General features: G+C 42.9%; 1 protein-coding gene and 1 pseudogene across 1 annotated transcript; both read left to right on the top strand.

The window, feature by feature from the left end:
• The first annotated feature begins 6,452 nt into the window (after window positions 1-6,452).
• LOC100494136 lies at window positions 6,453-37,114 on the top strand (annotated as a pseudogene).
• An 8,622-nt stretch (window positions 37,115-45,736) lies between these two features.
• Window positions 45,737-69,618, top strand: LOC100494621 (type I TM-receptor XFL1.5). The gene is made up of 13 exons (XM_031891841.1): window positions 45,737-45,767; window positions 47,544-47,564; window positions 48,748-49,008; window positions 53,815-54,075; window positions 56,987-57,268; window positions 61,525-61,815; window positions 61,970-62,245; window positions 62,505-62,816; window positions 62,936-63,076; window positions 63,849-63,876; window positions 65,133-65,191; window positions 68,060-68,151; window positions 69,508-69,618. The coding sequence occupies exons 1-13, from the start codon at window positions 45,737-45,739 to the stop codon at window positions 69,616-69,618; spliced, it is 2,166 nt and encodes a 721-aa protein (XP_031747701.1).
• Window positions 69,619-71,433: the final 1,815 nt, after the last annotated feature.

Here is a 71,433-nt window from a genome sequence, read left to right as displayed (position 1 = left end):
TGTTCTACTTGTGGCAATCCTAATGTTTTGCTATGGCACATCATTTTCAGGAGACAGCGGGAAACAAATCTTACCATGTGTCCTCACCCTAAAAGAACCACTGGTGGCCAAAATTTATTTTGAAAATGTGTGTAAAAGTTTGAGTTCATACTGGAGACCATTTGCCTTTACTGTTCTATGGGGAGAGGGTTGCATGTAGCAACAACATGTTAGTTACACTTCTCACTTACCCTTTTTATCTTGGATTAATGGTTTTAATCATTAGAAGGAAGCCACTATAATACAAATGAGGAGATATCTGTATACCAATTAGTAGGCCATATGAAATTACTTGTTCCATATCATGTAATATTCTGTACATACAACTGCATTGTCTGCTGAAAGAAAGTGCTACAGACTGTAGTGTATAGGAGCCCATAAATGCCAGCAGTAACCTCTTAGGCAACACAGCAGAGCCCTGCCAACCGCGGTATTCACCGATGCCCTTTTGGGGCCCTGGACTTTCTGCAGTGGGACTGACAGGGATCCTACTCACAGCCAAGGTTATTTCCAGAAATGTGCTACATAGGGGATCAGGCAGAAGCAAGGCCAGAGGCAGGCAGTGAAGAATTGTAGTCAAAAAGTCAGGCAAGGAGTCAAAACCAAGGAATCAGTCAAATACAAAGCTTAGCAAGGATCTAGAAACACAGAACCAGCTTGGGCAACTTGAAATGAACAGAGTAACGCCTTTAAAGTTTGAATTTGGCGCAGCTAGTGACATCAGCATGCCCACATTACTGCGCGTGTAGACCAGTCACGTCCATGGAGGCTGCACACAGTCTCACCCCTAACTGCAGGAGCCCAGGGAGCGGCGAGCATACAGGTAGGGACACGCACCGATCGCCCGGGGCTCCTTACAGTAAGTCTAGATTTTTGGTGGATAACTGTGCCATTTGGGGAGTAGGGGTTCCCAACATCTCCACACAGTTCATACTGTTGCACAGCTCTAATAAAGAAAAAGAAAATAGAAGACAAGCCACTTGCTGACTTATTTTTAGCTGAGAACTGACAGAGAGACTCTGTGGGGGAAAGAGGAAGGAAGGGAGAGAAAATGAGAAGATTCACTTAACAACCACCCTGCAAAATTGATGGTGGACAAAAATAAAGATATGTTGTATTTCACAAGTTTCTACTGTAAAAAAAGTCTCAAGGGGAACCTGTGACGTCCCGCAGACTTCTTTATCACTAGGAACCATTCTATTAGATATCATTAGATCCAATATACTGTAACATGGTTCCTGGTTGGCTCCTCAACAACCTGTGAGGTAAAGTTGCCATGCAATAAGCTTATAAACGTGTTCCCATTTACTGCCCTGGTAGTATTGGCCAGTCCATATCGGGGTAATTAAAATCCCCCATTATTATTACTTGCCCCAAACCAGCAGCCTTTTCTCTTTGCAACAGGACAACTGTGACTGGTGAAATAATTGGGTGATAGTTGTTTGTAAGTTGTTTGTAAAACTAGCATTTAGGTGGCCTTATATGCACTGATATTACCGTTTCATACTATAATTGTTACATGTATGGCTGGGAGATGAGGCAACTAGAGATGTAGCGAACTGTTCACCGGCGAACTAACATCATTAGCGATGTTTGCAATTTTGGGTTTGCCTTAGCTGGTGCCAAATTTTGACCTCTCACCCCAGAGCCAGCAGATACATGGCAGCCAATCAGGAAAATCTCCCTCCTGGACCCCCCCTGGACCACTCCCTTCCATATGTAGGGGTTTACCAAAAATGGGCCCTTAGGACAGACACCCCTAGGACAGGCCACAGGGTGGTGCTAGTTAACAGGGACACTGGGATGACTGGGTTCTAAATAGTTAACAGGGAGTATACCTGTAGTTCGGGTTATGGCCACAGGGTGGTGCATAGGCCCATATAAGGGAAGCAGCCATGTGCTGTTGGCCAGACATGTTGGGACTACTCCAGTAAGGAGTACCCCAGGTACAGTTAGAGATAGTAGTTCTGTAAGAGATCATTCTAGGAGTGATATGTAGGTCACCTAGCTAGAATGGGTGGATATTGCCCCTCCAGGAGTGGTAGTGGGGTTAAGACCCCCCAGCATTACGTCTGCTGGAGTGCAGGGCCACAAGTGGCTAGGTAGGTGGACAAGGTCACCGCTAGTCCAGGAGTCTGGATCTGAGGGGGCTTAGGCGTGAGTACCGGGGTGGGTCGCCTGTGGTGAGGCTGCCTAGCGTGAGTACCGGGGAGGACTCCAAGAGGGGGTGCCTCCTGGCGCGAGTACCGGGGAGATCACCTAGAAGGGAACACTTGGTGGGAGTACCGTGAGTTGCCCAACAGGAAAAGGTTCTCAATGAGATGTAAGGAGATATGCCCTGCATGTGTATGAATGATATGCCACTCCTGGAGAGGTTCTGCCTGAATAAAGCAACCTATCTGATTCATCATATAATCTGTGTAACTGGATCTTTCCTGCACAAAGGATCACCTACCTGCCGGTAAGCAACTACCCCAGGGAGGGGCAAGGTACCGGGGGCTGTGTGTGGATCCCAAGCAGAGGTACTACTGAAACATTAAGTTCCCAGGGTGTGGGTTATAGTTCCACAAGACCAGCCCTGGGTGGAGGCATGCCTTTAAGGGGAGGAATCCCTGTAAACCCCCATAGTAAGCGGGGGCTCGGGACTCCTGTAGCACCAAAATACAGTAATCAGCAGGTAGCAGCACAGAATAACCAAAAGTGGGCTACACATATATGAACCGAAGCCCAGCAGCCATTTTACATTCTGCCTGTGTGTGCTTGATGAGTTAGCATAGGGAGAGAGCTGTGCAGGGGTTTGAGGGACAGTTTAGATAGCTTTGCTGACTAGTAATCTACTTTCTACTGCTCTGTATTAGCACATAGGGAGAGAGCTGTGCAGGGGTTTGAGGGACAGTTTAGATAGCTTTGCTGACTAGTAATCTACTTTCTACTGCTCTGTATTAGCACATAGGGAGAGAGCTGTGCAGGGATTTGAGGGAGAGTTTAGGTAGCTTTGCTGACTAGTAATCTACTTTCTACTGCTCTGTATGTAGCTGCTGTGGGCAGCTGTCCTGCTGATCTCATCTTGGGAAGCCCAACACCCACATAGGTACAACTGCTATGCGAAGGCACATGAACGCCAAACACAAAGCACTATGGGAGCAACACCTCAAAGGCAGCAGACAAACTCAAAGCCACCCTCCTTCTGGTCCTGCATCTTACTGCTCTACCTCTGCTGTCCTTGACCCATCTCAACCACCCTCCACTCTGCCTTCCACCTTGACCACCAGTTCCTGGTCATCTGCCCCCAGCCAAGTTTCTGTGAGGGCCATGTTTGAGCGTAAGAAACCAATGTCTCCGAGTCACCCCCTTGCCCGGCGTCTGACAGCTGGCTTGTCTACACTCTTAGCCCGCCAGCTTTTACCATACCAGCTGGTGGACTCTGAGGCCTTCCACAAATTTGTAGCAATTGGGACACCGCAGTGGAAGGTACCCAATTTTTTTCACAGAAGGGAATACCACACCTGTACCAGCATGTGCAGAGCCAAGTCACCGCATCTCTGTCACTTAGTGTTGGGGCAAAGGTCCATATGACTACTGACACATGGTCCTCCAAGCATGGTCAGGGGAGGTATGTCACCTACACTGCCCACTGGGTGAACCTGGTGATGGCTGGGAAGCAGGGAATGCGTGGCTCAACAACAGTCGAGTTGGTGTCACCGCCACGGATTGCATGTGGGCCTGCCACCTCCTCTACTCCTCCTTCGCTCTCTAACTCGGCTTCTTCCTCGGCTTCTTCCTCCTCTGCTGCTGTGTCCTCCTCCACACCTGTGCACCCCCAGTTCCCCATAGGCTATTTGACGTGCCAGGTATGCCGTTGTCATGTTGTCTTGGGGATGACGTGCCTGGAAAGCAGAAACCATACCGGACCTGCACTCCTGTCATCTCTGCACTCACAGGCCGAACGGTGGCTGACCCCACACCAACTGAAGATCTGAAAAGTGGTGTGTGACAACGGAAGCAATCTGTTGGCAGTACTGGGACTGGGCAATTTAACACATGTGCCCTGCATGGCATATGTTCTCAATTAGATAGTCCAACAGTTTGTCTCGAAGTACCCAGGATTGCAGGACATTCTCAGGCCGTCCAGGAAGGTGTCTGGCCATTTCAGAAGTTCCTACATAGCCATGGTGCGCCTTGCTGACATTCAGCGGCAGCACAACTTGCCAGTCAGGCGTTTAATTTGCGACAGCCAGACTCGCTGGAATTCAACGCTACTGATGTTTGAACGTCTGCTGCAACAACAAAGAGCCGTCAATGAATACCTGTTTGAACTGGGTGGTAGGACTGGATCTGCAGAGCTGGGGGGGTTTATCCCCCGTTACTGGGTGCTTATGCACGATGCCTGCAGGCTCAAGTGCCCTTTTGACGAGGTCACAAACATGGTTAGTCGCACCGAAGGCACCATCAGCGACCTAATACCCTTTGTTTTCTTCCTGGAGCATGCCGTGCGACGAGTGACAGATGAGGCCATAGACCAGCGTGACCAGGAGCAGGAAGAGCACGATTTGTGGGCGGAATCACCAGAACGTTCCCAGGCACGTGCTGCAATGCAGGGAGAGGTGTCAGAAGTGGAGTCAGAGGAGGAAGGTGGCTTTGTGGAGGAGGAAGACCAACAGGAGCAGGCTTCCCAGGGGGATTGTGGTCACCTTTTGGGGACCCCTGGCCTTGTACGTGGCTGGGGGGAGGAGACCGTGGATGACGTAGTCCTTTATAATGAGGAAGGGGAGATGGATACCTCTGCATCCAACCTTGTGAGAATGGGGTCTTTCATGCTGTCATGCCTGTTGAAGGACCCCCGTATCAAGAGGCTTAAGGAGAAGGACCTGTACTGGGTTGCAACGCTACTAGACCCTCGGTACAAGCATAAAGTGGCAGAAATGTTACCAACGTACCACAAGTCCGAAAGGATGCTGCATTTCCAAACCAGCCTGCAAAACATGTTGTACAATGCTTTTAAGGGTGACAAGGACAATGCACTTTGGCCACTCGGTAACATCAGACATGCAAAGTTTTTTCAGTCCAAGGCAGCGCCAGAACCCTTCTGGATCCACCCTCAGAGAACGCCTCGACCGGCAGGTAGCGGACTACCTGGCATTAACTGCAGATATCGACACTCTGAGGCACGATGAACCCCTGGACTACTGGGTGCGCAGGCTTGATCTGTGGCCAGAGCTGTCACAATTTGCCATCAACCTGTTGTCTTGCCCCGCCTCAAGTGTCCTCTCAGAAAGGACCTTCAGTGCAGCAGGAGAGATTGTAACTGAGAAGAGAACTCGCCTAGGTCACAAAAGTGTGGATTACCTGACCTTTATTAAAATGAATGAGGCATGGATCTCGGAGGGTTACTGCATGCTGGAAGACTTGTTCTGACTCCCCATGCAGCTGTCCTTCTCTGCACACTGCATGACTCCACACACAGCTGTCCTTCTCTGCACGCCGCATGACTCCACACAAAGCTGTCCTTTAGCGTCCTCCTCCGCCACCGTACAAACTAGGGTGCAAATCCTACTGGTTTAATTTTAAGCCAAACTTTTTGGACAGGTAAATCCTGAGTTTTTCTGGGCTCTGTGCTTCAGTGGCTGCGACAAAAAAAACCCATAATTTTTCAGGAATGTACACATGCCTGATTTTTCAGGGTTCTGCAACAGCGGCAAAATCGTATCTTTTATGGTCACCGCAGGTGATCAATAAAGTAGGCCAAAACTGGGCCCACACTCCAGAATCAGTGTGGTTCACTTCACTGTACATTGAATTACCTCTGCCTGACCGTGCACGTGCGCACAAGCACGGTGACTGCTAAACACACCACTACAGAAATATTCCCACCGACAGGACGAACGTCCTGGAGGTGACAAGCAACTAGTAAAAACTATTATTCACTCATTTGAACTTTTTTTGTGTGGTTCGCTACATCACTAGAGGCAACAAATATTGGCAAAAGCCTTGGATATCGGTCGTCTTCTTGATCAGGTTGGATGGATCGGGTGCCAGCCCAAAGACAGGCAGTTATGACTATGACTTATGACAGGTTGTGCTAGCTCCGCCCAGGACAGCAGTGGGGTGCAATTGCCCCCAGAATGAGATCTAAGGGCAGTGCTATTTGTACAATTAAGTTGTTTTCCCAGTTGTGCACCATCCAATCTGTGGATTAACTTATAGCACATAGGGCTCATGGGTACTACATTATAGGAGATATGAGCAACTGTAATGCATTTTGTTTGTGTGACCTTTGAGTAGTGAGAGTGAGTGGGGGCAATAGCGCCCGGGGTTTGCAGTTCTCCCCTATATATAATCTGTCATTAACTGTCATCCAAAAACCAGAGCCCTAAACCAGAGCTGTTACTGTGGGTTACTGGACAAGTGCACATTAGTGCTTGTGTTTTGCATAATTAGGTTAATAAGGCTCAGTTTCTCACCCCATGTCATTAGCAGAAGAGGCAGAAATCACTAAATACAGAAATACAAAATGGGAAGTGAAAATGACGTTTGTGTATCTGGAGCTTTAGCTTACGGGGCATTAGTTGGTGAGTGCCGGCTGTAGGTGCCATGTCGCTCCTGGGGCTCCTCGTCCTGCTCTGTAAGTACAACTTGACTTATTTCAGTATTTTATCCAATAGAAGGAATGTTGCCGTATTTTACAGCTTCATCACAAACTGAGCCCATGTACTGACAGCAGAAGGGTTAGAGTTCCAAATGCCCCGTGTGCCTGGGCCCTGGGGCCGTAGTGGGGCAGATTCACCCACAGACATCTGCACTAGTAATTATCTGGGGTATCAACACATCTCCTGATTCCTCTCTCCCCTCACTGGGAATCCAATCAGTTTGTGGGATGCTGTATGGATACATTATATAATTATTATTATTATTATTATTATTAACATTTATTTATAAAGTGCCAACATATCCCGCAGCGCTGTACAATAAGTGGGTGTCATACATTGGACATACAGAGTAACATATAAAGCAATCAATAACCAATACAAGAGGTGAAGGGAGCCCTGCCCAAAAGAGCTTACAATCTACATTATTATTATTATTATTAACATTTATTTATAAAGCGCCAACATATCCCGCAGCGCTGTACAATAAGTGGGTTACATACATGGGACATACAGAGTAACATATAAAGCAATCAGTAACTGATACAGGAGGGGAAGAGAGCCCTGCCCAAAAGAGCTTACACTCTACAAGGAGTAACATATAAAGCAATCAGTAACCGATACAGGAGGGGAAGAGAGCCCTGCCCAAAAGAGCTTACACTCTACAAGGAGTAACATATAAAGCAATCAGTAACCAATACAGGAGGGGAAGAGAGCCCTGCCCAAAAGAGCTTACAATCTACAAGGAGAAAGGGTTGAGACACAAGGTGTGGGAATGGGCATGACCAGAGTTGTGTGAGGTGGGGCACAGGGTGTTGCTAAACTAGATTAGGGTAAGCTTCTCTAAATAAATGTGTTTTTAGGGATCTCTTGAAGGCAGAGAGATTGGGAGAAAGTCTGATAGTTTGTGGGAGCGAATTCCAGAGAAGGGGGGGCAGCCCCTGCAAAGTCTTGAATGCGAGTGTGTGAGGAGGGAATGAGAGAGGAGTTGAGGAGCAGGTCAGTAGGGGGGTAACAAGCGGGTTGGATGGTACCTAGAGATGAGTTCAGAGATGTAGGGTGGGGCAGAGTTATGGACTGCTTTAAATGTGAGAGTCATTAGTTTGAATTTTATCCTGGATAGTAGGGGAAGCCAGTGCAGGAATTGGCAGAGTGGCACGGCAGGGGGACTGGCAGAGGGACTGGCAGAGGGAGTCATTAGTTTGAATTTTATCCTGGATAGTAGGGGAAGCCAGTGCAGGAATTGGCAGAGTGGCACGGCAGGGGGACTGGCAGAGGGACTGGCAGAGGGATTGGCAGAGTGGCATGGCAGAGGAGGAGCGGTTGGAGAGGTGTATGAGCCTGGCAGCAGTATTCATTATGGACTGGAGAGGGGACAGTCTTTGGAGGGGAAGGCCAATTAATAGGGAGATATTATAAGAGAGTGAATCAGAATTTTGGCAGCATCTTGGGTGATAAATAATGATGACATTTTGGAAATATTTCTTAGGTGAAAGTGACATGATTTGATAAGCGATTGGATATGAGGAGTGAAGGACAGGGCAGAATCAAGGATAACCCCAAGGCACCGAGCCTGGGAAGATGGGGTGATGGTAGAATTGTTAACCGTTATAGATACCTCGGGAACAATGTGGGCATTGGATGGGGGAAAGAGAACCAGTTCAGTTTTAGAGAGGTTTAATTTAAGGTAACGTTGGGACATCCAAGTGGAGATAGCGGCCAGGCAGGAAGAGACGCGAGTTAGAAGCTCTGGGTTGAGATCAGGAGAGGAAAGATAGATCTGAGTATCGTCAGCATAGAGGTGGTACTGAAAAGAATTGATTCGTTTGCCAAGTGAGGAGGTATAGAGAGAAAATAGTAAGGGGCCCAGGACAGAGCCTTGAGGAACCCCAACAGAAAGAGGCAGGGGAGAAGGTGATTCCCCATTGTAAGAGACACTGAAGGATCGATCTGAGAGATAAGATGAAAACCAGGATAAGGCAGTGTCACGAAGGCCAAGAGAGCAGAGAGTCTGGAGGAGAAGAGGGTGATCCACAGTGTCAAAAGCAGCAGAGAGATCGAGAAGTATTAGTAGCAAGTACTGTTTTTTTGGTTTTAGCCGATAGGAGGTCATTTGTTAGTCGGTTTAGAGCAGTTTCGGTGGAGTGTTGTTGTCTAAAACCAGATTGTAGGGGATCCAGGAGGTTATTGTCAGAGAGGAATAGCGTCAGTCAGTTGTAAACTAGGCGCTCAAGCAGTTTGGAGATGAATGGGAGCAGAGAGATAGGTCGGAGGTTAGTAGGATTGGAGGGATCAAGGGAGGGTTTTTTCAGAATAGGGGTTACCAGTGCATGTTTCAGTTGGGAGGGAAAGATTCCAGTAGAGAGCGAGAGATTGAATAGATGAGTTAAGGCTTTGATAAGACAGGGGTTGGCATTGCATAGAAGTTTGGTAGGAATGGGATCAAGCGGGCAGGTAGTAAGGTGGGAGGAAGACAGCAGTTTTGAGACTTCCTATTCAGTCACTGGGGAGAAGGAGCCAAGAAGAGACTGGGGAGCATGTAGGGAGGGAGGGGAATGGTTATGGGGATTTAGTTGTGCAATGTCACTTCGGATGGTGTCACTTTTATTTTTAAAGTGCTCTGTGATAGCTTGAGCAGTGACTGAAGCACACGGAGGGGGGAGGAGGGGACAGCAGAGAGTTAAAGGTAGAGAAGAGTTGTGCAGGTTTTTAGAGAGGGAGTTAATAAGTGCAGTGAAGTAGGTTTGTTTAGCTTGGCAGAGGGTGGTGTTGTAGGAGAGCAGAGCAGATTTGTAGCTGCAGAAATCTGACTCTGACCTTGATTTGCGCCAGCGGTGCTCAAGTGTACGTGACTGTTTTTGGAGGGATTTGGTATGAGCAGTGTGCCAGGGTGGGTATGAGCAGGGTGCCAGGGTGGGTATGAGCAGTGTGCCAGGGTGGGTATGAGCAGTGTGCCAGGGTGGGTATGAGCAGTGTGCCAGGGTGAGTATGAGCAGTGTGCCAGGGTGGATATGAGGCAGGTTGCCAGTATGAGCAGTGTGCCAGGGTGGATATGAGCAGTGTGCCAGGGTGGTATGAGCAGTGTGCCAGGGTGGGTATGAGCAGGGTGCCAGGGTGGGTATGAGCAGTGTGCCAGGGTGGGTATGAGCAGTGTGCCAGGGTGAGTATGAGCAGTGTGCCAGGGTGGATATGAGCAGTGTGCCAGGGTGGGTATGAGCAGTGTGCCAGGGTGGGTATGAGCAGGGTGCCAGGGTGGATATGAGCAGTGTGCCAGGGTGGATATGAGCAGTGTGCCAGGGTGGATATGAGCAGTGTGCCAGGGTGGGTATGAGCAGTGTGCCAGGGTGGGTATGAGCAGGGTGCCAGGGTGGATATGAGCAGTGTGCCAGGGTGGGTATGAGCAGGGTGCCAGGGTGAGTATGAGCAGTGTGCCAGGGTGAGTATGAGCAGTGTGCCAGGGTGGGTATGATCAGGGTGCCAGGGTGGGTATGAGCAGTGTGCCAGGGTGGGTATGAGCAGTGTGCCAGGGTGGGTATGAGCAGTGTGCCAGGGTGAGTATGAGCAGTGTGCCAGGGTGGGTATGAGCAGTGTGCCAGGGTGGATATGAGCAGTGTGCCAGGGTGGATATGAGCAGTGTGCCAGGGTGAGTATGAGCAGTGTGCCAGGGTGGGTATGAGCAGGGTGCCAGGGTGGGTATGAGCAGGGTGCCAGGGTGGATATGAGCAGTGTGCCAGGGTGGATATGAGCAGTGTGCCAGGGTGAGTATGAGCAGTGTGCCAGGGTGGGTATGAGCAGTGCCAGGGTGTATGAGCAGGGTGCCAGGGTGGGTATGAGCAGTGTGCCAGGGTGAGTATGAGCAGTGTGCCAGGGTGGGTATGAGCAGTGTGCCAGGGTGAGTATGAGCAGTGTGCCAGGGTGTGTATGAGCAGTGTGCCAGGGTGGGTATGAGCAGTGTGCCAGGGTGGGTATGAGCAGTGTGCCAGGGTGAGTATGAGCAGTGTGCCAGGGTAGGTATGCAGATTGTGATCAGAGAGGGGGAAAGGGGAGTTAGTGAAGTTGGAGGTAGAACAACATTTTGTAAATATAAGATCCAGGGAGTTTCCATTAGAGTGAGAGGGGGAGTCAGAACACAGAGATAACCCAAAGGGGGATGTTAGTGAGAGGAGTTTAGAGGTAGCAGGGGCTTTGGGATTGTTAACAGGTATGTTAAAGTCACCTAGTACAATGGATGGGGAGTCAGAGGAAAGGAAGTAAGGAAGCCAGGCAGAAATGTTGTCAAAGAATTGTGAGGTCGGTCCAGGAGGTCGGTATATGGCCGCAATGTGAAGCGAAGCAGGGGAGAAGAGCCTAATAGAGTGACCCTCAAATGGGGAAAATGAAAGAGAAGGAGGAGGTGGAAGGACTTTAAATGAATAGCGGGGGGAGAGAAGGAGCCCTACCCCACCCCCTGCCCTGTTTCCAGGTCTGGGAGTGTGAGTAAGGTGTAGCCCCCCCATAGGGTAGGGCAGCGGGGGAGAGAAGTAGTCCTACCCCACCCCCCGCCCTGTTTCCAGGCCTGGGAGTGTGAGTAAGGTGTAGCCCCCCAAAGGACAGGGCAGCAGGTGAGGCAGTGTCAGTAGGGGAAAGCCAGGTCTCAGTTATTGCAAACAAGTTAAGTGATTTAGCGATGAAAAGGTCACGGATAGAGGTGAGTTTGTTGCAGACGGAGCGGGAATCCCAGAGGGCACAGGAAATTTGAATAGAGGCTTTGGGTATAGGGGTACAGGGTGGGTTTGGGTATAGGGGTAAGGGGTCTGTACTTTATAGGGGTACAGGGTGGGTTTGGGTATAGGGGTAAGGGTCTGTACTTTATAGGGGTACAGGGTGGGTTTGGGTATAGGGGTAAGGGGTCTGTACTTTATAGGGGTACAGGGTGGGTTTGGGTATAGGGGTAAGGGTCTGTACTTTAAAGGGGTACAGGGTGGGTTTGGGGAACGTGTCCCTAACAGAACAGGGATGGGGTAAGGGCCGGGGTTGGGGGAAATGTCACCGGCAGCGAGTAACAGGAAGGAGAGGAATGCAAGGTGAGAGCGGGATTTGTATGTTTGTGTTTTATGTGAGGAGAAAGAGTTAACTGGGGTTATGGAGCAGAGCAGTTTATAGACTCCATGTGCTGAGAGGGAAGGAGAGGAGAGAGGCAGTGATGGTTATACCTTTCTGACTGGATGGAGGAAGCGGCTGGAGATGTTTAGGAAACATGAAAGTGCAAAGAGGAGGAGGGCAGGATAAAACATTTTTGGGTAGGAAATAACAAACTACCAGGAATAAGCAAAGTTGTTTTCTTGCGATTCCTCGTTGTTCAGTGCTGATTGGAGATAGTTTGTAGCCTTGTCAGTGCCTTGTCCAACTGCCTTGTTTAACTGCCATTCCCTTCTTCCTAGCACTTGTGAAATGTTGGCCCCTGACACTATAATGCTTTGTATTCAGCATTTCTGACTTTTAAAATGCAGTATATAATATTTTTATTCTCTCTCCATTACCTTTAACAGCCATAACTACAGACAATGCAGGTGAGTCTCTGATTAAATAATTTAATTCACTAAACATTTTATAAGCAGATCAATATATGTATATATTATCATTGGCTGAGGTATCTGTACCTTACCCTTTAATAGGATTCTGCACTTTGCACCGGTGGGAACTAGAGGTTTCCTGCAGTTCTGTATGTTGGGAGCAATAGAATAATCAGCAGCAGATACAGGGGAATAAGAAAGACAGAGCAATGATAAAGGGGGAATTGGCCTGGAACTTGCACAGGGTTTCACTATAAATACATTTGACCCTGGGATCCTTATTGCTCCTGTGGGTTGAATATAATGAACCGGGACACAATGGATCTCAGGTGAACAAAATATACAGTGTCTGCCCCCCAGGTTCTCATGTGTAAGTCGTATCCTTAGAAATAACAGCTGTGCCCCCATCAACTGGATTTATTGTAGAGTAGAAAGAAAATGATTTAAAACATTTTGAGATGCATTGTGGGACTACACTGCCTGTTTCTTGGCTGCTGCCTCCCATATAAATAAGCCCCAAAGCTGTGGATAAAAAAGTGTTCAAAGTACCATTGATAATACCTTTCCAGTGCCCTGGGGCAACAAGGCAGGATATTTGTTTTTTCTTTAAATTTCCCAGCTTCCTTTGTTATACTGATTTTATTTCACTTTCAGATTCAATTAAAGAATAAGTAAACCTTTAAAAAATCATGTAAAATTGCTCAGGGTGCTTATCTAAACAATTTTGCAATTTACATTAGTTATCTATTGCTTTCAGTTTCAGAGCTATTGACATTTTTATTACCTGCCAATATATTGCATTTTGTAACATCAGTGCCACCTGCTGGTCAGTCCCTGTAACTGTACAGACAGAGAGATAAACCTACAGAAGGAAAACAGGGAAGGGTTCTGATGTTGCTCAGGGAAGAGATGGGAAAGGGCATCTGAGGCTTCTGATCTCCTAACTGAGCAGAGCAACACTGTAATTAAACTTTCATAATTGAAAAAATTCAAGAAAAAAGGAAACCTTTTCCTAAAAGATGAATTATAAAGCATCCAGTACAGTTTGGGTGCATCTTTGTATTAATGCCAGTTTGCTTTAAAATAATTGAACAGGTGGAGGTGAGTATAATGGTGCATCGCCCCTAATGCTACAACTGTATAGTATTGTATTCTGTACAATGGGGGGAGCTGCTGCTCCATCTGTGCCCTAGAGTAACCTGTAAAAAACACTGATACAAAATTACAGATGGAGCTGAATTGTGTTGCACAGGATGAATGGGTGGGGCTGTGTGTGCCGAATGCTGCAGTTATACCTGCTCCATCTGTAGCTTTGAGCTTCTTAGTGTAACATCTAATTATGTACAGTAAGTTTGTTACTCAGTAGATTTCCCATCAGACTCAGTTATTACTTGTTCCATTGCAGGGGCTGCTGGCAGAGCCACAGTGAGCTTCTCCCCAAACTGGGCCTCGGCATTCACATCTGAATCTGTAACTCTGACTTGCAATGTAGCTCCCTCTGCACAAGGAGACCCCCCTTATTCCTGGTATAAAGATGGGGCACCAATTGGAACAAAGCAGCAGAGCTATACAATAGTCAGTGCCCAAGTGAGTGACAGTGGGGAATATCAGTGTAAGTCCCGTAGCAGTGACCGGAGTGAGGCTGTTACACTGACAGTTAGTCATGGTGAGTATAAAGTACAGATTTTCTTATTCCAGACAGTTTGTTGTGCTGCACTTTTTCCTAAAAAACCAATGTAATTGCAGCCTCACAGGGAGCTGTACCTGCCACTATTGCGCTCAGTGCTTCAAAACAAAATCAGCTGCCCGTGTGTGTTGTGTGCACTTTTGGTGCTGAGATTGTTTCACTTCCGGCATTAGGAAAGTTGGAATTAGTGTGTGATTGTTTTGGTGCAAGTCTGCTGCTCAGGGTCAGACTGGGCCAGTGGGGCACCCAGAAATAACACTGTGGGCCCGTGGCCCCGCCAGCCCAGACCTGATCCCTGCAGCGCTCCCCTGCCCAAAGATCCCTCTCCTGTTGAGCCCTGAACGCACATAATTTATTAGACCCGCTGCAATCTGGCTTTCGGCCTGCGCACTCTACTGAGCCAGCGTTGTGCAGAGTTACGAATGATCTCCAGGTTGCCAAAGCCAATGGTCACTTTTCTATACTAATCCTCCTAGATCTTTCGGCTGCGTTTGATACAGTCGACCCCTCCCTCCTGATGCAAATTCTGCATTTGATTGGTCTCCGTAGTCAGGCTGCATCCTGGGTGTCTTCCTACCTCTCTAACCGTTCATTCACTGTCTCCTATGCTAACAACACCTCATCTCCAGTTCCTCTTAATGTGGGGGTACCTCAAGGCTCTGTACTTAATGTGGGGGTACCCCGAGGCTCTGTACTTAATGTGGGGGTACCCCGAGGCTCTGTACTTAATGTGGGGGTACCCCGAGGCTCTGTACTTAATGTGGGGGTACCCCAAGGCTCTGTACATAATGTGGGGGTACCCCAAGGCTCTGTACATAATGTGGGGGTACCCAAAGGCTCTGTACTTAATGTGGGGGTACCCCAAGGCTCTGTACATAATGTGGGGGTACCCCCAAGGCTCTGTACTTAATGTGGGGGTACCCCAAGGCTCTGTACATAATGTGGGGGTACCCCCAAGGCTCTGTACATTATGTGGGGGTACCCCCAAGGCTCTGTACATAATGTGGGGGTACCCCAAGGCTCTGTACATAATGTGGGGGTACCCCCAAGGCTCTGTACATAATGTGGGGGTACCCCAAGGCTCTGTACTTAATGTGGGGGTACCCCAAGGCTCTGTACTTGGGCCATTGTTGTTCTCCCTTTACACGCTGTCCTTGGGAAATCTTATCCGTTCATTTGGCTTCAAATCCCATCTGTATGCTGATGATATCCAAATTTATTTGTCGACCCCTTCGTTAACAGTTGAAACTGAGACTCAAATCTCTAACTGCCTCCTGGCCATCTCTAACTGCCTCCTGGCTATCTCTAACTGGATGAACCAACGCCACCTCAAATTGAACCTAACAAAAACTGAACTAATGATCTTTCCGCCTAAGCCTGGTCCTACCCCCCCCCTTTTCTATCTCTATTGATGGCACCCTCATCAACCCCGTCGATTCGGCGCACTGTTTGGGGGGATCTTTGACTCCAGTCTCTCCTTCTCTGACCACATTAACACCACTGTCAAAACCTGTCACTTTTTCTTACGCAATATTGCCAAAATCCGGCCCTTTCTATCTACTGCAACAGCTAGACTGCTCATGCATGCCCTCATCCTATCCCGACTGGACTACTGTAACCTGCTATTAACCGGCCTCCCTAACTCCCATCTTTCCCCCCTACAGTCTTTATTAAACACCGCTACCAGAATTCTCCTCCTCTTATCCAGGAGAGTTCAGGCCCTTCCCCTGCTAAAGTCCTTATCGTGGCTCCTATTAAACAAAGAATAGTTTACAAACTCCTTCTCTTAACCTTCAAAGCCCTCCATTCCTCTGCTCCTCACTACATCTCTTCCCTTATGTCTCCGTAAGTTCCTGGCCGACTCCTTCGTTCCTCGCAGAGCAATCGCTTGGTTGCGCCCCCCACTACTACTGCTGTTTCCCACCTTAAACCTTTCTGCCCTGCTGCCCCTCACATTGGGAATGCCCTCCCTGATTTCCTCCGGAGAGAATCCTCCCCCAGTCTTTTTAAAACCAAACTAAAAGACTCCCTTTTGGAGCACTCACCCAGCACCTGATCTGGGAACTGGCACTTATATTGTAATGTCACCCACTGTGACCTACAGCACTTATATTTGCCTATTTGTGTCTGTTAGTTACCCTCCCATATAGATTGTAAGCTCTACGGGGCAGGGACCTCCATCCTCTTGTGTCTTTGACTCTTACCCTCCCATATAGATTGTAAGCTCTACGGGGCAGGGACCTCCATCCTCTTGTGTCTTTGACTCTTACCCTCCCATATAGATTGTAAGCTCTACGGGTCAGGGACCCCCATCCTCTTGTGTCTTTGACTCTTAACTTATTGCAACTGTAACTGTATCTTGTATTTATTTGTATTTATTATTATACTTTGTATTTATCTATTATCTTATTAACCCCCTGTTTGTATTAATGTATTCTACTGTACAGCGCTGTGTACATAAGTAGCACTTTATAAATAAAGATATACATACATACAATTACTGCCATGTTCAATGGAACAGGAGCCCCCTAGTGTCAATAGGTGCAAATGCACACAGCTCAGCAGAAGGGGTATAACCAACACAATGGTGCAACTATAAGTGCAAAGAATGTGTCTGGACACAATTACCAATAAGCACAAAACTGATGCCCATTTTAGCATGCCCACACGTGCAGCTGTGTTCCTAAGTACCCGTTAACGCTTAAGGCAAAATGCAGTAAAGGCGGCACTAAGTGCAGATTCCTGTTTCTCTTAATGTCACAGTAAGTCAGTGTCACGGAACAACTTCACTCTCGCTGCTCTATTGGCCCCTCAGGTTCCGGTTCCAATACGGCCTCACTACAAACAGTGCAGCTCTGGGGCCCAGTTAGTGACACAGGGAATTGCTCCATAAGAACCAGAAGGTACATTAGTCATTAGTCATTTTTCACGGTGAGGGCAGTGAGGTTGGGGAATGCCCTTCCTAGTGATGGGATAATGGCAGACTCTGTTAGTGCCTATAAGAGGGGCCTGGATGAGTTTTTGAACAAGCAGAATATCCAAGGCTATTGTGATACTAATATCTACAGTTAGTATTACTGGTTGTATATATATAGTTTATGTATGTGAGTATATAGATTGGTTAGTATAGGTTGTGTGCTGGGTTTACTCGGATGGGTTGAACTTGATGGACAATGGTCTTTTTTCAACCCTATGTAACTATGTAACTATGTAACTATATTAGTCAGGCCCCTTCCCTGAACAGAGTAGGTTAGAGCCCTCAGACTCCTGGAACTGATGAAGGATCAGTGGATCTGAAACATGTTGTGTGGGTTTTATCTGTCTGTCTTAACTGTCTGTATATGGATCTACATACAGCAGTGTTTTTCAACCTTTTTTGGGCAAAGGCACACTTGTTTCATGAAAAAAATCACGAGGCACACCATGTCTCCATGTTGTCACGCAGGCAAACAAAATAGTCCGCATTCTTGTTTTGAAGCAAAGGATGTTTCGTTTGGAGATGGCGTTTAAGTTTGCTTGGGACCATAGCACTGTTAGCTAGCTTTTCACCACACACCACGCACAGTGGTGTTGGTTTGTTTGCATCTCCAGTGCAAGTAAATCCAACTGAAATATAGCTTTCGCTATATTGCCTTGCGCCAGAGAATTTGCTTGCGTTAACCATCTTTGCTTTCTTTTGACCCCCACTCATACTTGGGCTCTCATCTGCCTCCAAATTTTGTTCAGAGTCCAGTTCTTTCCTTTTCAAAAACTTGTCCATCACTGCAGTATCTCACTGTCACTGACAGCTCCAGATGACAGCTCTGTCTCTACAGTGTGCTAGGCCTGGAAGGAAATCGGAAGTTGTCCTACCTACCTACCACAGTCATACAGTCAACAACCATTTAATGTTAAAAAAAAAAGGCTTTTCCAATCTCACCACTAGATGGCGATGTGGCAGCGTGTACACTGGATAGTGCTGCCTCTCCTCTCTGGTTGCTCCGCCCTACTGGATCCGATGCCGGATGACGTCACAGGCAGTGACGATTTCCGGGCATCAGGGAGCCAGGAAGTGGAAGGTGTCCCAGAGGGGACCGGGGGAGTCTACTCTAGTCGGCACACCAGGCAACATCTCGCGGCACACTAGTGTGCCGCGGAACAGCGGTTGAAAAACGCTGACATACAGTATATCAGGTAAAATGTATATTCAGTCTGATTAATGTGTCTTTTTAAATGTATTTCCAGGTTACCTCTTCCTGAAAGTTCCCCCCTTTGTGTTTGAAGGGGACAATATACAGGTTTCCTGTGCCGGGTACCCTGGGTACTATGCTGGGGATGCTAAACTGAACAAAGGAGATCAATTGATAGGTTCCTCGCCCTCTGGGAGTTTCCACTTTGGAAGAGTAACCATGGCAACGAGTGGCCCCTACACATGTTACAGACCAGTATGGCACCACAGCATGTATTATAGTCAAGTGAGCAGTGTGGTCATTTCTGTAAAAGGTAAAAACATTATCGGTCCTGTTTATTTTTATATATAAGTTTTATATAGATATGAGGTTTTTTTTAAGAGGAAGGGCACAGTACAAATAAGTTTAAATATGTAAGAAATTATGCTCACCAACAAAAAGTATATTGCTCCTTTTTGTACCTCTTTATAAAAAATCAGAGAGTTATGCCTTAAAAAGAAAAGAGTATTTATTTAATAACAACAAAAATTGCAAGACAGGTATACAACCTCAATGGGACATCATGTGCTGGATAGAGGGAGAGGGAGAAAGAGCAGTCCTTGATGGTAAATCATCCAATCCTTAGAGAAATTGATCCTTCTTATTGGTGATTTCCTCTCTCTGAAGGTATGGGCTTGAAGGGTCAATTTATATATCATTTTGGTTCCATTCAGATGCACTGAATCCCCTCTAGATCCTCCCATCAAGTATGGTTAAGTCCACATTAGTCCTTCTCCCAAAATAGGTTGTAGTTTCTAAAGTTTCTACCCCTCTTGGGGGCAGCAGAGGATCAATTCTGGCACATGTCCAACTGACCATACATTAAGGTCATATAGTGAAATGACGTCTAATATATAAAACAATCACTTTTTCTTAAATGAATATACACATATTAACACAAACCTTATATGTACAAATAAATGGGAATAACACACACATTGTGTTTAGATTTAAACCACAATAATTAAAGTTTACAGGAAAACCCAATACATGTATTTATTTTTACAAATTCAATTGTGACCAGGCCACAGTAACACCAAATATAGCTTCTCCTTACTCCTTACCTAAGACAGCTGTCTTGTCATTTGACGCACACACACTCTACTATACAGACCATGAATAGATGTACAAGAATTAGAAGAATGTAAGAAATAACACTAAGGACTAGGAATAGGGATTCACCCAACAGCTGACCAAGGATTTAGCAAGGACAGTAATTCCTATGTAAAAGCAAGGACACAGCTGCTGAAGTTTAACATTGGTTAAGACCACTTATTAGTAACAAATATAACAATTACATATAACAGAATCTTACAAAAATTCTGATTATTTTGGAGCTGAGTTTAGACCATACAGACCATACAATGTTACGGTGCAGTGGGTCACTATGAGCCCAAGGAAGCCCTGTTCTTAACATCTGCCTTTCACCAGTCATCAAGCCCAAGGTTCCTATATAGTTATGGATCTGTATTTTTTATTGTCCCAAAGACAAGAGTGGAAAGGAAGAGCATAGGAATACTCACTCTATGCCCCATACTGAGTTGGACACAACCTGCTCATTATTTATAAAGTCGAGCAAATTTTGTTCCAATATTGTTGCATTGCTTGCACTGGGTGGTGGGCATGATAACACCCTAATTCTGGGGAATCCGTTGCATTATGGGTGGGAAAAGAATCAAGCTGGTCACACAGTTTCTTACACTTTGCCCCATGCCAGAAATTAGTAAATAGAGCCCCATGTCTTTACTGAATTATCAGGTGCCCTAAATCAATGTCCAACTTTAGTTACAAAATATTATTTAACTGGTCTCTTTCCTTCCCTAGAGCTCTTCTCAAAGCCAGAAATATCTGTGAATTCAGGTTCCCTGAGTCAGATTAATGAAGGGGATCACATGACCATAACATGTGACACAGAGCTCAGCCCACGCAGAGCGACTACAGAGCTGCAGTTTGCTTTCTACAGAAATGGGCACAATGTGCAGGGATTCAACTTATCCAACCAATATGGAGTCCCCTCAGCTCAGCTGGAGGATTCTGGGTATTATACCTGTGAAATAAGTGCTCATTCTGGAAGTGTAAAAAAAAAAAGTGACCAAAAAAGTATCCAGATAAAAGGTGAGCAAAGCCTTGAGCTGCCAAATATCTGAGTATCCTTCTTATAGGAAAAAATCATGGATGTCTTTGCTTTAGTACTAACTTAATTACATGAGATTTTAATTTTTATTTATTTGAGTGTTGTGCTGCATGAATGTCACATCATTTAATTCTGAATTTTATTTTGATCCATTCAGCCCAGACACTTGCCGGTGTGCGAGTGAGGCTGGAGCCGGCCGGGGGGCAGGTTATTGCTGGGGAGAAGTTGGAGATTCTCTGCTCAGTGGAAAAGGCGATGGGATTATTGCGTTATTCCTGGTGCAAACAGCCCACTCGCATCTGTGACACCAAAGAGGCTGCAGCTTCGGAGCAACGCTTTGTGGTAGAAAGTGTTTCTGAAGATTATGGAGGAGAATATCAGTGCACCGTTACCAGAGCTGCTACTGGGGAATCCATGCGAAGCGCCAACATCTCCATCTCTGTCCGAGGTAAAGATCTAGTCCAACAGGCTCAACCCAATTGACCACTTAGATGAACTATGGGTAAACTATAGTTACCGACAGAGCCCTCTGCCCAGAATGCACCATCACAGTAATTCGGAGATATGGTGTATTCAACTATACTTGCTTCTACAGTAACTCAGTGTTTGTTCCAGTTTGACACCGGCTAATCCTCACTTTTTGGGTTCCTCACCCAACTGAGATTTATATTCAGGGGAATATTTTGAATACTGAACTGATTAAATAGAATTACAGACCACTTTCCTTACATATATGCACTCTTTATATGAGGAGGTCAAATGGTTATTCCCTGGCCATCCCCTTGTAGCATCTTAACAACTGGTTATTTACAACTGGGTTATCAATCTTCAGAATCAGCGATGGCAGAAGAATAAATGTTTCAGAGAAACCTACAGAAAATCACAGTCCGAAACATTTTTTTGTAAATGAAAGGCTAAGAACAGAAGTTACAGACAAGGGAGAGATTCCTTTTGTAGTGAAAGCTGGCAGGGTGGACATTCTAGTCTATTCCAGACCTGGAAGGTGAGAACTTTCAGACCTCCCAAAGCTCAGTCTGAGACAACCTGTTAAATGGTTTTCATCTTCATAAACCCTCCTTGATAGAGATTTACACAGATGCTTCAGCAGAAGGCTCACTGCCCTCAAGGGTACTGATTTCCCAGGAGAATGTTATAGCCTCCTCCTCTTCCTCATGGTACCCTCTTCTCAGGAGGTCAACGATAAGGGAGAATTGTTTTCATACTTACCGTAATTCTCCTTTCCTGGTCACTCTCCATATCAGCATTAAAATTGGGAGGCTCCTCCCACCCCCGCCTACAGCCCAGACTGTCCCTCCCTCTCAAAATCTTTAAATACACCCATAGGTACCCACCTATCTCGTCTAATACCAAGTACCAGACTACAAGGGTGGGAAATGCTGATATGGAGAGTGACCAGGAAAGGAGAATTACGGTAAGTATGAAAACAATTCTCCCTTTTCCTGGTCACTCCATATCAGCATTAAAATTGCATCTACCAAGCCATGCTGAACCCAATGGGATGGGAACAAAAACAGAGACTTGAAGAACTGCAAAATGAATTAAATGAGGAAAAAAAACCAGATGAGAGCCTGAAGTAAGGCATGACTACTGGACTCGGACAGGTCTAACTGATAATGTCTGATGAAGGTCCTGGCTGAAGACCATGAAGCTACCTCACAGATCTGCGCTGAAGGTACCTCTGCCCATACTGCCCAAGAGGTTGACACAGCCCTGGTCGAGTGTGCCCTCAGACCCTCTGGAGCTAGCTTGCCTTGGGCTTGATAAGCCTTCTCAATGCAAATTGTAATCCATCTGCTAATGGTGGAAGTAGAAGCCCCTAGACCTTTCCGACACCCTGCAGGGATGACGAACAATTTGTCTGACCTCCTGAAAGAATTGGAGACCTCCAGATAATGTTTGAGGCAATGAACTACGTCAATTTTCTGTAATTCCTCCAAATTCTGCACATCCGCAGAAAAAACGGGTAAGGATATCTCTCTTTTTAAATGGAAAGTTGAGACCACCTTAGGCAGGAATAACTTCACTGGCTTGAGTATAACTATGTCATGGAGAAAAGAGATATGCCCCGGACTGCATGGAAGGGCTTGTAACTCTCCCACTCTACATGCCGATGCTACAGCCACCAGAAATAGAGTCTTTAGAGTGAGAAGCCAGGTGGAAATAGCTTTGAGAGGCTCAAAGGGTGATAGAGACAGAGCCCTTTAAACTAAAGGAAGACTCCATAGAGGAGGAGACTTGACCTTTGGAGGACGAGCCTTGAGAACTGCTGAGAAGAATCTCTTGACCATGGAGTCTTCGGCCCAGGATCTTCCAGACAAGGCTGACAGCGCTGAGACATGAACCTAGAGGGATCTGTATTGCGATGCTTTGTCTAGACCCTCCTGTAGAAAAACTTAAGACTTGGGAAAGAGACACTTCCTCCAAAAGCAAGACACTCTGCATCTTCCAGAGAAGGAGCCTCTCTCAAATCCTGTAGTAAGCCACAGAGGTGAAAGGATTCCTAGCTTTAAACAGGACATCAACAACATTTTAGGAGAGACCTAGCCCTAAGAGTCTTTGCACTCAGCCTCCAGGCTTGGAGGGAAGAGTAGACGGGTTCGGATGTAAGAGAGGACCCTGATACAGCAGATCTCTCCTCACAGGAAGGGGCCACGGAGGGGCTACTGTGAGCTTCAGAAGCAGTGGATACCATGGTCTGCAAGGCCAATACGCAAAGACTAATTCTGCCCTCTCTTGGATGACTTCCAGAAGTGTTCTGGAGATGAGGGGGAAAGGGAAAAAGGCATCAGCTAAGCTGAATGGCCAATCCCGGAGAAGAACATCCTTGTCCATCGTCCCTGGGCAAAAATTCCTGGAGAAAATTTTTTTGGCAAATGAGTGTTGAGATGGGCAGCCATGAGGACGATTACCAAAGATCCTCACTTCCTGGAAAATTCCTGGAAGACCTGATGATTCAGACTCCACTCGGGACTCGACACTAAGAATTTCTGCTTCTTGGTTTTGCACTCTAGGTAAGAATCAGAAGAAACAGATTTTTCTCCGCCCAAGATAAAATAAGATGGACTTCCTGAGGCAGTGAACTGCTCTTCGTTCCCCCCTGCCCCTTGATGTAAGAGACTGCAGATGTGTTGTCTAAAGAATCCTGACCGCAGAGGCCTGAAGCGTCCGGGAGAAGGACTGAAGGGCCAACTTTGCTGCCCTGATATCTAGGATGTTGGAAGGAACTCCTGACTGTCTGACCGGCCACATCCCCTAAAACCATTCGGAGCCCAGGTGGGCACCCCAGCCCAGTGTAGAGGCATCCGTTACTAACCCCCTTCACTGGGTTTGAAAGAGAGGTAAGCCCTTCTCTAGATTGTGCATGGAGATCCACAATGGATCGAATCTATGAAAGACTGCATCAGAAGAATTTACTGATTCCAATCCCTCTTGAACCTGTCCCATTGGTTCAGAAATAACACTGAGCTGGCCTCACGTGCCACCAGACCCACCTGGTGAAAGGGATAGTAGAAGCCATGGTGCTCAGGAGAGGTATCAGTTCTCTGGATGAGACCTGAACTTTCTGCAGAAAAGACTTGCAAGACTGATGAAGAGCAAAATCTTCTGGGAAGGGAGAAAACCAACCCCTCAATCGAGTTGAACCAAGCTCCCAATACACGAGGAACTGTGTTGGAGTCAGCTGGCTCTTCTCCATATTCAGGAGCCACCCGTGAGCTTCCAAAAAACAGATGACTCTGTCGTGAAGAATCAACAGGACCTCTCTGCTTCTTGCTGAGAGGAGGATGTCATTCAAAAAATGTCCTACGAAATACCTTCCAGTCTCAGGCTGCCACTAGGGTGACTAACACTTTGGAGAACACCCTCATAGCTCTGGACAGAGTGAAGAGAAGGCAATGAAACTGGAAGTGCTTTCCCGAAGGCAAAGCATATGAAGTGCTGATGGAGCCGCTTAGAACGGAATATTGAGATAGGCATCTCTCAAATCGATGGAAGGAAGCCAATCCCCTGGAAGGATAGACGAAAAGATAGAAAAAAGGACTCCATCAAGAGTATCTGAACCCTCAGATTCTTATAGATGAACTTGAGATCCAAGATGGGTCTCCATCCCCCCGAGAACCTTTGGTCTTCCATGGGGACTGGGACTACTGCCCTCTCCTCGACCAACAATTCTACATAATGGAACAGAACCTCTCTTTCTCTCCTGAGATGGAAAAAGAGGAGACAACGAATTGGTCGACTGATGGAAGAGAGGCAAACTTCAGCTGAAAGACCCTTCTGAAAACATCCTGAACCCAGCGATCCGAGACGAGAGGAGTGCCTGACATCTAGAAAAATCTACCTTGCTGAAAACGGACGATTAGTCAGCAAGACCCTTTTCAGATGACTGAGAAGGCCTTGACTTGTCACCTCTAGGAAGGTGGCATGACCCTTTTTCCAGGCAAAAGGCATGAAACTTTCTTCTGCCGAACCAGAAGAATAAGAAGGCCTGCCCTTCCCTGGACCACAGGAACTGGAGGACCTGAATGGAAGGTTTTTTGTTTTTTTTTCTCGGGGTACGAGGCTTAATCCCCCCTTAGAGAAAAAGTCATCCAGCTTTGGACCAAATAACCGAAGACCCTCGAAGGGAAGCATGCAGAGGCTCATGCTGGAAGACATGTTGGCTGTTCAGGATCTTGCCAGAGAGCCCGACGAGCCGAGACTGAGATGGTGAGATGGCCAAATAACGCGCTGCCAGCCTAGTGAGATCAACCACACCCTCTGAGCCGCCAACTTAAGATCTGCCAGGCTTGAAGAGATCTCTTTGACCTCAGCACCTTCCGCTATGGCTCTGACAAAGCCATCAGTCCAGAAGGACATAGCTTTGGCCACTGAGAGCAAGGCTATGGCAGGCTAACAAGTTGCCCCAACCACCAAAAAACTCTTAACACTCAGACTCCACACGTCTGTCCATGGGGTTTTTAAGAGCGGAACATTCATCAATGTTAAGGGGAAATTTTAACTATATGTATGAGAGCTGGGTCAAGGAATGGACCGTGATCCCCTCCTGCACTTCAGACTCCTTAAAAGGAAAAGTTTAGGAAACCTGTCCCTTGGGAGACAAAAGAAACTCTTTTAGAGGCTTTCTGCCACTCGGCTATGATGAGATCCAATACTTCCTGGAAGAAAGGAAAAGTCTGGCGGCTCCTGGATGGAGTAGGCAGAACCTTGAGAGTCTTGGAACTGTCCAACTCTTGCTCCACTCCTGAGGTCAATTTGACTGCTTTGATCAATGGAGTGTTGAAAACGCCCACACATTAAGGTGAAGACGAAGTTTTAGCTTGGACTTAGCGCTTTATATAAGACCATCTAGTGGCAAGCTGATGAAAGAGAGAGAAAAACAGTAATGAGGAAGTGAAAAAAGAGAATAGAAAAGGAAGGAAAAAGAAGGAGGGACCTACCTAGCTTGGAGAGCAGAGGCATATGAGGCTGAGGAATCCATGAAGGAAGACAGAAAGTACCCCAAAACTAAGAGAAACCAAACAAAAAATGAGCCAAACAGAGAAAAAAACACACTCTTTGGCAAACACCTACCGAACAGGAAAGTGAGGCAAAAAAGGCAGCAGCAGCTGGGAACTCCATCAGGCAAGCAGGGAACATGCTGGCACTGAAAATGCCAAGAATTTAAACTCCCCGGCAGGAGGAAGGTATCGCAAACTCACTTCAGCCCTTTGGAACACAATAGTGACTCACTTCATGTCTTTGGAACGCATATCGCGATCCACTTCCGGTCTTTCGCAAACCGAAAGAAGCTGCAGAAGAACACAAACTACAGCAAAAAGGCTTGGGCTAAAAGAGAAAAGGATTCCCCTGTGACACGAGCAACTTCCAAGTCACCCCCATGCCACTACCTCTGACATCTGACGCTCTGTACAGCCACAAGGTTCAACCAAGGACAAGTTACAGGAACGTACCACGCTGTCTCCCAAACTTTACAAGAATGGGAGGGAAACGTAAGCTCTCTGCCAATTCACCCAATGAACATCAATGCACCTTAAGGAATATATCCAAACTGATAGAGACCCTGAAGGAACTGTAGACAAGGACAGAAAGAAAAAAGACGAGGTAGGTGGGTACCTATGGGTGTATTTAAAGATTTTGAGAGGGAGGGACAGTCTGGGCTGTAGGCGGGGGTGGGAGGAGCCTCCCAATTTTAATGCTGATATGGAGTGACCAGGAAAGAGGAACTTCTACAACTGATGAACAGGTGTGATGTTATCATTTAGGGGCCAGTAGTCCATCCCTTTTCCATAACATCTGAACCTCAAGGCATAGAAGTCAAAAGGGTTAGATTGGTAGAGCTGGGCTGTTCAAGTGAGGCCATTTCAACTCTTCTTAAGGCAAGAAATGCTTCCACTCTGCAGAGCAAAGTTGGATATTTCTTCTCACAATGACTCTTCTTTTGGTCTCAAGGTTTTACATGCCACATTATGTTATGTTCATTATTTGTGTCCTTTTTCTTCCATTGCTTTATGGATTGCTTGGGTACTTACAGTACCTACTTGTTAAGATGCTATGAGGGGATGGCCAGGAAAAGAGAAAAATAATTTACCCTTATTTTCTTCTCCTGGCCATCTCCCACCCTGCTAATTGTTAAGTTTTATTTTCCAAAAGCTTTTACAAAGGCAGGGAGCAGGGATCGGGAGGGGGCTTTATAACCCCAGTCTTTTTCTTCTCTCATTGCTGATGCTGTTGTTAAGATGCTACTGGAAGCAGGGCCAGGAAAAGAAAATTATGATAACCGGGAACCAGTTTATTTATTTTCTGTACCATGGGGCATTAGACATTTCTAGATAAGATCTGACCTTGCTCTTAAATTGTTTTCCTGCTTCTGCTCTTCTTCTTCTTCTGCCCCCAATGACAGTCTATCTCACTGATATGTAGAAGCACAATTGTGGTAAGCATATCTGGGTTATCATATTCCAACACTGTCCATTGGTTTTCTATGTATGTGTTACTAATGTTATTGATTGATATGTAGTAGCTCTGCAGATAATATTCTTGGTCTCATTCTGCTTTGATGTGTTTGTTTTAGACTCTGACCATTTCAGTTCATGCAGTATTAAATCTTTCCGGATACATGAACATTTGTTTCTTTCTCCTCTGTTAAGTTAAGGTGGGCAAACCGGAACTAAAGCTTAGTCCCACCAAAGTAGCTGTGGGGGATTCTGTGGATCTTCTCTGTGAGTCCAAGAGTGGATCTTTCCCAGTTGGTTATCAGTTCTATCACAGGAATGATTCGATAGGGAAAGGTAAAGCTGAAAAGAAAGAAGAGGCACAATACCGGGTGACAATCACCTCCATCTCTCTGGCTGGACCCTACTACTGTGCCTTGCAAAATGAGTTCTCCAGCAAAATGCAGCTCAGTGAGGGGGTTATTTTGTCTGTGATGGGTGAGTACTTTAACTTCCAACCATACACTTATCCTACACTAAGTTCTAATTTTGTAAATGGTAGTACAATACTGTCCCTTTGGCACCAAAAATACAGGAATTCATAATTTCATATACAGTAGGAACACAAAGCTTCACATTATAATATTTTATCTTTATACTCACACAACATCTTTTGTTTTCTGTAGTATTTCCTCAAATTTTAATTTCTTGCTCATTTAGATACGTAACTGTGGGAATATGAAATCTTTATGTTCTAACAGAACCAGTGGCAGATGCCAGAATTACCCCCGGGGAGGATGAACTTGCCGTGATATTGGAAGACAATCTGTGCTTGACCTGTTCTGTAGCAAAAGGCACTAACCCTCGGTTCCTTTGGTTTTATAATAATGAAACTGAACATGAATCAGTTCTGTACCAGGTCCGAGAGTCTGGGAAAGTGTTGTGTATAGAGTCCGCTCAGCATCAACATTCTAGGACCTACTGGTGTCAGGTCAGCAACCAACTTTCATCCAACAGGATCTTCACTGTTACCAGCAACAATGTCACCATAAGCATCTCAGGTGGGTTCCATGTATGGCAACTCTCAACCCTTTCCTTGAATGGAACTTCCATTCCAGTCACGCTTTACTGCAAGGGCCGTCAGGTTAAAACATTGCCTACTGAGGGAAGTGGTGATACTGTTCCAGTATGAAAGGTCATAAATAGTTCTAATCATATCCCGTTGCTATTAATACTGTAGTTTTTCTTTCTCTAGAGGAATAGTTGGTAAGGGCTTTTGTTGATTCCTTAGTTTTTAATAGATTAGTGTCGTAGGGTTGAGCATCAACTTTGTCTCTAAAACCTGACCTTTATGCCATTTTCCCAAGGGGCGATAAAAATCTGTAGTTTTATTTAAGAGTAGTAGTCATTGAACAGAGATCAAGAGGGCTTTGTTTGCCATCACAATGCAGAGTAGAGGTCTTTAGACATCACAATACCCTAAAAGTTTGTTGGGTCACCCTTAGCGCATGGAAACCTGTATCAATCAGCACAACTCAATCAGCAACTAAAACCAGTCAACAATATCAGTTGTGTTTTCAATATTTAAGCTATTTTATTTGTTACATTTTTTGTAAAAATGAGCGTCATCACAAACTCTTTGAAAATGCCTATCAAGTTTTTCTTGAGTTTAGTAATGTTTTTCCTCAGCGTTGAGGTCTTTTAAAACTTGATCTCACAGACTGAAAATTGAAAAATCACCCCCTTGGTGATAAAGAAGGTTTATTATGATACATTACAAAGCAGAGTTATAATATAATGGTTTATTATGATTATAATAAAGGAAATAATTAAGTGTGGTTACTGGGGTAAGTTTTGAAGACCCCCAAAACACAAAATTAAATTAAAACAAGCACAAAAAAATGAACCAGCTCCAACCTGTCTGATAATGTCACTATCTACATCAGCCTTAAAGTTCAATTTAAAGGTGATTTATCCACTAGTGAAGAATATTTTGAAAATGTGTGGGATACACTTATTATTTAAATGACTTTCCATGTCTTGTTCTGTCTCCCCAAAGAGAAGAGCCACACAGTGATGGGAATAGGAATCACACTGGCCTTCCTGGTTCTGCTTCTTGTTACTGCCATTGTGGCCTTCACATACAGGAGCAGGACGGCTTCATCCTTCACCAACTGCCGTTTTTTTCAAAGAAGCTCAGGTAACACCACATAGTTCTAGATGTCAACTGTTAAATGCAGTTCTGTCCAGATTCCTTTGATATTTATACCATCCCCCAGTCTCAAAAATGACACTATTTACTTGTATAAGTTACACCAGTGCTGTCCAACTTCTGTTGTACCGAGGGCCGGAATTTTTCCAACCTACGTGGTGGAGGGCCGATAATGGAAGCCAGTTTTGACCACTCCCCTTTTTGAAACTGCCCCCACTTGAAACCACACCCATGTTATCACATGACCATACCCATATTAATGGTTGTAGTACAGCAAAAACCTGCCATACTCTGCCTGTGTGTGCCATACTCTGCCTTCCCTATGCTGCCTGTGTGTGCCATACTCTGCCTTCCCTACCCTGCCTGTGTGTGCCATACTCTGCCTTCCCTACCCTGCCTGTGTGTGCCATACTCTGCCTTCCCTACCCTGCCTGTGTGCCATACTTGGCTGGTTTGTGCCATACTTGACCTATGTGTGCCATACTCTGCCTGCCCTACCCTGCCTGTGTGTGCCAAACTCTGCCTTCCCTACCCTGCCTGCGTGTGCCATACTTTCACTGTGTTTGCCATTCTTGGTTGGTTTGTGCCATACTCTGCCTGTGTGTGCCATACTCTGCCTTCCCTACCCTGCCTGTGTGTGCCATACTCTGCTTGCCCTATGATGCCTGTGTGTATGGCACATACAGTGACACAATGCTGGCACTGCTCCTACAGTCTGCACAATAACTATATATTAAAAAACTTTTTAATTGCAGTACCACCTCAGTATATGTTCTTTTTGTAGTGTGCAGGGATTATTTGTGGGTTTCTACTGCTCCTGAGGTGTGAACAGGGGAACAATGGGGGTGATTACAGCCTGAGCCTGAGGTGTGAACACTGCAGGGGTTGAACAATGCAGAGATTAAAAGGTGTGAACAACACAGGGGATTACATATTTAAACAATACAGCCTGATTACAGCCTGAATCTGAGGTGAGAACCATGCAGGGGGGCAGTTAATCACAGTACTGATACCATTTAATGCTTACTCAAAGGTAAGCCATCAAAGCAGCCAGGCAGGTGGGGGCCACACAGAGGGGGGTCGCGGGCCGCATGCGGCCCGCGGGCCGCCAGTTGGACAGCACTGAGTTACACCATAATATTAATATAGTCCTGTCATGAATATATTATAAAATTAGCACATAACATAACTATGTTCTTTATATTAGTGCTGTTTTTCTAAACATTTATTAACTGTAGAGTTGTAAACTGACAGTGTTTACATAGTATTTGCAGTTTAATCCATTACTGCCTCAATCTTGCTCTACCTCTATCATCTCTACCCTACTTTTACCATCTTTTTCTATTGTTTCCCACTTTTCCTGCTGTCTCCATCTTCCTCTTGCCTCATCTTGCCCTAGTGTCTCCATATTTCCCTTCTGCCCACAGAGAGAGAGACATCAAGCACACTCTCCCAGGAAAAGGAAAACTATAGTTCAGGAAGCAACCTAGAACCAATAAGCAATCACTAACAGGAAATTACATTCAAATATGTAGCAGATGAATTCTGGGGACTGTTGTATTTCATATGTAACATAACTAACATATAATAGAAATCTGTAATAAAAATTCAACATACAGTCTCCATATTGTGTAGCTGTCTCCATCTTGACCTATTGTTTTCATCTTGCCCTACTGTTGCCATTTTGACCTTCCTTTCTTCCTGCCTATAACCTTTGATCAGTGGGGTTCCACTATACTTTGGCATACAGTCTCCATATTGTGTTGTTGTTTCCATCTTGACCTATTGTTTTCATCTTACCCTACTGTTGCCATTTTGACCTTCCTTTCTTCCTACCTATAACCATTGATCAGTGGGGTTCCACTATACTTCGGCATACAGTCTCCATATTGTGTTGTTGTCTCCATCTTGACCTATTGTTTTCATCTTGCCCTACTGTTGCCATTTTGACCTACTTTTCTTCCTGCCTATAACCTTTGATCAGTGGGGTTCCACTATACTTCAGCATACAGTCTCTATATTGTGTTGTCTCCATCTTGACCTATTGTTTTCATCTTGCCCTACTGTTGCAATTTTGACCTTCCTTTTTTCCTGCCTATAACCTTTGATCAGTGGGGTTCCACTATACTTCGGCATAGAGTCTCCATATTGTGTTGTTGTCTCCATCTTTACCTATTGTTTTCATCATATCCTACTGTTGCCATGTTGACCTTCCTTTCTTCCTGCCTATAACCTTTGATCAGTGGGGTTCCACTATACTTCAGCATACAGTCTCTATATTGTGTTGTCTCCATCTTGACCTATTGTTTTCATCTTGCCCTACTGTTGCAATTTTGACCTTCCTTTTTTCCTGCCTATAACCTTTGATCAGTGGGGTTCCACTATACTTCGGCACACAGTCTCCATGTTGTGTTGCTGTCTCCATCTTGACCTATTGTTTTCATCTTTTCCTATTGGTAGCATCTTGGCCAACTTTTTGCCATTTTGATCTACCTTTCAGTAGTGGTTCCACTGTACTTGGAACTCTAAGAAGTTGTCCATTTTTCACCCATAACAGTAAATAAAGGACTTAAAATACTGGTATTATTTGTTTCCAGGTGGCTCAGTGACTAAAGCCCAGTACAGGTGAGTTATCATGTAAGCATTATTGAAGATAAACTTCCTCTCCCTTTGTTCATCTTAGAATGTAATATTGTATTCATTTTTTATGGTTAGTGGCACCACCAACCAGAAAGCAGGTTAATTATTAACCTTTATTTAAATTCCAATTTATTATAATAATATTTAGTAATAGTTTAATGTGATTTAACAGGGCTGGTACCAGACATCGAGCTATAGAACAGCCAACGCCAACTGAAGTGACACCAAGGGCAGAACAGCCAGTGTACGACAACTGTGAGTTTGTTCTACACTACATTTTGTGTCTTCTATGTCCATTGTCCAGTCAGTCTGATCATCTAATATCTGTGGGTAGGGTGAATATTCTATAAATCTGATCTTTGGATTCTTTGCCAGGTAACATTGGAAGCCTAAGGCCATTAAATCTCAGGATTACTAGGGTAGCCCTGGGAATTATTACTGACATTTTAATTCCATATTCAAGGTATCCTATAACTTAGCATTGCATTACTGCCTACCTATGTAATCCTTTTTTTTCCCTTTTATTAGTTATCCAAGATGCCACCCATGAAAACGATGTGTGTTATGCCTACGTAAATATTAACCATAAACCAACAGGTATGTCATCTTACAATATATCTGGCAATTCTCATTGGTCATGTGGTTTCAAGAATGCAAGTTCGGTTGATCTATTGGTACATGCTTATTTTTGTAACATGAAGCTTTCATTATATTCATAAATTAAAGTTTTGGGGATGCCATGTATACAATTTAGGCATGGGCCACTCTCTTTGTTGATCCAATAGCCATAACCAATGACAATCAGATCTTCAAGCCAATACATATTGGACTGTACGATGTCTCTTTGTATCTGTTAGTGTCCAGGACCCACCCAGAAGCCTGGCTGAAGAATATTGTAGTAAAGGCTGCTTAAATTCAACTTTTATTTTAGAAATGGAATGGAAAAAGTCCACTTTTTCTCTATTATTTATTTGTATTAAACAAATAGGAATATTTTAATGTGGCTGTATAATTATTTCCATATACCTTTTTCACCCTAGCTTCTATGAAAATCTGTGTACAACACTGACTAATTCTGTATTCTATCTATGCCCAGCATTCCTTATCCACTCTTCTAGCCCCAAGTTATAGTATATTTCAATGTAAAATGAAGGTACCTGGGCCCAGCAGAGAACCACGCCCCCAGGGATCCAATTTTACATGTACGAACAAGGCCCTCTTAACAAAATATGGGATCTATGGAAAAAGTAAAGATTTGGGCCCCCAAAAAATGAAATAAAAATTTTAGGGCTCTCCCGCTTGGAACACCCTTTAACTATAATTACCCAGATATGCTGTATGTTCACTTCAAAATATGGATAATGAGCACATTAACCCCAGACATGCAAGTAAGATCACTGCAGAAATGGACAATTAGTACTCCATTAACCCCAGACATAGTTACATAATCACACAGTAAGTTACTATAGGTTGAAAAAAGTCCATCAAGTTCAACCTTACATTATGTCTACATCAACCCTGCCTAACTTCTAGTTGTCTATATGAAACCTACCTAACTGCTAGCTGATCCAGAGGAAGGCAAAAAAAAACCTTTATGACTTTGTCTTGGCTGATCCTTACTAAAGCCCTGCTCATAATGCCATTCTCCAAAACATAATTTTGTATATGATCCCTTAACGAGCCTTCAAATAACTTGCCCACCACAGATGTTAAACTGGCCTATAATTACTAGGCCAATAACCAATGACTAGGAGGGCATAATCCTTTTTTAATATAGGAATTGCATCATGCCAAGTGAGATCACTGCAGACAATGCACAGTAAGCAGTACAGATGCAGCCAGCAAGTTTTCATGTTTTGTCTCACCATGTCCAGACACCATTTTCTGAATGTTAAATTCTGCCTCTAGATGGTGCCACAGTGAAAAGACTTGCCAGCAAAATAGAAAATGCCATAGACCATGTGTCACCTGGTGGCAAATTTTGTTATTTTTTTCCCTGTGTTAACTTCTAAAATATTTTCTTTTAGCTTCTTCTTCTCCAGTCAGAAATAATGTGAGTATTTCAACAGGTCTATATTAATACTCTTTATGGGTTAACAAGTATAGATGAGAGTACACCTTGGGTCCTTTTCTCTAAAATAACAGTTTGGTCTTGGTATAACGGGGATATAATTCTGGATTAGCACTTGTGACCATGGCAGTGTGTCGCAGCAATGCTGGTGGTTAACGGTTTTATTGGATTGAAATAAATTCATTTTTAACTAAAACTGAGTAGTACAAGATGTCTATGAAGATTTTCATTCATCCAGGTCATGGTATATCTAGTATAAATAAATTTAAAGCAACTGGACTTGTTAAGTAATCACTGAAGACATTTCACTACTCATCTGAGCAGCTTGGTATGAGAAGCCCTCAGCATATGTACTCTTCCACTAATCCAATACAACTGACTGGTATGGGAAGCCCTCAGCATATGTACTCTTCCACTAATCCAATACAACTGACTGGTATGGGAAGCCCTCAGCATATATACTCTTCCACTAATCCAATACAACTGACTGGTATGGGAAGCCCTCAGCATATGTACTCTTCCACTAATTCAATACAACTGACTGGTATGGGAAGCCCTCAGCATATGTACTCTTCCACTAATCCAATACAACTGACTGGTATGGGAAGCCCTCAGCATATGTACTCTTCCACTAATCCAATACAACTGACTGGTATGGGAAGCCCTCAGCATATATACTCTCCCACTAATCCAATACAACTGACTGGTATGGGAAGCCCTCAGCATATATACTCTTCCACTAATCCAATACAACTGACTGGTATGGGAAGCCCTCAGCATATGTACTCTTCCACTAATCCAATACAACTGACTGGTATGGGAAGCCCTCAGCATATGTACTCTTCCACTAATCCAATACAACTAACTGGTATGGGAAGGCCTCAGCATATGTACTCTTCCACTAATCCAATACAACTGACTGGTATGGGAAGCCCTCAGCATATATACTCTTCCACTAATCCAATACAACTGACTGGTATGGGAAGCCCTCAGCATATATACTCTTCCACTAATCCAGTACAACTGACTGGTATGGGAAGCCCTCAGCATATGTACTCTTCCACTAATCCAATACAACTAACTGGTATGGGAAGGCCTCAGCATATGTACTCTTCCACTAATCCAATACAACTGACTGGTACGGGAAGCCCTCAGCATATATACTCTTCCACTAATCCAATACAACTGACTGGTATGGGAAGCCCTCAGCATATGTACTCTTCCACTAATCCAATACAACTGACTGGTATGGGAAGCCCTCAGCATATATACTCTTCCACTAATCCAATACAACTGACTGGTATGGGAAGCCCTCGGCATATATACTCTTCCACTAATCCAATACAACTGACTGGTATGGGAAGCCCTCAGCATATGTACTCTTCCACTAATCCAATACAACTGACTGGTATGGGAAGCCCTCAGCATATGTACTCTTCCACTAATCCAATACAACTGACTGGTATGGGAAGCCCTCAGCATATGTACTCTTCCACTAATCCAATACAATGGCGTAGTACAAGAGTATATATATATATATTGGGGTTGCATTACCATATTTTGATCACTAGGGGGTGCCTCTACATACTACTCACTCTAATTCATGCCTATGCTAACCAAATTATTGTGTTTCTTGTTGTTGTTGTTTTTATTTTTCATTTATCACTGCCATGGTCACAAGTCAAATTTTTAAGTCTTTTTGAAAGTTGGTAAACTTACAAATTTGAAATTCAATTTTTTGATAAATATGCCTCTCCATGTTGCATTCTAGGAAGGCAAATAGTAGAGCTTGAGAGGGTGCATTCTACAAAGCAAGGTGCAAAGAAAACGAAAAGAGGGCATTTTGTGCTGTTTTTTTTTAAAACTTTGCACATTTCCCAAGGATCCAAAAATGAAGTCTTGAGTGTTCTGTGCATAATCAGTTTATTTCTAATTTTGTCTCATTTTAAATTTATTCAGGATGAAGTTTCAGTTATATATTCTTCGGTGCAGAAAAAATCCAAAAGAGCCTCCAACAATCATGAAGAACCCAGTGCTTCCATCTATGAGAACTTCAATACCAAGTGACTCCAGGCACGATCAAGGCTACGTTTTCACATGTAAAGAAGTCAAGGACAACGGTTCAGCGTGTATCGGGGTTTTCCAATTATAAAATAGTCAAACTGCCAACTAAAAAAGAGAAGCTGGCATTTAACAAAATATGCAGTGAGCGGTGCCAGAAACCACTGAGACTAAAGGCATTAATAACGGCACTGTTAGCCAGTAGATCAGATGAGTAAACTTTTTGCACTATATAATACCTTTTTGCACTATATAATACCTTTTTGCACTATAATACCTTTTTATGACTAGTGATGAGCGAATCTGTCCCGTTTTGCTTCACCGTAAAATTCGCAAAATGGGGAAAAATTAGCAAAACGCATTTGTTGCACTTTTTTTGTCGCCAACAGCTTTTTCTTTGTTGTCTGTGTTTTTGACGTGCCCACACCCAACTTGATGCGACCGCACCTAATTTACCGCGCCCGTGCCCTTTTTTGACCTGACCGTGCCCTTTTTACGTGACCGCGCCCTTTTTTGATCTGGCCCCCCCTGTTTTTGATGCGACCGTGTCCTCTTTGACACGACCAATTTGACGCGTGGCAATGCCGAAATGCGGAAATTCGCTGCTAATCCATGCCTACCAAAAAAAATGTGCTCGTCGCTATTAATGACTAACCATATAATGTATAAAGTAAGTATTACAAAGCAAGCTTTCTTGCCTCCGAAGTCCATCCTTTACTGGTCTTATATATGTGTACAGAAACCTATCCATCATTGTGGATACCAACCTATGTACATCATTGTTTAAACACTACAATAAAAGCAAAATAAAGTCATAAATTCTTACCCAATGGCAAACAAAGGATCAAAAACGTATTCATTTTTGTTTGAAATTCAGTAAAAATATGCTAAGTTTTCTTTCTGGGATGCAGAAACTGCCCAAACTTAGGGGCAGATTTACTAAACTCGTTTTCCCGAATGTCTAATATTTACTTAAAAAAAAAGGTCACAAGGAAAAGTCACTGCGAGAAAAGTCGTAAAAGACTCGACTTTATAGAATTGTCTTGCCCTAATCTAGTTTAACATGACCTCAGTGTGCCGCTAAATACCCTGTACCCCACCTCTCACAACTCTGGTCATGCCCATTCCCACACCTTGTGTCTCAACCCTTTCTCTTTGTAGAGTGTAAGCTCTTTTGGGCAGGGCTCTCTTCCCCTCCTGTATCGGTTACTGGTTGCTTTATATGTTACTCTGTATGTCCAATGTATGTAACCCACTTATTGTACAGCGCTGCGGGATATGTTGGCGCTTTATAAATAAATGTTAATAATAATAATAATAATGTAGAGTGTAAGCTCTTTTGGGCAGGGCTCTCTTCCCCTCCTGTATCGGTTACTGATTGCTTTATATGTTACTCTGTATGCCCAATGTATGTAACCCACTTATTGTACAGCGCTGCGGGATATGTTGGTGCTTTATAAATAAATGTTAATAATAATAATAATAATGTAGAGTGTAAGCTCTTTTGGGCAGGGCTCTCTTCCCCTCTTGTATCGGTTATTGATTGCTTTATATGTTACTCTGTATGCCCAATGTATGTAAACCACTTATTGTACAGTGCTGCGGGATATGTTGGCGCTTTATAAATAAATGTTAATAATAATAATAATGTTGATTGTAAGCTCTTTTGGGCAGGGCTCTCTTCCCCTCTTGTATCGGTTATTGATTGCTTTATATGTTACTCTGTATGCCCAATGTATGTAAACCACTTATTGTACAGTGCTGCGGGATATGTTGGCGCTTTATAAATAAATGTTAATAATAATATGGCAATTTGAAAAACTCAAGTTTTTGGACATAACCCAGCGTTAAAAATCCTTCATCTCTAAAGTTTTTAGAAAGAAAGATCTCCAAGGAAAGGGAAGGGGCCTTTGCCACTGACGTCTACCTGAACTTGGCACATTGTCAAATTCTGATTTTTAGCCATTTAGACATATAATAAACCTCAAAAAAGTTACTTTTTGCACCACAAAACTGGGTTTGGTGCATCCCTAATTTTTATTGGGCCAAAGTTCCTATAACCCCACCTTTAGTCTTCTATATGTCGCCTACATTTCCTTTTCTTTCTTTCAATAACCTCTCCCTTTTCTCTATAATCTTCTGTTCTAACAACTTGCAACAATGCTCAAACAGTTGGTCTGTATATCATTTTTTATTTTATAAAGATACTATTCAGTGTGACTTCATATTGGTCATTGTCACCCAGTGGTATTTATATATAACTAATATTTTTAATTGAAAGACTACTACAATTTATATATATATATACAGGTATGGGATCCCTTATCCGGAAACCCATTATCCAGAAAGCTCCAAATTATGGAAAGCCCGTCTCCCATAGACTCCATTTTAATAAAAATAATTCACAATTTTAAAACTGATTTCCTTTTTCTCTGTAATAATAAAACAGTACCTTGTAATTGATCCCAACTAAGATATAATTACCCCTTATTGGGGCAGAACAGCCCTATTGGGTTTATTTAATGGTTAAATGATTCCCTTTTCTCTGTAATAATAAAACAGTACTTGTACTTGATCCCAACTAAGATATAATTACCCCTTATTGGGGCAGAACAGCCCTATTGGGTTTATTTAATGGTTAAATGATTCCCTTTTCTCTGTAATAATAAAACAGTATCTGTACTTGATCCCAACTAAGATATAATTACCCCTTATTGGGGGCAGAACAGCCCTATTGGGTTTATTCAATGGTTAAATGATTCCCTTTTCTCTGTAATAATAAAACAGTACCTGTACTTGATCCCAACTAAGATATAATTACCCCTTATTGGGGCAGAACAGCCCTATTGGGTTTATTTAATGGTTAAATGATTCCCTTTTCTCTGTAATAATAAAACAATACCTGTACTTGATCCCAACTAAGATATAATTACCCCTTATTGGGGCAGAACAGCCCTATTGGGTTTATTTAATGGTTAAATGATTCCCTTTTCTCTGTAATAATAAAACAATACCTGTACTTGATCCCAACTAAGATATAATTACCCCTTATTGGGGGCAGAACAGCCCTATTGGGTTTATTTAATGGTTAAATGATTCCCTTTTCTCTGTAATAATAAAACAGTACCTGTACTTGATCCCAACTAAGATATAATTACCCCTTATTGGGGCAGAACAGCCCTATTGGGTTTATTTAATGGTTAAATGATTCTCTTTTCTCTGTAATAATAAAACAGTACCTGTACTTGATCCCAACTAAGATACAGTGGTGTGAAAAACTATTTGCCCCCTTCCTGATTTCTTATTCTTTTGCATGTTTGTCACACTTAAATGCTTCTGCTCATCAAAAACCGTTAACTATTAGTCAAAGATAACATAATTGAACACAAAATGCAGTTTTTAAATGAAGGTTTACGTTATTAAGGGAGAAAAAAAACTCCAAATCTACATGGCCCTGTGTGAAAAAGTGATTGCCCCCCTTGTTAAACAATAACTTAATAATCATGCCAAGATCCAAAGAAATTCAGGAACAAATGAGAACAAAAGTAATTGAGATCTATCAGTCTGGTAAAGGTTATAAAGCCATTTCTAAAGCTTTGGGACTCCAGCGAACCACAGTGAGAGCCATTATCCACAAATGGCAAAAACATGGAACAGTGGTGAACCTTCCCAGGAGTGGCCGGCCGACCAAAATTACCCCAAGAGCGCAGAGACAACTCAGGACAACATCTAAAGAACTGCAGGCCTCACTTGCCTCAATTAAGGTCAGTGTTCACGACTCCACCATAAGAAAGAGACTGGGCAAAAACGGCCTGCATGGCAGATTTCCAAGGCGCAAACCACTTTTAAGCAAAAAGAACATTATGGCTCGTCTCAATTTTGCTAAAAAACATCTCAATGATTGCCAAGACTTTTGGGAAAATACCTTGTGGACCGACGAGACAAAAGTTGAACTTTTTGGAAGGTGCGTGTCCCGTTACATCTGGCGTAAAAGTAACACAGCATTTCAGAAAAAGAACATCATACCAACAGTAAAATATGGTGGTGGTAGTGTGATGGTCTGGGGTTGTCTTGCTGCTTCAGGACCTGGAAGGCTTGCTGTGATAGATGGAACCATGAATTCTACTGTCTACCAAAAAATCCTGAAGGAGAATGTCCGGCCATCTGTTCGTCAACTCAAGCTGAAGCGATCTTGGGTGCTGCAGCAGGACAATGACCCAAAACACACCAGCAAATCCACCTCTGAATGGCTGAAGAAAAACAAAATGAAGACTTTGGAGTGGCCTAGTCAAAGTCCTGACCTGAATCCTATTGAGATGTTGTGGCATGACCTTAAAAAGGCGGTTCATGCTGGAAAACCCTCAAATAAAGCTGAATTACAACAATTCTGCAAAGATGAGTGGGCCAAAATTCCTCCAGAGCGCTGTAAAAGACTCGTTGCAAGTTATCGCAAACGCTTGATTGCAGTTATTGCTGCTAAGGGTGGCCCAACCAGTTATTAGGTTCAGGGGGCAATTACTTTTTCACACAGGGCCATGTAGGTTTGGATTTTTTTTCTCCCTAAATAATAAAAACCCTCATTTAAAAACTGCATTTTGTGTTTACTTGTGTTATCTTTGACTAATAGTTAAATGTGTTTGATGATCAGAAACATTTTGTGTGACAAACATGCAAAAGAATAAGAAATCAGGAAGGGGGCAAATAGTTTTTCACACCACTGTATAATTACCCCTTATTGGGGGCAGAACAGCCCTATTGGGTTTATTTAATGGTTAAATGATTCCCTTTTCTCTGTAATAATAAAACAGTACCTGTACTTGATCCCAACTAAGATATAATTACCCCTTATTGGGGCAGAACAGCCCTATTGGGTTTATTTCATGGTTAAATGATTCCCTTTTCTCTGTAATAATAAAACAGTACCTGTACTTGATCCCAACTAAGGTATAATTACCCCTTATTGGGACAGAACAGCCCTATTGGGTTTATTTAATGGTTAAATGATTCCCTTTTCTCTGTAATAATAAAACAGTACCTGTACTTGATCCCAACTAAGATATAATTACCCCTTATTGGGGCAGAACAGCCCTATTGGGTTTATTTAATGGTTAAATGATTCCCTTTTCTCTGTAATAATAAAACAGTACCTGTACTTGATCCCAACTAAGATATAATTACCCCTTATTGGGGGCAGAACAGCCCTATTGGGTTTATTTAATGGTTAAATGATTCCCTTTTCTCTGTAATAATAAAACAGTACCTGTACTTGATCCCAACTAAGATATAATTACCCCTTATTGGGGCAGAACAGCCCTATTGGGTTTATTTAATGGTTAAATGATTCCCTTTTCTCTGTAATAATAAAACAGTACCTGTACTTGATCCCAACTAAGATATAATTACCCCTTATTGGATACAAAACAATCCTAGGGGATTTCATTAATGTTTTATTGATTTTTTAGTAGACTTAAGGTATGGAGATCCAAATTATGGAAAAACCCCTTATCCGGAATACCCTTGGTCCCGAGCATTCTGGATAATGGGTCCTATACCTGTATATATATATATGTTGGAGTTGGAAAACCAGGAATAAAATCAATTTTAGTTAAAGGGACAGTAACACCAAAAAATGAAAGTGTATAAAAGTAATTACTATATAGTGTAATGCTGCCCTGTACTGGTACAACTGGTGTGTTTTCCTTAGAAAGACTACTATAGTTTATATAATAAGGCTTCTGTATAGCCACGGGGGCAGCCATTTACAGGAGAAAAGGCACAGGTTACTTAGCAGATAACAGATAAACCCCCATTATATTCTACAAAGCTTATCTGTTATCTGCTATGTGCCTGTGCCTTTTCTCCTTTTTCCCAGCTTCAATGGCTGCCCCCATGTTGACATAGCAGCTCATTTATATAAACTATAGTAGCGTTTCTGTTGCAAACTTACCAGTTTTACCAGTGCAGGGCAACTGTACATTATATTTTAATTACTTTAAAACACTTTCATTTTTTGGTGTTACTGTTCCTTTAACACAGTTTATAATTCTCCCTTCCTTCCCACTTCTGCTTCAGAACAAGTAGTTTAAATAATAAACCAGAGTCCAACTTGTACCACTACACCTAGGGGGAGATTTACTAATCAACGAACAGTCCGAAGGCGTCCAGATGCGGTTTTTTCGTAATGCTCTGTATTTTTGCGACTTTTTCATCACCGTTGCAACGTTTTAGTATGTTCCTCGACTTTTTCGTCGCTGTCGCAACTTTTTCGTATATTTTCCGCGAGTTTTTCGTCGCCGTTTTTCCACCGTTTACAATCGCTCAATACGAAAAAAAATCACGTTGCCGGCGAAATAGTAGCGCAAAAAGTTGCAGCGGCGATAAAAAAGTTGCGACAAATATGAAAAAATCGCGTCAACGACGAAAAAGTCGCAAAATTTTCATTTCCAATCCGATTTTTTCCCTTTCGGGATTCGGATTTGTGGATTAGGAAATCTCCCCCCTAGTGGGTTGATTAGCTCTATGAGCATATATAAGGTTCAGATTGTACTAAAATTGACACCCTTGAGACTGGAGCCCTAGAACAGGCCAAGGACCATAACAATCCTTTAGAGACCCACATCCAGCCCTCAGACCTCCAGTTGGATTTAGAATAAGGGAATCTTTATTAATTCCAATAATGAGACAAAATGTAAGAGCTTGATCACCTTTGAATTAACTTTTAAGTTATTAATGATGTAGAGAGTAATATTCTGAGACAATTTGCAATTGGTCTTTTTGTTCAGCAGCTCTCCAGTTTGGAGTTTCAGCAGCTGTCTGGTTGCTACGGTCCAAATGACTTTAGCAACCAGGGAGTGATATAAGTGAGAGACTGGGATATGAATAAGATAGGCCTGAATAGAAAAATAAGTAATAAAAATTAACAATAACAATAAAACTGGAGCCTCACAGAGCAATAGGGTTTGGCTGCCGGGGTCAGTGACCCCCATTTGAAAGTAGGAAAGAGGCAGAAGAAGGCTGAAAATAATTCAAAAACTATAAATAATAATAATAATAATAAAGCCCAAAAAGTTGCTTAGAATTAAGAACAACCCGCAATGTAGGATTCTGGTGTAAGCCAGTTGTGTAGGTGCATTCTGCTGAATGTAAAATGGGTAAACATTAATGATAATCACATTTTTTTTTGACAGACATGGATTCGTTAGGAAATACCACATTTCACCATAAACTTCCAAAACTGTGAGGGAAAAATTGTAATGATTTTAAAAAAGGCTGCATTTTGCGATTTTGGGGTGTAACCATCACCCTGCTATAATTCCAGGGGTATCCAGGGCACAAATAAGCACTCACCCCAAATCCCCCCCTAACTGGCCTTCAGGCTGGGCCCCCTTAGCCCATAACAAGGTTACAGATATATAGAAACATTGGGGTAACAGTCACCCTGCTATAGTTCTAGGGGTACCCAGGGCACAAATAAGCACTCACCCCAAATCCCCCCCTAACTGGCCTTCAGGCTGGGCCCCCTTAGCCCATAACAAGGTTACAGATATATAGAAACATTGGGGTAACAGTCACCCCGCTATAGTTCCAGGGGTACCCAGGGCACAAATAAGCACTCACCCCAAATCCCCCCCTAACTGGCCTTCAGGCTGGGCCCCCTTAGCCCATAACAAGGTTACAGATATATAGAAACATTGGGGTAACAGTCACCCTGCTATAGTTCCAGGGGTACCCAGGGCACAAATAAGCACTCACCCCAAATCCCCCCCTAACTGGCCTTCAGGCTGGGCCCCCTTAGCCCATAACAAGGTTACAGATATATAGAAACATTGGGGTAACAGTCACCCTGCTATAGTTCCAGGGGTACCCAGGGCACAAATAAGCACTCACCCCTAACCTCCCCCTAACTGGCCTTCAGGCTGGGCCCCCTTAGCCCATAACAAGGTTACAGATATATAGAAACATTGGGGTAACAGTCACCCTGCTATAATTCCAGGGGTATCCAGGGCACAAATAAGCACTCACCCCAAATCACCCCTAACTGGCCTTCAGGCTGGGCCCCCTTAGCCCATAACAAGGTTACAGATATATAGAAACATTGGGGTAACAGTCACCCCGCTATAGTTCCAGGGGTACCCAGGGCACAAATAAGCACTCACCCCAAATCCCCCCTAACTGGCCTTCAGGCTGGGCCCCCTTAGCCCATAACAAGGTTACAGATATATAGAAACATTGGGGTAACAGTCACCCCGCTATAATTCCAGGGGTATCCAGGGCACAAATAAGCACTCACCCCAAATCACCCCTAACTGGCCTTCAGGCTGGGCCCCCTTAGCCCATAACAAGGTTACAGATATATAGAAACATTGGGGTAACAGTCACCCTGCTATAGTTCCAGGGGTACCCAGGGCACAAATAAGCACTCACCCCTAACCTCCCCTAACTGGCCTTCAGGCTGGGCCCCCTTAGCCCATAACAAGGTTACAGATATATAGAAACATTGGGGTAACAGTCACCCCGCTATAGTTCCAGGGGTACCCAGGGCACAAATAAGCACTCACCCCAAATCCCCCCCTAACTGGCCTTCAGGCTGGGCCCCCTTAGCCCATAACAAGGTTACAGATATATAGAAACATTGGGGTAACAGTCACCCTACTATAGTTCCAGGGGTACCCAGGGCACAAATAAGCACTCACCCCAAATCCCCCCCTAACTGGCCTTCAGGCTGGGCCCCCTTAGCCCATAACAAGGTTACAGATATATAGAAACATTGGGGTAACAGTCACCCTGATATAGTTTCAGGGGTACCCAGGGCACAAATAAGCACTCACCCCAAATCCCCCCCTAACTAGCCTTCAGGCTGGGCCCCCTTAGCCCATAACAAGGTTACACATATATAGAAACATTGGGGTAACACTCACCCTGATATAGTTTCAGGGGTTAAGATATTAAATAAGTTGTTGACTTATTATTCGCTAAAAAGTCTCTGTGGAGTAAAGAGGAAGGAAGGGAGAGAAAGTGAGAAGATTCACACTCACCCTTCAAAATCAATGGTGGATGAAAATGTCAAAAAGTGTAAATTGAACACACATTTGCCAGAAGCTCCAGAGACTTACAACCAACGTGCTGGACCCTTGAGGCTACTTCTTCCAGTGGCCCCTGGGTACCCAGTGCTAGACTGAGGATAAGTATTGGATTGGTTATTCCCCAGAACACAATAGCACTAATGGTAAAGTAAATACACTGGGAACCAAGGCAGTTTTTCATACCCATTGCTGTAATGCTGTGGTGTCTCTCAACAAAGTAATGGTGCACAAAGGAGCAATTGGCAGCATTTGCTTCAGAATTAGTGGCCATAGAATTATCTCTACCTTAAACACAGGGAAATAAGAAAATGAAAAAAATAAATAAATAAATAAAACACAGATGTGCAGCAATATATTCTCAGCTATAGGAAGAGGGAAGTGAAAATGAGTTTTGCATGTGTCTCCCTTTATACAGCAGCACCCATAGTCTGATATACTGAGGTACAGCCGCCATGTCCCCTCTCCGCTTACTACTCCTGCTCTGTGAGTTCTCTTTAATTTGCTTTATTTCTTTATTAGAGTGACTGTTACCCCAATGTTTCTATATATCTGTAACCTTGTTATGGGCTAAGGGGGCCCAGCCTGAAGGCCAGTTAGGGGGGATTTGGGGTAAGTGCTTATTTGTGCCCTGGGTACCCCTGGAACTATAGCGGGGTGACTGTTACCCCAATGTTTCTATATATCTGTAACCTTGTTATGGGCTAAGGGGGCCCAGCCTGAAGGCCAGTTAGGGGGGGATTTGGGGTGAGTGCTTATTTGTGCCCTGGGTACCCCTGGAACTATAGCGGGGTGACTGTTACCCCAATGTTTCTATATATCTGTAACCTTGTTATGGGCTAAGGGGGCCCAGCCTGAAGGCCAGTTAGGGGGGATTTGGGGTGAGTGCTTATTTGTGCCCAGGGTACCCCTGGAACTATAGCAGGGTGACTGTTACCCCAATGTTTCTATATATCTGTAACCCTGTTATGGGCTAAGGGGGCCCAGCCTGAAGGCCAGTTAGGGGGGGATTTGGGGTGAGTGCTTATTTGTGCCCTGGGTACCCCTGGAACTATAGCAGGGTGACTGTTACCCCAATGTTTCTATATATCTGTAACCTTGTTATGGGCTAAGGGGGCCCAGCCTGAAGGCCAGTTAGGGGGGGATTTGGGGTGAGTGCTTATTTGTGCCCTGGGTACCCCTGGAACTATAGCAGGGTGACTGTTACCCCAATGTTTCTATATATCTGTAACCTTGTTATGAGCTAAGGGGGCCCAGCCTGAAGGCCAGTTAGGGGGGATTTGGGGTGAGTGCTTATTTGTGCCCTGGGTACCCCTGGAACTATAGCGGGGTGACTGTTACCCCAATGTTTCTATATATCTGTAACCTTGTTATGGGCTAAGGGGGCCCAGCCTGAAGGCCAGTTAGGGGGGGATTTGGGGTGAGTGCTTATTTGTGCCCCGGGTACCCCTGGAACTATAGCAGGGTGACTGTTACCCCAATGTTTCTATATATCTGTAACCTTGTTATGAGCTAAGGGGGCCCAGCCTGAAGGCCAGTTAGGGGGGGATTTGGGGTGAGTGCTTATTTGTGCCCTGGGTACCCCTGGAACTATAGCGGGGTGACTGTTACCCCAATGTTTCTATATATCTGTAACCTTGTTATGGGCTAAGGGGGCCCAGCCTGAAGGCCAGTTAGGGGGGGATTTGGGGTGAGTGCTTATTTGTGCCCTGGATATCCCTGGAACTATAGCGGGGTGACTGTTACCCCAATGTTTCTATATATCTGTAACCTTGTTATGGGCTAAGGGGGCCCAGCCTGAAGGCCAGTTAGGGGGGGATTTGGGGTGAGTGCTTATTTGTGCCCTGGGTACCCCTGGAACTATAGCGGGGTGACTGTTACCCCAATGTTTCTATATATCTGTAACCTTGTTATGGGCTAAGGGGGCCCAGCCTGAAGGCCAGTTAGGGGGGATTTGGGGTGAGTGCTTATTTGTGCCCTGGGTACCCCTGGAACTATAGCAGGGTGACTGTTACCCCAATGTTTCTATATATCTGTAACCTTGTTATGGGCTAAGGGGGCCCAGCCTGAAGGCCAGTTAGGGGGGGATTTCGGGTGAGTGCTTATTTGTGCCCTGGGTACCCCTGGAACTATAGCAGGGTGACTGTTACCCCAATGTTTCTATATATCTGTACCCTTGTTAAAAGCTAAGAATCATTGTATTCCTGTATATAATGTATAGTATAGATATAATTCTAATTTATCCTTTGTTTCATTTTACAGCAGTGATTACAGAAAACCAAGGCAAGTCCTTCTAATATAATTATGCAACTCCTGTGAACCTCTCACACAATCACCAATTTGACTTCTTTTTAACCATTTATCATCAACAGTTATACACTAGAATATCCAAGGCTATTGTGATACTAATACCTACAGTTAGTACTAGTGGTTGTATATATAGTTTATGTATGTGAGTGTATAGATTGGTAGGTGTGGGTTAGGTGTGCTGGGTTTACTTGGATGGGTTGAACTTGATGGACACTGGTCTTTTTTCAACCCTATGTAACTATGTAACTAAAATCTTCCTGGTGCCCATACACCAGACATCTAAACAAATTGCTAAACAGCAACATGTGGGTTTATTCTAAAGGACCAATAATACTAATTATCACTGAGCTTATTGCACATACCTGATATTATCCCATCGCTGAACTATTCAATATACATAAATTACAGTTTATTTCAGCCATTTCTCCCACTCCCACAATGCCTTGGATGTTCTGTCATTATGAGGCTTGAGGCAAAGATCTTTTTAACTTGTAAAGGTCTTTTAAAGCAATACTGTCATGGGAAAACCCCATCAGTTAATAGAGCTTCTCCGGCAAAATCCTGCATTGTAATCTGTTTTTCCCATGGGGCTAGCCATATTCTTCATTTCCCAGGGTGCCACAGCCATGTGACCTGTGCTCTGATAAACTTCACTCACACTTTACTGCTGCGCTGCAAGTTGGAGTGATATCCCCCCCCCCCTCACCCCCAGCAGCCAATCAGCAGAGCAATGGGAAGGGAGCAAGATAGCAGCTCCCAGTAGGTATCAGAATAGCACTCAGTAGTAAGAAATCCAAGTCCGGCTTGGGACTCCTCCAGTTACATGGGAGTAGGAGAAACAATAGGTTAGCTGAAAGCAGTTCTAATGTGTAGCGCTGGCTGAAAGCTCAGACTCAGGCACAATGCACTGAGATGGCGCCTACACACCAATATTACAGCTACAAATACATTTGTTGGTACAAGAATAAAATGTTAAATGGCAGAGGGAATTATTTGCTGTGTCATTTTGAACTGCCAATGATTGTGCCGGACACAATTTATTTCCACTGACTTCATTTAAGAGTAGAATGTATGTTGTTGACATTTACAAACTGTGTTGCTGGGTGTTAAAGGGCTAAAGTAGGAATGTGTAGGACTGTTTTGTCTCTTATTACAGGAGATTCATCTATTCCCTTTGTGAGCATTGATCCCAATTGGTCCACGGTATTCACCAAGGAATCTGTAACTCTCACCTGCAATGTGGATCCCTCTGGAACAGGAGAGCAGATCTATTACTGGTATAAAGATAATCAGCTCATCCGTATGTATCAAAAGAGTTTTAAAATTGATCACCCCAAAGTGGGCTATGGAGGAAGGTATCAGTGCCGAACCGGTACCGGCAGTAAGAGCGAAGCTGTCAGGCTGCAAGTCAGTAATGGTAAGTGTTTTCTTCTCATGTATGTATGTATGTATATGTTTATTTATAAAGCGTTACTTATGTACGCAGCGCTGTACAGTAGAATACATTAATACAAACAGGGGGTTAATAAGATCAATACAAAGTATAACAATAAATACAAATAAATACAGTTGCAATAAGTTAAGAGTCAAAGACACAAGAGGATGGAGGTCCCTGCCCCATAGAGCTTACAATCTATATGGGAGGGTAAGAGACAAAGGCACAAGAGGAAGGAGGTCCCTGCCCCGTAGAGCTTACAATCTATATGGGAGGGTAAGAGACAAAGACACAAGAGGATGGAGGTCCCTGCCCCGTAGAGCTTACAATCTATATGGGAGGGTAAGAGTCAAAGGCACAAGAGGAAGGAGGTCCCTGCCCCGTAGAGCTTACAATCTATATGGGAGGGTAACTTACAGACACAAATAGGCAAATATAAGTGCTATAGGTCACAGTGGGTGACATTACAATATAAGTGCCAGTTCCCAGATCAGGTGCTGGGTGAGTGCTCCAATAGGGAGTCTTTAAGTTTAGTTTTAAAAAGACTGAGGGAGGATTCTCTCCGTAGGAAATCAGGGGGGGCATTCCCAATGTGAGGGGCAGCAAGGCAGAAAGGGTTAAGGTGGGAAACAGCAGCAGTAGTGGGGGTGCAACCAAATGGTTGCTCTGCGAGGAAGGAAGGAGTCGGCCAGGAACGTACGGAGACATAAGGGAAGAGATGTAGTGAGGAGCAGAGGAGTCGGCCAGGAACGTACGGAGACACAAGGGAAGAGATGGAGTGAGGAGCAGAGGAGTCGGCCAGGAACGTACGGAGACACAAGGGAAGAGATGGAGTGAGGAGCAGAGGAGTCGGCCAGGAACGTACGGAGACACAAGGGAAGAGATGGAGTGAGGAGCAGAGGAGTCGCCCAGGAACGTATGGAGACACAAGGGAAGAGATGTAGTAAGGAGCAGAGGGGTCGGCCAGGAACGTATGGAGACACAAGGGAAGAGATGTAGTGAGGAGCAGAGGAGTCGGCCAGGAACGTACGGAGACACAAGGGAAGAGATGGAGTGAGGAGCAGAGGAGTCGGCCAGGAACGTACGGAGACACAAGGGAAGAGATGGAGTGAGGAGCAGAGGAGTCGGCCAGGAACGTACGGAGACACAAGGGAAGAGATCGAGTGAGGAGCAGAGGAGTCGGCCAGGAACGTACGGAGACACAAGGGAAGAGAGGAGGAGAATTCTGGCAGCAGTATTTAATATAGACTGTAGGGGGGAAAGATGGGAGTTAGGGAGGCCGGTTAGTAGCAGGTTACAGTAGCCCAGTTGGGATAGGATGAGAGCATGCATGAGCAGCTTAGCTGTTACAGTAGAAAGAAAGGGACGGATTTTGGCAATATTGCGTAAGAAAAAGTGACAGGTTTTGACAGTGGTGTTGATATGAATGGATAAGATCTCCCACAGACAGCATGTAAAGGGAGAACAACAACGGCCCAACGTACCCCCACATTAAGTACAGAGCCTTGGGGTACCCCCACATTAAGTACAGAGCCTTGGGGTACCCCACATTAAGTACAGGGCCTCGGGGTACCCCCACATTAAGTACAGAGCCTTGGGGTACCCCCACATTAAGAGGAACTGGAGATGAGGTTTTGTTAGCGTAGGAGACAGTGAATGAATGGTTAGAGAGGTAGGAAGAGACCCAGGATGCAGCCTGACTACGGAGACCAATCACATGCAGAATTATATAGAATAATATATATTGTATTCCATTTTTCCATCAGTTGGAATAAATGCAGATAAACTGACAGATTAGCAAACGTAGAATGATTAGATTGCTGATTAGCCGAGGGGAACAAGCAGGAGAATAATGGGGTAATATTTCCATATCAACCATCTCAAAGTTCTCGGGTTTCCTTTCCTTCTCAGATTTTTTTCATCCAGTGCTAACTTAAACAACTGAATGACGTATAAGTTAGTGGATAGGTGGGAGTGGTAATAGAGATACCTAAATGCCAGCCTCTGCCCACCCCTTATGAAAGCAAAGCTGCTAAAAGCAGGTAACACTGTATTCACAGGGCAAATGCAGGTCTCTGTGTTCTGAGGGCAGAAAGCTGCAATTACCCAGCAGAAATAACCCCCTTTGTCTTGATCCTAACTGCTCAGTTGATCGAAAAGCCCAACAATACACCTTTTCCATATTAACAATTAAATAAATCACTTTCTAAATTTATCATAATAATATTTTCTATGGTTTTGGAGTCATTTTCCTAAAGACTATGTAGTGGTTGCTCCGCTGGTGTAGCGTTGAAATGCCGCCACTGATTGTCTGCCATTGAAGTGGATGGCAACTACCTTGGCTTCCCGGCCTTGCCCAGTGGTAATTCTCCATCTCCGTCAGTACTTCCCATGATCCCCTATGCATACAGCTGCCGAAGGACTGCTACGTTGTGTTCCTATCTGTCCAGGAAATGGAAATTACTCATTTATATAAAATACAAAAGGTTCAAGGAGCATAGAACTGGAGTCCCAAGCCTAAAAGTCACAGCGCCATTGTTTCATTGGCGCGAGTTCCTTCATGCTGTAATCCCCTGGAGAAGCCAAGATATCACTCCTATGGCAGCGGCGTGTATGGAGAGAGGCTATAGCCGAGAGAAGTTGAGGAAATTGAGAGAATTGAGGAGATAAAGGTGGAGACGACCCAAAACTCTGAAAAGCAATTTGCCCAAGACAATGAAAATGTGAAAGTAAATAAGTCATATATATGTAGGCAGTAATCCCCTCTTGATTACATCACCCACACTGAGAAACACCAGGGTGCAGGGAGTTGCAACACACACTATGTTTATTCCAACTTACATGGACGCAGAACAGGCAGAACTTTACACACAAGCAGCAGATGTTAATTGCACCAAGTGGGTTAACTTACCCCTGTACACAGTCCCAAGGAGTCACTCTTCCCTCTGTTCATTTGCCCCTATCACCTTCAGCCTCCAGTACATTTCCTCAGGGGGACGCCACTCCCCCGATTATAAAGCTTAGCCCAATGGTACCAGACTTTCCTGGTGCTCTTAGGTCCCTCCAAACAGCCTCTCAGACATTAGCTGGAAGCACAGCAGGGCCCTCACTATACCCTGAACTACACACCTGGTCCCTAACTTGCGGGGTACCCACCGAGGTGCTAACCTCTTTTTTCTCCTTGGTGGGGCGCGGGATGCCCATACTAACTGCCCTTGCCTGTTTCACATGCCCTAGGATGAGCTCTTAAGATAAGCTAACCCAAATTCTAGCTACTCTACAATACTTACACCTGGTGTCTACCTACTTCTCACTGTTCCTTCTCTCTCCAGTGTCTTCAGGGCCTCCTAATGCTGCTGCAGATGTTTCCCATTGCCCAAGGACAGCCACACCCTCTCTTACTCTCCTTTTATACCCTCTAGCCCTTCTAGAACTTCTAGACGTTTCCCTTTTGTCTTCCCCCTAGTGGCCAGGCACTAATACTACAACTAAAACTACTTAACCTATCTTAACCTTACCCAATACTACCAACTAGTGGTCAAACACTGCAAATACCAAAAAATAACTAAAATGATCCCGCACTAACTTTGGCGAACCCTTTCACTCCTCTTACTCATGCAAGAAAAAAATCAAACACAAGTATAAAGGGAAATGTTTTAAAGTTGAGACTCTTCTTTAAAGGGGTGGTTTACCTTTAACCAAACTTTTAGTATGTTATAACATGACCTATTCTAAGCCACTTTTCAATTGGTCTTCATTATTTATTTGTTATATTATTTTTCATTATTTGCCTTCTTCTTTAAACTCTTTGCAGTTTTGAAATGGGGGTCACTGACCCCGGCAGCCAAAACCTGCTGCTCTGTGAGGCTCCAGTTTTATTGTTACTTTTTATTACTTATCTTTCTATTCAGCCCCTCTCCTATTCATATACCAGTCTCTCATCCAAACCACTCCCTGGTTGCTAAGGTAACTTGGACCCTGGCAACCAAGTAGCTGCTGAAATTCCAAGCTGGAGAGCTGCTGAACAAAAAGTGAAATAATTAAAAAACTACAAATAATAAAAAAATAATACCAATTGCAAACTGTCTCAGAATATCACTCACTATAAGGTTCTTAGAGACCAGTAATCTCGTATAAAAATTTTACTTTTTAAAATGAAATATGAATAAATAAAAAGGGGCCCATTTACTAAGGCTTACTGAGAAAAGTCAGATTTTTTATGGGGTTTTTTTTAGATTTACGTATGTGTTTTTTGGCAGTATTGTTTTGTTTTTTCTTGAAAAAGTCTAGATGATTCTCCAAAAATTTGAGATTTTTTTTTAAAAAACCACGAAGGTTCAAGATTTATAAAACTTTATGTAAATGACAAAAAGTACGCCAGGTTTAAGCTGCCAAAAACCCTAGGGGCAAACGATGGAATTAGCCCGATATTGTCCATCTGTAGGTGAGCATATTGGGAGAAGATCCGCTAACTTGGCGATCTCGCCAAATGAGTGGCTCTTACGGTGTATGGCCACTTAAGGTGTTCTAACGATTTCGACAAGTCCCGTTTTTCTAAAAAAATTCTATTGGTGGCTGATTCAACAACCATTTTGGCCCATTCCACCCTTTTCACTTGAATATCAATAAGCTGTGGCCTCTGCTCTCTTTTTGTACTGACAGATCCATTTTTATACTTAATATTTATCTTAAACCTTTCATCTGCTCGACATGGAATTTCATTTATTTCTTAAATTGAGGCTCACGTTGTACATGAAAGTTCATCATTTGTAATGTTTTTGGTTTCAGATTGGCTCGCCCTGAAAGTACCCCTCTATGTGTATGAAGGGGATGATCTATATGTGGCCTGTGCAGGGTACCCTGGGTATTCTGCCAGAAATGCTGTGCTGTACCGGGGCAATGAGGTTATAGCCTCCTCCCCCTCTGATGGCAAATTTCTGGTTGGAACGGCAAACATGGCAATGAGTGGCTCGTACAGTTGTACCCGACAAGTGAAACACCTTCTGATATATTATAGTTACTCTAGCCAAGCATATATTTCTGTGAGAGGTAAACCTGTATAATTCCCATCTTAAATATTTATTGTGTAGTTCTGAATAGCGACGAGTCAGAAACTTTGCAGAAAAATTTGCAAAAAGGCAAAAATTTGCTTAGCGCACCTACCGCACAACTTTTGTTGATGCAACTAAAACTTTTTTGACACGACTGCAATGTATTTCATGTGCAGGCACTGATTCGCACCGAATATATGCGTTTCGCGAAACGGATGAGAAAAATAGCCATGGAAAAATTTGCTGCGCGCCCAAAAATTGTTGCGGTGTCAAAAGAATACTCGTGCGTCAAATAAATTGGCGTGGGCGTCAAAAGAATTGTTGCCGTGTCAAAAGAATACAGGTATAGGACCCATTTTCCAGAATGCTCGGGACCAAGGGTATTCCGGATAAGGGGTCTTTCCGTAATTTGGATCCCCATACCTTAAGTCTACTAAAAAATCAATAAAACATTAATTAAACCCCATAGGATTGTTTTGCATCCAATAAGGGGTAATTATATCTTAGTTGGGATCAAGTACAGGTACTGTTTTATTATTACAGAGAAAAGGGAATCATTTAACCATGAAATAAACCCAATAGGGCTGTTCTGCCCCCAATAAGGGGTAATTATATCTTAGTTGGGATCAAGTACAGGTACTGTTTTATTATTACAGAGAAAAGGGAATCATTTAACCATGAAATAAACCCAATAGGGCTGTTCTGCCCCAATAAGGGGTAATTATATCTTAGTTGGGATCAAGTACAGGTACTGTTTTATTATTACAGAGAAAAGGGAATCATTTAACCATTAAATAAACCCAATAGGGCTGTTCTGCCCCAATAAGGGGTAATTATATCTTAGTTGGAATCAATTACAAGGAACTGTTTTATTACTACAGAGAAAAAGGAAATCAGTTTTTAAATTAAATATTATTTTATTAAAATGGAGTCTATGGGAGACGGCCTTTCCGTAATTCGGAGCTTTCTGGATAATGGGTTTCCGGATAAGGGATCCCATGCCTGTACTCGTGCGTCAAAAGAATTGGCGTGGGCAACAGTTTTTTTTGCCGCGGGTGACAATTTTTTTTTTGCCGCACAACATTTTCCCGATTCACAAATTTTTCGCCGTTTCGTGAATCTTTTGAAGATTCCCAAATTTTTCTGGGAAAAAAAGAACCTGTTGCATGCGACAATACGTTTGACGTGCGACAATTCTATTGATGAGAGATGTGGGCGACAATTTTTGGCCGCACGGCGCATGTTCCAGCAGCAAATTTTGTCTCTGTTTCGCGAAGAGATCCGGCAATGGCGAAACGCGCAAATTCGCCGCAAATCCATGCCTTCCTAATTTTTTCACCCATCACTACTCATTACTAGTTCTGACTTATCTCCTTGTTGCTGTTTTTGTTTCATTTTATAAACATACAATTCTATTAGGGTTTTATGTATTCCTTTCTACTCCTGCCGTGAATTTTTTCACCTGGCGTGGATTCGTCGTGCAAATTCCGCATTTCACTATCAGCTCATTTTTTTCACAAAACAGCGCTGAAAATTCCCTGCAACAAAAAATTCAGAGGAACAATGTCCTTTGACATTAATGTACATGGAGTGAGAAAAGAGTCGCGCACATAGAAAAAAGTCACACGGAATCCAGGACAAGCGCATTTCATGATTTTTTTATGCGTTTTGCAAATTTTTAAGCAGGTTCTCACATTTTTTGGCAAATGTTTTTTCCATTATTACAGTAAATAATTCTGAATTATTTACCTTAAGCATTAATTTACTTTCTGCAACTATAGATTTCAAACAGAAACTCATTATAAGTACAGGTATGGGACCTGTCATACAGAATATTCAGGGTTTTTCCAGATAACGGATCTTTCTGTAATTTGGATCTCCATAACTTAAGTCTGTTAAAAAAATCATGTTGTCATGATTAACTAACTATGAGCAATGTTTGGGCAAAAAAAGTATTGTTCCACTAACTAGAGTGTGGGCCCTATTAGCCTGTACCTGGTGGTGCAAACAATCTTCCTATGATGGTGCCCATTAAGTACCATGGTCTATAAGCAACAATATCTGACATTGTTTTAAACATTTTTGGGTTCTAGAACTGTTCTCCAAACCAATAGTGAATGCGAGTCAAAATCACCTGACAGAAGGAGATCACATGACCATAACATGTGACACAGAGCTCCGCCCACACAGAGAGACTACAGAGCTGCAGTTTGCTTTCTACAGAAATGGGCACAATGTGCAGGGATTCAGTTCATCCAACCAATATGGAGTCTCCTCAGCTCAGCCGGAGGATGCTGGGAAATATACCTGCGAGGTTAGAACAAAAAGTCAGACTGTGCAGAAGAGGAGCAATGAGATCAATATCGAGGTGACAGGTGAGCAATTCTTTGCACTGATAGGTCAGATGACATAAAGGATAAGTAAACTTTTATTACTTTTTTTTTAGTGTTGTGAGCTATATCCTTTATTCATCATATCTAAAATGTTTATGGACATGGCTGACTATTGAGCCTCTTAGGGTTATGCAATACTGCTCCTGGGCAAACCTAGCTAAGCACCACTGATAATTAGTGCCTTTTATTACATAGGGGGGGTTGTCTAAACCCATTTGCAATTTCATAGATTTTTAAATTTTTTGTTTTCACAATTTTAGCAGTTTTGCACTGCTTATATTATGACTTTCAACAGCAATTGTGCACTATTGTGCTAGCCAGTAGACCAGCTGTTCCAGATGCTACTATGCAGAGTTCTCTTCCTCCTTAACTGACTAGGAGAGTAGTATCCATAAACTTCATGGTTTTTCTTGGAATTTATAGCAAACAACTAAAGGGATGGTGGTGCTTAAAGTACCAGCATCTATAAACAATGCTATTTGATATTATAATTTGATCATGCTGTTCTGGTTCTAGAGCTCTTCTCCAAACCAGTGATGAAAGTAAGTCCAAATCAGGTGACTGAAGGAGATCACATGACCATAACATGTGACACAGAGCTCAGCCCACACAGAGAGACTACAGAGCTGCAGTTTGCTTTCTACAGAAATGGGCACAATGTGCAGGGATTCAGTTTATCCAACCAATATGGAGTCCCCTCAGCTCAGCTTGAGGATTCTGGGAGTTATACCTGTGAGGTTAGAATGAAAAACAACATGGTGCAGAAGAGGAGCAATGAGATTAATATCCAGGTGACAGGTGAGCAAAGCTTTGCACTGATAGGTTACCTGATTCAAAAATTTACTTAAAACTAAAATGTGAAGTGATGAAGCATAACAGGAGCACCCTCACCATCTGAGCTAGGATCCTGCTGAAGGTAGGATGGTTCATGTTAATAAGGCTTTAAAAGACCCACTGTGAGCAGTTGGCTCACCTTGGGCAATGCCTGAGACTACCCTCTCGCAGATTCCAACTCATCATTGGCATGGCTTACAGCTGGGCTATCATATCATGGTTCATTTGGTACTAAAGTCTGGTGTTCAGTTCACTACTGAAAAACAAACGTCACCCATATTGGGTCAGAGAGAAATAACTTTAACATGGTTAATTAAGTAAGCTTCATCAGAAAGGTCTATGTAAATACAGCCATAAGCACTCACAGAAACTCTGCTCTGAGTCCTCTATCAAAAGAAACACAGGATTTATTTTCTTCTTTTGTGTCACATGGTCTTCTGTGTCAGACTTCCTTTCTCAGAAACATCCTTCAAGGCACGGGCACGAGTCTGCTCAGTTTGCTCCTCTCTCACCCTACCCTGCCCTTCTCCTCCTCCCATCAGAATTTGCTCCCCCTCCCATTAGAAATTGCACCCACTAACAACTCTGTGTAATCTGAGCTACCAGCAGCCAGAGCTGCAGCAGGAAGCTACTGAGACCAAGCTAAAATGGCAGCTGCTATCTTAAACAAACAGAGGGAGCTTCTAGGGCTGTTACTCAGGAGACAGTAAAGCTTTCTGCAGAATAAATATAGCCTTCTAGCTTGCACTATTGTGGCGAATCTATTGGTAGTAAAACGCCAAAATGACTTTCCTTCTCCTTTAAAGAATAAGAAAGCAAATGGTGTCATCTCCAATAAATGGAGGAGATTTAAGTTTTCAGTAAAATTTAAGATAAAAAAAATGTAGAATTACAGTTGAGTGACATCAAGGTCTGCACTAGAGAACAGAAACTTCTGACCAATCCCAGTTCAATCTGATGAAATCTTGAAATTATTTGATTTATTCCAAAAAATTATTTCTAAAAAATGTGAATTGCTCAACGCTGATTAATAACTCATGAATAAATTGTGGGAACACTCAATTAGCTGACTAATTATCAATCCCTGACTACAAATATTAATACATTGACTTTTATAAATCCCAACAAAAATATAGAGTAAAGTCTATTTATGATAAACAATTTTAGGCAAAAATGATGCTAAAATAATTGGGAAAAATCCCAATCAAAGCAAAATACTTCCAAGAAATTGTGGAGGATTGATAATAAAGATAATCTTAAAACTTGTGGAACCCTTTCTTGGCACACTCAATTAGATTACACTCACTTCTCTGGGCTGTTTAGTTCAGAAGAGCATGAATACTCTTTGCATAAGAGGGTACTGGGAACTGGGATTTTAGCGCAGTGCCGCCCCCTAGTGGACACTGAGGAGCACAAGGGGATTTCTACTAGGAATAATCACACACAGTTTGCAGCAAATAAATAAATAAAGCAAAGAACAACTTTATGGATAACTGATTATCCTGCCCTGAGGAACCCGTGCAGTCTATCCACTCCTGGTACAGTCTCTGTAGGTGCCCAGTCCCAACTTGGATCCGGATAGACCCCAACCTTTTTATTCAGTTCAGTCCCTTCAGTTCCAGTTAATTTCCTTTTGCCAGGATATATTAAGATCTTCTTTCTGTACACCATTTCCTTCACTGATATAGTAAAGAGAGCTCTCCTATAAATTATCCTAAACGGATTATGGTGAGTCTGGCCAGGTATGGGATCTGACTGATCCCAGTGTTTATGAATAATATTTTTATGAAAACTATTACATTCAGTTACACATACTTCTGTATACAACATCCTACCTGTTGCTATCTTTTCTTTATTCTTTAAAGTGGAACTGTCACCCAGATATAAAAAGCTGTAAGTTGAAAGTCCTTTTCAAACCCAAATTTTTTTTTATTAACACATCCATACCCATTATAAAGGCATTTCAAAATCCTACCTGTCAATCATATATTGCCTGCCCCGCCTCTATAGAGGTGGGTCTACATTTTCTTTCACTTTCCATTTAGCACTAGATGTAACTGCACATCTAACTTTCCCCTCCCTTCTTACCATCTAATTGTGTAGCCAGTGCATGAGCCTGGGCATCAGGTCCCCCATTCTGGCACATACACAAGAATTTGGGGTGATACAAAGCTTGCCTTACTAACAGTGCCCACAAAATGGCGCCTGCCTGCTGGCTGTTATTGTGTAATTCCAAGGCTGAAGGAAACAAGATTTATATTATTTCTACAGTGAAAGTGAAGTTTAGTTGCTTGACTAACATGATAGAACTAAATTTGGAATTATTTCTTAGGGTGACATGTCCCCTTTAAGATAGCAGGCCTATATATATATATATATATATATTTATTTATTTATTTAAGAAACTGTACTGTAAGCTGAATAATCCACATGGTAAAATTTTTTCCAATTTTGTTATATGAGTCCTTCTTGTTGGAAAGATCTCTTTAACTGATTAAATGCATGGTTCTAATCATTTGAGTTCTTTCATGACTGATGAAAAGATAAAAAAAGGGCTATATTCTCAGTTCAGCTATTGTACATGAAGTGTAAACCCATCCAAATTAAAATTCCTTACGAATCTCTCCAAAGTGCTTTTGTCCCCTTACACATTCATCAATATTCTTAATATTTCTAGTAGTCCCTTTTTGTTTCCTGTGCTCCTGGCTTCTGTTAGCATATACTTGTATAGGAACCGCTATTTGGAAACCCGTTATGCAGAAAGTTCTGAATTACGGGAAGGCCATCTCCCATAGACTTAATTATAATAAAATAATTCTAATTTTTAAAAATGATATCCTATTTTTCTGTAATAATAAAACAGTACCTGTACTTGATCCCAACTAAGATATAATTACCCCTTATTGGGGCAGAACAGCCCTATTGGGTTTATTTAATGGTTAAATGATTCCCTTTTCACTGTAATAATAAAACAGTACCTGTACTTGATCCCAACTAAGATATAATTACCCCTTATTGGGGGCAGAACAGCCCTATTGGGTTTATTTAATGGTTAAATGATTCCCTTTTCTCTGTAATAATAAAACGGTACCTGTACTTGATCCCAACTAAGATATAATTACCCCTTATTGGGGCAGAACAGCCCTATTGGGTTTATTTAATGGTTAAATGATTCCCTTTTCTCTGTAATAATAAAACAGAACCTGTACTTGATCCCAACTAAGATATAATTACCCCTTATTGGGGCAGAACAGCCCTATTGGGTTTATTTAATGGTTAAATGATTCCCTTTTCTCTGTAATAATAAAACAGTACCTGTACTTGATCCCAACTAAGATATAATTACCCCTTATTGGGGGCAGAACAGCCCTATTGGGTTTATTTAATGGTTAAATGATTCCCTTTTCTCTGTAATAATAAAACAGTACCTGTACTTGATCCCAACTAAGATATAATTACCCCTTATTGGGGGCAGAACAGCCCTATTGGGTTTATTTAATGGTTAAATGATTCCCTTTTCTCTGTAATAATAAAACAGTACCTGTACTTGATCCCAACTAAGATATAATTACCCCTTATTGGGGGCAGAACAGCCCTATTGGGTTTATTTAATGGTTAAATGATTCCCTTTTCTCTGTAATAATAAAACAGTACCTGTACTTGATCCCAACTAAGATATAATTACCCCTTATTGGGGGCAGAACAGCCCTATTGGGTTTATTTCATGGTTAAATGATTCCCTTTTCTCTGTAATAATAAAACAGTGCCTGTACTTGATCCCAACTAAGATATAATTACCCCTTATTGGGGCAGAATAGCCCTATTGGGTTTATTTAATGGTTAAATTATTCCCTTTTCTCTGTAATAATAAAACAGTACCTGTACTTGATCCACACCTGTAATAAATACGTCATATCTCTGCTGGTTGTTGAATACAACAAACAAACCATTTTCTGGAAAAAGCAAGAACCAAAGAACCTGTAATATATCAAGAGGTCCATGTTCCAGAGAGTTCCAATAAACTGTAGGTGCTTTATGACTAATTCCAGCTCCTGTATATGTGTTGGAAGGATATGTAACCAAATAAGTCAGCTAAAAGAAAATAAATGCTCATCCTATACTTATACCATGCTTGTTAAATCAACAATCTGCTCTACGAAAAGTTTCATTATTATAAAAAGTCTATATAATATCAACGTATGTCTGTTCTTTTTGTCCAGCCCAACAAGCTTCTGAGGTCACAGTGAGGCTTGAACCACCCCAAGGGCAGGTCTATGCCGGAGAGAAGCTGGAGGTGTTCTGCTCTGTGGACAAATGGGTTGGATCATTGATATTTTCATGGTGTAAACATAAAAGAACGGCCTGTGAAGAGAAAAGGGCAAGTTCTCAAGAGCAGCATTTTGTGGTGGAAGCTGTTCCTGAAGGTTACGGTGGAGAATATCAGTGCATTGTTACTACAGAAGATACTAAGGTTTCCATCAGAAGCACCAACACCTGGATCTCTGTCAGTGGTAAGTAGGAGAAGTTTTGTGATCTTATTTGATATATCTCATAGGTAAGCTCCATTATCTAGTAAACAGTCATTTATGTTATTTATAGCTGAATTCCATGTGTCATAGAATCATATATGACACAAATTTGTATCTTCTCTTCCTCCTGTTAAAGTCAGGATACCTCTGCTGAGAGTCAGTCCCAAAGAAGTCGCAGTGGGTGATACAGTGAATCTTCTCTGTGAGTCCAAGAGTCGCTCCTTCCCCAAGGAATATCAGTTTTATCACATGGAAGATATCATAGGAAGCATCAAAGGGCCCCAGAAAGCAGCAACTCAACTCAATGTGACCATCACTTCTCTCACCATGGCTGGTCCCTATCTCTGTGCAGTACGGAATGATGTCTCCAGCACTTTGAGATACAGCGAGGGAGTCACCTTGTCTGTGATGGGTAAGTGCCTCCAACCACCTACAGATAGAGCTTATGATAACTGCAAAGGCTACATCATACTGTAATGCCTGCTTGGTAAATTAAATTGCAGAAAAAGAAGCATGTTTGGGGGCAAGAAAGTTGAATGGGGTCAATAAACAAATCTGCATGCATTTTACCATGACTGGAATACTTGAAGAGGACTTCCCATAGCCAAAGCCTAATGCTATACTCTACATACAGGTTGTGCAACAGAATAACAGTATTGTTCTTCCAACAGAACCGGTGGCAAATGTTACTATTAGTCCTGGAATGGACGTTCTTGAAGTCAGGGCGGAGAACAGCCTGTGTTTGACCTGTTCTGTGGCAAAAGGCACCAGTCCCTCATTACTTTGGGTTTACAATAATGAGAACGTAGACCAGGTTCCTATCTCAGGATCGTACCAGGTGGAGTTTGAATCTGAGAAGGTGCTGTGTATAAATTCTGTGCAATGGTATCATACAGGAGTATACCAGTGCCAGGCCAGCAACCAGCTGTCTCCCAACAGGATATTCACTGCTGAAAGCAACATTGTCACCATAACTATCACAGGTAGGACCTATTGGGTTATGTGAATTCTGACATACAATTTACTCGAATCATTATTACATCTACAACTTGTTACAGGAGACCCAACCTAATGATTAATGCTATGTACCTTCTTTTAATAGAGAGGAGCTACGCAGTGGTGGGCATAGGTATCACTTTGGCATTGCCGATCCTCATTATTTTTGTGGTTCTTCTTCTCTACAAGTTCAAAATTGCCGCTTCCTTATCTTTCTTCAGCTGCCACTTTTGCCCAGCAACTTCAGGTAACAGCACATCATTATCCTTGATGGACTATGATTTATATTATGTCAAAGTAGTATGGTGGGAAATGGTGGATCATTTGAGCTACAGTACATATCTAAAATTTGCTGGGAGTGGACCCAGTGCATGAACTATTCACTATTAGAAACAGCATGTAATATCCCTGTACAAGTATAGATGGAGCTCTAGTAATTCAAAAAGATTTCTGGAGATATCAAATTTGGTTGGGATAGCTGAACATCTTTTTTTTTTTAAATGCTTTATCGTATTTATGAGCCATTTAATAAAATTAATGAATGGATAACAGAAACCATTTGGGATTGCCAGTGCTTCATTTGTATATATGTGCTGTTTCCTAGTCCAAAATTTGCTACCATAGACTTCTCAATTTGACTTAAGTGCTTTGTTATCTGATCCGTCAATTGTCCACGAGCCCAATCTGGGAAAGAGAAAGTAATAGTTTGCATACACAAGCCTGGTGTGCCCTAGTAATACCTCCTTTAAATATGGAGAACCCAGCTATCAACACTTGGCTTCCATGTAAGGTGTGGGGCCATATCAGTTGATAGCTCCTTGCCTATACCACAGATAAAGTGAAAAACACATCTGCAGGTCATGCCAGATTCATGGCAACTGTTCCAGGAAAAGGTAGAATAAGAAGCAGATGGAAAATATGCCTTCCTATGTTGTATGTTCTAGAACTCATTTGCTGCCTAAACACTGTTTACACTGTGAGCTTCTAAAAAGGTACATTGCCCTTTATTGTCTTTTCAGGTGGTTCAAATAGTAATGCTCGTATAAGGTGAGTAGTTGCAGAATTTGATTCATTATCATTGTTTTTTTTACTAACTCCACCTATCTAATTAACAAAAATTGAAGGGGGTGGCTGGGGGGTATATATACAGTATATATATAATTGGCTAATTATACTTTTAATTCCAATTTACATAAGGACCCATAGATCCAAATGTCCCCAACAAAAGGATATATGTCTACAAGTTGCATAGAGTTAGGACTCTGTGAATTATTTTTGGAATTGGCTAGGGACCCTAGAAATATCCAAGGCCACTACTTGAAATCTTGGGTCCCTGCCCATTGGAAATCTTGGGTCCCTAGCCATTGAAAATCTTGGGTCCCTGCCCATTGGAAATCTTGGGTCCCTAGCCACTGAAAATCTTGGGTTCCTACCAATTAGAAATCTTGGGTCCCTACCCATTGAAAATCTTGGATCCCTATCCATTAGAAATCTTGGGTCCCTACCCATTGAAAATCTTGGGTCCCTGGCCATTGGAAATCTCGGGTCCCTGCCCATTGGAAATCTCGGGTCCCTGCCCATTGGAAATCTCGGGTCCCTGCCCATTGGAAATCTCGGGTCCCTGCTCATTGAAAATCTCGGGTCCCTGCCCATTGGAAATCTCGGGTCCCTGCCCATTGGAAATCTCGGGTCCCTGCCCATTGGAAATCTCGGGTCCCTGCCCATTGGAAATCTCGGGTCCCTGCCCATTGGAAATCTCGGGTCCCTGCCCATTGGAAATCTCGGGTCCCTGCCCATTGGAAATCTCGGGTCCCTACCCATTGGAAATCTCGGGTCCCTACCCATTGGAAATCTTGGGTCCCTACCCATTGGAAATCTTGGGTCCCTATCCATTGGAAATTGCACTGAGCCCTTTGCCAGTACTAGTGGGGACAAAATATTGCTTTGAATAACCCAGAGCAAGAAGGCCCAAATATTGCTGCATTAAAAATAAGCATTTTTCTAGGTCACCTAATTTACTGGGCTCTCTACAACAGTCTCTACTATTTCTCCAGTTTTGACTTTTAAAGCAACAGGCAAACCATAAAAAATGGCTGCTTGGCATCCATCTGCAAATCAAAATTGTGTATAAATTAGTTCTTATGCATAATTTTTTGAAGAGCTGATCTCTGCCCCATAATTCCCTGATAACCATCAGATACTTGAGGATATGTGCTTCAAAAATCATAGACCATGGGCAAACTATCCCTGTGGGTTTGGTTTTGGTTCAAATAATATTTGAAAAGTACAATTTTTTTCCCCAGACAACAAGAAGCAGAAAGACAGCCGGAAACCAATGACGAGCAGAATCTGTATATCGATGGTCAGTAAATATTATAACTCTCAGGATAGAAGGATAGAAGATAGAAGTCACAGGCGACCATTTAGTAAATTTAAGGGGAAACAAGTTTTTGAATTCTGGGTGCTAAATGTATTGCCAGCAATCAGGATGCTTCTTATTACTTAGGAATTGGACAAGAAACTTTATGGGAAGTGATTTATGCATAGAAAATGCTAAAAATATACACTGAGGGGGCACTTTATCAATGGTTAGTAACATTCTGCCCAACAGAACTTTACCAATGCTTTAGGATTTAATAATTCTTTCCCCAACCTGGAAAACAATTCTCCACATACTTTCTCCTTGCAAGAGATTTGCATCAGGAAGCGAGGATTCCGACGGGTGATAAAGTTAAATAGGGAAAATGTCTATGAAGATTTTCATTCATCCAGGTCATGGTATATCAAGGTATATCTAGTATAAATAAATTTAAAGCAACTGGACTTGTTTGGTAATCATTGAAGACATTTCACTACTCATCCGAGCAGCTTCTTCAGTTCAACTGACTGGTATGGGAAGTCCTCAGCATATGTACTCTTCCACTAATCCAATACAACTGACTGGTATGGGAAGCCCTCAGCATATATACTCTCCCACTAATCCAATACAACTGACTGGTATGGGAAGCCCTCAGCATATATACTCTTCCACTAATCCAATACAACTGACTGGTATGGGAAGCCCTCAGCATATATACTCTTCCACTAATCCAATACAACTGACTGGTATGGGAAGCCTTCAGCATATATACTCTCCCACTAATCCAATACAACTGACTGGTATGGGAAGCCCTCAGCATATATACTCTCCCACTAATCCAATACAACTGACTGGTATGGGAAGCCCTCAGCATATATACTCTCCCACTAATCCAATACAACTGACTGGTATGGGAAGCCCTCAGCATATATACTCTTCCACTAATCCAATACAACTGACTGGTATGGGAAGCCCTCAGCATATGTACTCTTCCACTAATCCAATACAACTGACTGGTATGGGAAGCCCTCAGCATATATACTCTTCCACTAATCCTCTGTGAGTTTCAGATGTCACCTCTCTGAAGAGTTACATAGTGCCATTGTGATTGGATTAGTGGAAGAGTATATATGCTGAGGGCTTCCCATACCAGTCAGTTGTATTGGATTAGTGGAAGAGAATATATGCTGAGGGCTTCCCATACCAGTCAATTGTATTGGATTAGTGGGAGAGTATATATGCTGAGGGCTTCCCATACCAGTCAGTTGTATTGGATTAGTGGGAGAATATATATGCTGAGGGCTTCCCATACCAGTCAGTTGTATTGGATTAGTGGGAGAGTATATATGCTGAGGGCTTCCCATACCAGTCGGTTGTATTGGATTAGTGGAAGAGTATATATGCTGAGGGCTTCCCATACCAGTCAGTTGTATTGGATTAGTGGAAGAGTATATATGCTGAGGGCTTCCCATACCAGTCAGTTGTATTGGATTAGTGGGAGAGTATATATGCTGAGGGCTTCCCATACCAGTCGGTTGTATTGGATTAGTGGGAGAGTATATATGCTGAGGGCTTCCCATACCAGTCAGTTGTATTGGATTAGTGGGAGAGTATATATGCTGAGGGCTTCCCATACCAGTCAGTTGTATTGGATTAGTGGAAGAGTATATATGCTGAGGGCTTCCCATACCAGTCGGTTGTATTGGATTAGTGGGAGAGTATATATGCTGAGGGCTTCCCATACCAGTCAGTTGTATTGGATTAGTGGGAGAGTATATATGCTGAGGGCTTCCCATACCAGTCAGTTGTATTGGATTAGTGGAAGAGTATATATGCTGAGGGCTTCCCATACCAGTCAGTTGTATTGGATTAGTGGAAGAGTATATATGCTGAGGGCTTCCCATACCAGTCAGTTGTATTGGATTAGTGGGAGAGTATATATGCTGAGGGCTTCCCATACCAGTCAGTTGTATTGGATTAGTGGGAGAATATATATGCTGAGGGCTTCCCATACCAGTCAGTTGTATTGGATTAGTGGAAGAGTATATATGCTGAGGGCTTCCCATACCAGTCAGTTGTATTGGATTAGTGGGAGAGTATATATGCTGAGGGCTTCCCATACCAGTCAGTTGTATTGGATTAGTGGAAGAGTATATATGCTGAGGGCTTCCCATACCAGTCAGTTGTATTGGATTAGTGGGAGAGTATATATGCCGAGGGCTTCCCATACCAGTCAGTTGTATTGGATTAGTGGAAGAGTACATATGCTGAGGGCTTCCCATACCAGTCAGTAGTATTGGATTAGTGGAAGAGTATATATGCTGAGGGCTTCCCATACCAGTCAGCTGTATTGGATTAGTGGGAGAGTATATATGCTGAGGACTTCCCATACCAGTCAGTTGAACAGAAGAAGCTGCTCGGATGAGTAGTGAAACATCTTCAGTGATTACCAAACAAGTCCAGTTGCTTTAAATTTATTTATACTAGATATTAAATAGGGAAACCTATTACCCCATGAAGCAAAATGGCGCTCAGCTTCAATTCAGTGTGTCCATTTGCTCCTGAAGTTTTGATAGGCCAAAATGAAAGTGAATATTTTATATTTAGTGATGAGTTTGGGGCAGACTATCTCTCTCATAGAAGACATCTATAAGACATTCTATAAAAATAGAAGTCAACCCAATCAATGGGTGCTGTCCATATCTCAGCCTATTATAGATAGATCCCAGCATGATTTCTGAGTTCCAGCAGAAGTTGAGGCGTTTGTATTGTTGGCAGTTGTATTATTAGAAAGGGGGCACCTGTGGGCAAACAAGATCTGTAATAAACATGGCTTAGCTAAATGATGTAACAAACTCTCTTATATTTTAGCACCAACGGAAGCCCATGCAAATGAAAAGGATGTGTGTTACACCTACATAGATCTCAAACTCCCTACAAAAGGTCAGTTTAAGTCTAATAGTGTACAGTATATCCAGGAACCATCAACATTCACTATAACATTTAAAGGAAAACTACACCCCCACAATGAATATGTAACCAACAGATAATATAAACTATGTTAAGTGGCCTATTAAAGAATCTCCCCAAACTGGAATATATATATCAGTAAATATTGTCCTTTTACATCCTTTCCCTTGAGCTGCCATTTAGTGATGGGCTGTGTGCTCCCTCAGAGATCAGCTGACAGGAAGTGATGCAGCTCTAACTGTAACAGGAAGTAGTGTGGGAGCAAACGGCAGAACTCTGCCCATTCATTGGCTGATGGGGCCTAGCATGTATGTGTGCCTTGGCTTGTTTGTGTGCACTGTGAATTCTATGATCCCAGGGGGCGGCCCTTAGTACTCAAAATGGCATTTTGCTATTTAGGATTATCCAATGGCACATACTACTAAAAAAGTATATTTATATAAAAATGGTTTATTTAGATGAAGCAGGGTTTTACATAGGAGCTGTTTATGCAATATATTTTTATATTATTATTGGGGGTACAGTTTTCCTTTAACATTAGAAATTGCTTCTAGGCACAAGTTGAAACTGTAGTTTACTGTATGTGTGGAAAAGTGAAGCTCAAACATGTAACTTATCCTTTTCAGGTCTATCTGTTCCCACTAGTGAAAAAGTGAGTATCTTGCCAATTAAGCATTAACAGGTCTCATAGTCCTTTAATATGAACAAATAAAAAGTATAAAGGAAGAGATAAAGACTTTCTAGCTTATCTAATGGACTTAGGCAAAAGTAAAAATGATCTAAAATGTAGTTATGTCAGATTTTAATGAAAAAATTAAGTGCATACAATATTGCCATTCGATGCTTTAAGTTTTCCTCAGTATCAGGTCTGCAAGTTCAATCAAACAGGACAAACCTCTCCCTGCTCTGTTTTCCTTAATGTATTTAATTCCAAAGTTTATTAAGTAAAATAAACTTCACTTACACTGTATAAATAATATAAATCTTTTTTCCTTTTTCAGTCTTGAAATTACACAATCACAGCAAGCAGGCACCATTTTGTGGGTACAAGGCAAGCTTTGAATCACCCCAAAATCTTGTGTATGTGCCAGAATGGGGGGCCTTGTCTTTTTATTTATTTTGTTGTCTCCCCCACATGTATCTCCCCCCCAGGGATAGACAATTACATATACAACATATCGGGGGAGACATGTAAGATCTCCTCTTAGGACCAAGATCATAAATAAGTCAGCATCTAGGTGATACAGTAAGCTCGGTGCATAAGGCTCATCATTTTGGGCTCTTAGTTTCCATTAATACTTTGACTGTATGTAGAGCTGACTTATGATAAGGCTTTGTTATTCATTCAGGGTGAAGGCTCTGTTACATATGCTGTTGTGAAAGGAGGAGGCACCAAAGGTAACGTAACTCAAAGGGAACCCAACTCTGCCCTCTATGAGAACTTCAACGTCAGTCACTGATTCTATGAATGGACTACTGAAGAGTGAAGTCTATGTAAATACTTGTATATGGACATAGTTACGAGTTCACAAGAAGACACCTCTGTATTTGCTCGTTATGTACAGATGCAGCCAAGTTCCTATCCCATGTTGTTGCGTTATGTCTCTTCCATTTAACATGGGGGAAAACACAATTCACCCCCAGGGGTATATAGTCTATGCTACATACCATGCTGTTCTACTAACATCTGTTCCCCGGCAGTTTCAGAACTCTTCACACATCCATTCATGCAACTCTAACAAGTATCACCTGTTTCGATGAGTTGTATGATACTTGGGTAATCCTTTCAGGGTAACTCCACAGCATTCACACCTCTGTGAGTTTCAGATGTCACCTCTCTGAAGAGTTACAAAGTGCCATTGTGATTGGATTAGTGGAAGAGTACATATGCTGAGGACTTCCCATACCAGTCAGTTGTATTGGATTAGTGGAAGAGTATATATGCTGAGGGCTTCCCATACCAGTCAGTTGTATTGGATTAGTGGAAGAGTATATATGCTGAGGGCTTCCCATACCAGTCAGTTGTATTGGATTAGTGGAAGAGTACATATGCTGAGGGGTTCCCATACCAGTCAGTTGTATTGGATTAGTGGAAGAGTATATATGCTGAGGGCTTCCCATACCAGTCAGTTGTATTGGATTAGTGGAAGAGTATATATGCTGAGGGCTTCCCATACCAGTCAGTTGAACTGAAGAAGCTGCTCAGATGAGTAGTGAAACATCTTTAATGATTACTTAACAAGTCCAGTTGCTTTAGATTTATTTATACTATATATGGTCTATGGTATTTTCTATTGTGTTTTTCTGGCAAGTCTTTGCACTCTAGCACCATCTAGAGGCAGGATTTAACACTCAAAAAATGGTGTCTGGACATGGTGAGACAAAATGTGAAAACTTGCTGGCTGCATCTGTAACTATTAGTGATTACCTGGCTTGAGGAGAACTGATGGAAGTCAATAACAAAAGTACAGCATTCATAATTGTTTGTGACTCTTTATTGCACATGGTTTAAAACCCTAAATCCCTAGGATGTCATTGGAAGTTGATGGTACCAATAACCACCAGTATTCTGATTCAAAACTAACAATTCTGGAACTTTAGTTCACGTAAACTGGAACAAGAATGTTGAATACTGTAACTGAGTACCCATTTCATGTCTTTTACAACTGAAATGAACATCCCTCCCAATGTCTATACGTTGGGATATTCATTTCAGTTGTAAAAGACATGATGTGGGTTGTGTGTGTCGTCTGAGCCACCTGGCATCAAAATAAAGTCTTCCTTGGCTCTTTCTAGCTTAGACACATGCACACAACATAAAATAATGATCATTTTCAGTGTTTCCAAAGATGCTCTAGTCTTAATTCAGTAGTTGATATTGTCATTACAGGTATAGGACCGCTTATCCTGAATGCTCAGGGCCTGCGGTTTTCCAGATAAGGGGTCTTTCCATAATTCGGATCTCCTAACTTAAATCTACAAAAAAAAAATGATTTAAACAGTAATTAAACCCAATAGGATTGCGTTTCCTCCAATAAGGGGTAATTATATCTTAGTTGGGATCAATTACAGGTACTGTTTTATTATTACAGAGAAAAGGGAATCATTTAACCATTAAATAAACCCAATAGGGCTGTTCTGCCCCAATAAGTGGTAATTATACCTTAGTTGGGATCAAGTACAGGTACTGTTTTATTATTACAGAGAAAAGGGAATCATTTAACCATTAAATAAACCCAATAGGACTGTTCTGCCCCAATAAGGGGTAATTATAT

Source organism: Xenopus tropicalis, chromosome 8 (assembly GCF_000004195.4).
Source record: "Xenopus tropicalis strain Nigerian chromosome 8, UCB_Xtro_10.0, whole genome shotgun sequence".
Taxonomy (NCBI): Eukaryota; Metazoa; Chordata; class Amphibia; order Anura; family Pipidae; genus Xenopus; species Xenopus tropicalis.
The sequence above is the reverse complement of the archived record's forward strand: the minus strand, read 5'-3'. Positions and strand labels throughout refer to the sequence as shown.

Excerpts from the sequence above, each read along its gene's own strand:
- LOC100494621 (XM_031891841.1), top strand. The coding sequence starts at position 45,737 with ATGTCCCCTCTCCGCTTACTACTCCTGCTCT. Across the intron at positions 65,192-68,059 it reads GCAGAATCTGTATATCGATG|CACCAACGGAAGCCCATGCA; the intron begins GTCAGTAAATAT and ends CTTATATTTTAG. Across the intron at positions 68,152-69,507 it reads GTCAGTTTAAGTCTAATAGT|GGTGAAGGCTCTGTTACATA; the intron begins GTACAGTATATC and ends TTATTCATTCAG.